This window comes from Heptranchias perlo, chromosome 13 (genome assembly GCF_035084215.1).
Source record: "Heptranchias perlo isolate sHepPer1 chromosome 13, sHepPer1.hap1, whole genome shotgun sequence".
NCBI lineage: Eukaryota > Metazoa > Chordata > Chondrichthyes > Hexanchiformes > Hexanchidae > Heptranchias > Heptranchias perlo.
The window spans coordinates 10,214,568-10,286,656 of record NC_090337.1 but is presented as its reverse complement, the minus strand read 5'-3'; the positions used below and the strand labels follow the sequence as shown (position 1 = coordinate 10,286,656).

The following is a 72,089-nucleotide window of genomic DNA, read 5'->3' as shown; positions in this document are numbered from 1 at the left end:
GCAGGGGAGTTCTCCCCGGTGTTCTGGCCAATATTTATCCCTCAACCAACATCACTAAAACAGATTATCTAGCCATTATCACATTGCTGTTTGTGGGATCTTGCTGTGCGCAAATTGGCTGCTGCGTTTCCTACATTACAACAGTGACTACACTTCAAAAAGTACTTCATTGGCTGTAAAGCGCTTTGGGGCGTCCTGAGGTCGTGAAAGGCGCTATATAAATGCAAGTCTTTCTTTCATTACATTGTGTTTTAGTGCAGGAAATGCAACTGTTTCTATATTCCAAGAAGGAATGGTCAAGCTTCATATATTACTGTAAATTTGCTGCTTATCTTTGCTGCTGTTTCTTTATCTAATCCCCATTAATAAATCTTTTTACATAGAATATACAGCACAGAAACAGGCCATTCGGCCCAACAGATCCATGCCGGTGTTTATGCTCCACACGAGCGTCCTCCCTCCCTACTTCATCAAGCCCTATCAGCATATCCCTCTATTCTTTTAGTGGTCTATAGTCAAAGACACAGTCTGTCAGAGCATCCACTGCTTTCTGAAGTCAAGCAAATCATGTGGGGGCGCATGATATATCCAGTAAGTTGAACACAGTAGCAAGAGTTTCTGTCTGACCCCTGGGCTCGTTACAATTACCCTGACGTGTAAAAGGCCACTCCAGTTTGTAGGGGGCGTGGACTCACTGACAGGAATGGTCTTTTGCACAAAAATACTTGAAGGGCAAATATTTGCAGGCCTATGGGGAAAGGGCAGGGAAGTGGGACTAATTGGGTAGCATTTTCAAAGAGCCAGCACAGCCACGATGGTCCGAATGGCCTCCTTCTGTGCTATATTGTTCTATGATACTATGAGAACACGAGACAAACATATCAAGTTAAAATTCAAAACGTGTACCAATCATTAGGGCTGATTCGCAGTTGCGGCCAAATAAATGACCCTGCCAGAGATCACAGGGGTCAGTCATTTAACTATTTTGCATAAGTTCCCAGTGCAGCTCGAGCCATGCACAGGGAGCATTGGGAAGGTAGGTCCGTGGAATCATGAGCATGGATGAGAGAGCTGAATGCCAGAGGGAGGGGTGAAATGATTATGTTCGGCAGGTCGAGCAACAGCTTCAGAATCAAAAGTGGGAGGTTGGAAAGATCGAGCAATGCGTCATCAGCACACATGGAACCTGAACCAATGCTTCAGGATGATAACTACCTTATCATTAACATTTCAAAGACAATGCTGTTGAGACTAATTCCTGGTTGCTGGCTAATTTCGGAGAAAAATTTCTGAATCGAGCATTACAGAATTATTATAAAGTTAAAAAACCTAGCCCAGCCAGCCCAGGCACAATTCAATTGATGAAATCTGGCATTTTGGATTCCAACCTCAGATTCTGTGTGGGTGAGGGGGTGAGCAGGACGATATCACAGTTTCTGTGTGGTGAAGGGGTGAGCAGGACAATATCACAGTTTCTGTGTGGGTGAGGGGGTGAGCAGGACGATATCACAGTCTCTGTGTGGGTGAGGGGGTGAGCAGGACGATATCACAGTCTCTGTGTGGGTGAGGGGGTGAGCAGGACGATATCACAGTCTCTGTGTGGGTGAGGGGGTGAGCAGGACGATATCACAGTCTCTGTGTGGGTGAGGGGGTGAGCAGGACGATATCACAGTCTCTGTGTGGGTGAGGGGGTGAGCAGGACAATATCACAGTCTCTGTGTGGGTGAAGGGGTGAGCAGGACGATATCACAGTTTCTGTGTGGTGAAGGGGTGAGCAGGACGATATCACAGTCTCTGTGTGGGTGAAGGGGTGAGCAGGACGATATCACAGTCTCTGTGTGGGTGAGGGGGTGAGCAGGACGATATCACAGTCTGTGTGTGGGTGAGGGGGTGAGCAGGACGATATCACAGTCTGTGTGTGGGTGAGGGGGTGAGCAGGACGATATCACAGTCTGTGTGTGGGTGAGGGGGTGAGCAGGACGATATCACAGTCTGTGTGTGGGTGAGGGGGTGAGCAGGACGATATCACAGTCTGTGTGTGGGTGAGGGGGTGAGCAGGACGATATCACAGTCTGTGTGTGGGTGAGGGGGTGAGCAGGACGATATCACAGTCTGTGTGTGGGTGAGGGGGTGAGCAGGACGATATCACAGTCTGTGTGTGGGTGAGGGGGTGAGCAGGACGATATCACAGTCTGTGTGTGGGTGAGGGGGTGAGCAGGACGATATCACAGTTTCTGTGTGGGTGAGGGGGTGAGCAGGACGATATCACAGTTTCTGTGTGGGTGAGGGGGTGAGCAGGACGATATCACAGTTTCTGTGTGGGTGAGGGGGTGAGCAGGACGATATCACAGTTTCTGTGTGGGTGAGGGGGTGAGCAGGACGATATCACAGTTTCCTCCAACTGTGATAATCTAGTGTTTTCTAGTTTTCAGTTACTGGACTGATAATTTCTTCGACAGCATCTACCAAACCGCAACTTCTACCACATAGAAGGACAAGGGTAGCAGGTGCATGGGAATACTATCACTTCCAAGTTCCCCTCCAAGTCACGCATTATCCCGACTTGAACATATCTCACCCATTCCTTCAACGTCGCTGGGTCACAATCCTGGAACTCCCTACCTAACAGCACTGAGGGAGAACCTTCACCACACGGACTGCAGCGGGTCAAGAAGAAGGCTCACCATCACCTTCTCAAGGGGCAACTAGGAATGGGCAATAACTGCTGGCCTTGCTAACGATATGAGGTTGCCCATAACCCCAGAATGAATTTTAAAAACCCAGAGGCCAGGGCTAATAATCCACAAAATGTGAGTTGAAATCCCACCATTGCAGTTTGAGAATTGAACTCAGTTTTAAAAAATCAGCAAAGTGGACATGAAGTTGTCAGATTATTATAAAAACCCAACTGGTTCATTAATGTTCTTTCGGGAAGGAAACCTGCTGTTCTTACCCAGTCTGGCCTCTATGTGACTCCAGGCCCAAACCTAAAGTGGTTGATTCATAGAATTATAGAAAGGTTACAGCAAGGAAGGAGGCCATTCGGCCCATCGAGTCTATGCAAGAGCAATCCAGCAAGCCCTATTCCCCCACCCTATCCCTGTAGCCCTGCAATTTTTTTTCCTTTCAAGTACTTCTCCAGTTCCCTTTTGAAGGCCACGATTGAATCTGCCTCCACCACCCCCTCGGGCAGTGCATTCCAGATCCTAACCACTCGCTGTGCAAAAAAGTTCTTCCCTCATGTCACCTTTGGTTCTTTTGCCAGTCATCTTAAATATATGTCCTTTGGTCCTTGACCCTTCTGCCAATGGGAACAGTTTCTCTCTATCTACTCTGTCTAGACCCTTCATGATTTTGAACACCTCGATCAAATCTTCTCGCAACCCTCTCTGTTCCAAGGAGAACAACCCCTAAGACTCTTAGCTGATCTCTGACATGGCCTGGTTTGCTAACAAGCCTCTCAGTTGTACAAGGGCAGCATGGGATGGGCACTATATGACGGCCTTGCCAGTGATGCCCGCATCCATGAATGAATAAAGAAAAATTAAAGTTTTTTGCCAACAGCCAAGAGATAAACAATGAAAGGAATGATATATTTAATCTGACTAATTCGATCCTAGAACTCGGGGCCATAAACATAAGATAGTCACTAATAAATCCAATAGGAAATTCAGGAGGAACTTCTTTGCCCAAAGAATGTGGATCTCGCAACTGTAAGGAGTAGTTGAGGCATTTAGCATAGATACATTTAAGGGGAAGCTCGATTAGCACATGAGGGTGAAAGGAATAGAAGGATATGCTGATAGAGTTAGATGAAGAGGGGTGAGAGGAGGCTTGTGTGGAGCATAAACATTGGCATAGACCAGTTGGGCCGAATGGCCTGTTTCTGTGCTGTAGACTCTATGTAATGTGATAGCCTTCTGCCATATTGTGCTGTCATTTAAACAGCAGTGCTGTGATAGTTAAAAGCGCACCAAATGCAAACCTTTCTTTTTGACAACAATCACAAGTGTTTAGGCTTTTGCTGTTTCCTCCAATGAATGTTTCCAGTAGCAATGCCGTCGAAACATCGACTGAAGGGTGAACGAACCACTGAGCATGAATAGAAACTACCACCTGGCTTGTGAGTGTTTGCTCTCATCAAATAGCTGGTGGACAGAACATTCTTCAGCATTTGCTTTCCTTTGATGGCATGGAGCCCGTCCCAAGTCATAGAATCATAGAAAGTTACGCCACAGGAGGACGCCATTTGGCCCATCGTGTCCGTGCTGGCCAAAAAAAGAGCTATCCAGCTTAATCCCACTTTCCAGCACTTGGTCCGTAGCCCTGTAGGTTACAGCACTTCAGGTACTCAAGTCACATGCAGACCAAAATTCCCTCCACACTGCCCCACTGACACTCTGGGAGCTCATAGGGATAGGGCTCAATTAGACTTGATGATTTCAAGCAAATCTAATGGGTGTCTCACAGATTCATGGAGATTTCTATTTTTCTGGGAATTACATAAAACTTAAGCACAGTAACAGGCCATTTGGCCCAACAGGTCTCTGCCGGTGTTTATGCCCCATACAAGCCTCCTCCCACCCCTCTTCATCTAACCCTATCAGCATATCCTTCTATTCCTTTCTCCCTCATGTGTTGATCTAGCTTCCCCTTAAATGCATCCATGCTATTCACCTCAACTATTCCATGTGGCAGCAAGTTCCACATTCTAACCACTCTCTGGGTAAAGAAGTTTCTCCTGAATTCCTTGTTGGATTTATCAGTGACTATATTATATTTATGGCCCTTAGTTCAGGTCTCCCCCTGCAAGAGGAAACACCTTCTCTATGTCTACCCTATCGATCCCCATCATAATTTTAAAGACCACTATTAGGTCATCCCTCAGCCTTCTCTTTTGAAGAGAAAAGAGCCTCAGCCTGTTCAGTCTTTCCTGATATGTATAACCTCTCAGTTCTGGTATCAGTCTTGTAAATCTTTTTTGCACCTTCTCCAGTGCCCCTATATCCTTTTTGTAATATGGAGACCAGAATACGTACATCATGCTCCACAAGCACATTACCTGGAGAATTTTTTGTACTTTTTGACTTACTGTCCCACTATTTCTGATGTGAGTAATTTGAGACATGACCTCTGGTAAGTGTAGCAGGCTTAGGAGGAAAAAGGTGACTTTGGACCTATGGTTCCCAACACTCTCCACCACTGGGGGTTTTCCTCGCCTCATGTCTGGGTCTGTTGCAGAATAATTGGTAGAGATCGATTACCATGACAAGTCAACAACTCCATTATCGTTGTATCATGTGACTACCAGGATGGTAGAAGGCGAACTAGATGGACTTCAGTATTTTTAGCATTTAGCAGTTCCTTTGTTCCTGTGATGGCATACCAACTAAAAGCTTTTACTGCAACAACAGCACTGGTTTTCTGTTACTTCCGATGAGCACTCAAGTTGGTGTGGTAATGTAATGGGCTGCTTTTATTTCAGACTTTTCTGGAACATTCTTTCTGGATGCAACATGGTCAGAGGCAGACCCTGGAGTGAAATTGCTAGAGGAGGCCTGCTTCCATTAGGGGGCGCACCAGTGTCCAATCAACAATATGCAAATACAATATACATGAGCTTCCCTGACAACATGTGAGATTGTGAGGGCAAGGGGGAAATGTTAGGGCAAGGGGGGAAATGTTAGGGCAAATGGGATAGTTAGGGCAAGGCGGAAATGTCAGGGCAAGGGGGAAATGTTAGGGCACGGGGAAAATTTGGGCAAGGGGGAAAGTTTGGGCAAGGGGGAATGTTAGGGCACGGGGAAAATTTGGGCACGGGGGAAAGTTTGGGCAAGGGTGAAAGTTAGGGCTAGGGGGAAAGTTAGGGCAAGGGGGAAATGTTAGGGCAAATGGAAAGTTAGGGCAAGGGGGAAATGTTAGGGCACCTGGAAAGTTAGGGCAACTGGAAAGTTAGGGCAAGGGGTAAATGTTAGGGCAAGGGGGAAAGTTTGGGCAAGGGGGAAATGTTAGGCCAAGGAGGGAAATGTTAGGGCATCTGGAAAGTTAGGGCAAGGGGTAAAGATAGGGCAAGGGGGAAATTAGAGCAAGGGGGAAATTAGAGCAAGGGGGAAATTAGAGCAAGGGGGAAAGTTTGGGCAATTGTTAGGGCGAATGGAAAGTTAGGGCAAGGCGGAAATGTTAGGGCAACAGAGAAATATTAGGGCAAGGATGTAATTAGAGCAAGGGGGATATTAGAGCAAGGGGGAAATGTTAGGGCAAGGGGGAAATGTTAGGGCAAGGGGGAAATGTTAGGGCAAGGGGGAAAGTTAGGGCAAGGGGGAAATGTTAGGGCAAGGAGGGAAATGTTAGGGCAAGGGGGAAAGTTAGGGCAAGGGGGAAAGTTAGGGCAAGGGGGATAGTTAGGGCAAGGGGGAAAGTTAGGGCAGGGGGAAATGTTAGGGCAGGGGGAAATGTTAGGGCAGGGGGGAAATGTTAGGGCAAGGGGGAAATGTTAGGGCAAGGGGGAAAGTTAGGGCAAGGGGGAAATGTTAGGGCAAGGAGGGAAATGTTAGGGCAAGGGGGAAAGTTAGGGCAAGGGGGAAAGTTAGGGCAAGGGGGATAGTTAGGGCAAGGGGGATAGTTAGGGCAAATGGAAAGTTAGGGCAAGGGGGAAATGTTAGGGCAAGGAGGGAAATGATAGGGCAAGGAGGGAAATTTAGGGCAAGGGGGATAGTTAGGGTAAGGGGGAAAGATAGGGCAAGGAGGAAATGTTAGTGCAAGGGGAATTGTTAAGACAAGGGGGAAATGTTAGGGCAAGGGGGAAATGTTAGGGCAAGGGGGAAATGTTAAGGCAAGGGGGAAAGTAAGGGCATGGGGAAATGTAAGGGCAAGGGGGAAATGTTAGGGTAAGGGGCAAATGTTAAGGCAAGGGGGAAATTTTAAGGCAAGGGGGAAAGTAAGGGCAGGGGGAAATGTTAGGGCAAGGGGGAAATTAGAGCAGGGGGGAAAGTTTGGGCAAGGGGGACTTGTTAGGGAAAATGGAAAGTTAGGGCAAGGCAGAAGTTAGGGCAAGGGGGAAATCTTGGGGCATGGAGGAAATGTAAGGGCAAGGGGAATTGTTAAGACAAGGGAGAAAGTTAGGGCAAGGGGGAAATGTTAGGGCAAGGGGGGAAATGTTAGGGCAAGGGGGGAAATGTTAGGGCAAGGGGGGAAATGTTAGGGCAAGGGGGGAAATGTTAGGGCAAGGGGGGAAAAGTTAGGGCAAGGGGGGAAAAGTTAGGGCAAGGGGGGAAAAGTTAGGGCAAGGGGGGAAAAGTTAGGGCAAGGGGGGAAAAGTTAGGGCAAGGCGGAAAGTTTGGGCAAGGGGGAAAGTTTGGGCAATGGGAATGTTTGGGCAAGGGGTAAATGTTAGGGCAAGGCGGAAAGTTTGGGCAAGGGGGAAATGTTAGGGCAAGGGGGAAATGTTAGGGCAAGGGGGAAATGTTACGGCACGGGGAAATTTTAGGGCAAGGGCGAAATGTTAGGGCAAATGGGATAGTTAGGGCAAGGTGGAAATGTCAGGGCAAGGGGGAAATGTTAGGGCACGGGGAAAATTTGGGCAAGGGGGAAAGTTTGGGCAAGGGGGAAATGTTAGGGGAAGGGGGAAATGATAAGGCAAGGGGGAAATGTTAGGGCAAGGGGAAATTTTAGGGCAAGGGGGAAATGTTAATGCAAGGGGAAAAGTTAGGGCAAGGGCGAAATGTTAGGGCAAATGGGATAGTTAGGGCAAGGCGGAAATGTCAGGGCAAGGGGGAAATGTTAGGGCACGGGGAAAATTTGGGCAAGGGGGAAAGTTTGGGCAAGGGGGAAAGTTTGGGCAAGGGGGAATGTTAGGGCACGGGGAAAATTTGGGCACGGGGGAAAGTTTGGGCAAGGGGGAAAGTTAGGGCTAGGGGGAAAGTTTGGGCAAGGGGGAAATGTTAGGGCAAATGGAAAGTTAGGGCAAGGGGGAAATGTTAGGGCACCTGGAAAGTTAGGGCAACTGGAAAGTTAGGGCAACTGGAAAGTTAGGGCAAGGGGTAAATGTTAGGGCAAGGGGTAAATGTTAGGGCAAGGGGGAAAGTTTGGGCAAGGGGGAAATGTTAGGGCAAGGAGGGAAATGTTAGGGCATCTGGAAAGTTAGGGCAAGGGGTAAAGATAGGGCAAGGGGAAAATTAGAGCAAGGGGGAAATTAGAGCAAGGGGGAAATTAGAGCAAGGGGGAAATTAGAGCAAGGGGGAAATTAGAGCAAGGGGGAAAGTTTGGGCAAGTGGGAATTGTTAGGGCGAATGGAAAGTTAGGGCAAGGCGGAAATGTTAGGGCAACAGAGAAATATTAGGGCAAGGATGTAATTAGAGCAAGGGGGATATTAGAGCAAGGGGGATATTAGAGCAAGGGGGAAATGTTAGGGCAAGGGGGAAAGTAAGGGCAGGGGGAAATGTTAGGGCAGGGGGAAATGTTAGGGCAAGGGGGAAATGTTAGGGCAAGGTGGGAAAGTTTGGGCAAGGGGGGAAATGTTAGGGCAAGGGGGAAATGTTAGGGCAAGGGGGAAATGTTAGGGCAAGGGGGAAATGTTAGGGCAAGGGGGAAATGTTAGGGCAAGAGGGAAATGTTAGGGCAAGGGGACATGTTAAGGCAAGGGGGAAAGTTATGGCAAGGGGGAATGTTATGGCAATGGGAAAGTTAGGGCAAGGGGAAAGTTAGGGCAATGGGAAAGTTAGGGCAATGGGAAAGTTAGGGCAAGGGGGATAGTTAGGGCAAGGGGGATAGTTAGGGCAAGGGGGATAGTTAGGGCAAATGGAAAGTTAGGGCAAGGGGGAAATGTTAGGGCAAGGAGGGAAATGATAGGGCAAGGGAGATAGTTAGGGCAAGGGGGATAGTTAGGGTAAGGGGGATAGTTAGGGCAAGGGGGAAAGATAGGGATAGGGGAAAATGTTAGGGCAAGGGGGAAATTAGAGCAAGGAGGAAATGTTACTGCAAGGGGAATTGTTAAGACAAGGGGGAAATGTTAGGGCAAGGGGGAAATGTTAAGTCAAGGGGGAAAGTAAGGGCAGGGGGAAATGTTAGGGCAAGGGGGAAATTAGAGCAAGGGGGAAATTAGAGCAGGGGGGAAAGTTTGGGCAAGGGGGACTTCTTAGGGCAAATGGAATGTTAGGGCAAAGCAGAAGTTAGGGCAAGGGGGAAATCTTGGGGCATGGAGGAAATGTAAGGGCAAGGGGAATTGTTAAGACAAGGGAGAAAGTTAGGGCAAGGGGGAAATGTTAGGGCAAGGGGGAAATGTTAGGGCAATGGGGAAATGTTAGGGCATCTGGAAAGTTAGGGCAAGGGGTAAAGATAGGTCAAGGGGAAAATTAGAGCAAGGGGGAAATTAGAGCAAGGGGGAAAGTTTGGGCAAGTGGGAATTGTTAGGGCAAATGGAAAGTTAGGGCAAGGCGGATATGTTAGGTCAACGGAGAAATATTCTTGCATGGGTGTAATTAGAGCAAGGGGGATATTAGAGCAAGGGGGAAATGTTAGGGCAAGGGGGAAAGTAAGGGCAGGGGGAAATGTTAGGGCAAGGGGAAATGTTAGGGCAAGGGGAAATGTTAGGGCAAGGGGGAAAGTAAGGGGATCTGGAAAGTTAGGGGAAGGGGTAAAGATAGGGCAAGGGGGAAATTAGAGCAAGGGGGAAATTAGAGCAAGGGGGAAATTAGAGCAAGGGGGAAATTAGAGCAAGGGGGAAAGTTTGGGCAAGGGGGAAAGTTTGGGCAAGGGGAAAGTTAGGGCAAGGGGAAAGTTATGGCAATGGGAAAGTTAGGGCAATGGGAAAGTTAGGGCAAGGGGGATAGTTAGGGCAAGGGGGATAGTTAGGGCAAGGGGGATAGTTAGGGCAAATGGAAAGTTAGGGCAAGGGGGAAATGTTAGGGCAAGGAGGGAAATGATAGGGCAAGGGGGATAGTTAGGGCAAGGGGGATAGTTAGGGTAAGGGGGATAGTTAGGGCAAGGGGGATAGTTAGGGCAAGGGGGATAGTTAGGGCAAGGGGGAAAGATAGGGATAAGGGAAAATGTTAGGGCAAGGGGGAAATTAGAGCAAGGAGGAAATGTTACTGCAAGGGGAATTGTTAAGACAAGGGGGAAATGTTAGGGCAAGGGGGAAATGTTAAGTCAAGGGGGAAAGTAAGGGCAGGGGGAAATGTTAGGGCAAGGGGGAAATTAGAGCAAGGGGGAAATTAGAGCAGGGGGGAAAGTTTGGGCAAGGGGGACTTCTTAGGGCAAATGGAATGTTAGGGCAAAGCAGAAGTTAGGGCAAGGGGGAAATCTTGGGGCATGGAGGAAATGTAAGGGCAAGGGGAATTGTTAAGACAAGGGAGAAAGTTAGGGCAAGGGGGAAATGTTAGGGCAAGGGGGAAATGTAAGGGCAAGGGGGAAATGTAAGGACAAGGGGGAAATGTAAGGGCAAGGGGAAATGTAAGGGCAAGGGGGAAATGATAGGGCAAGGGGAATTGTTAGGGCAAGGAGGGAAATGTTAGGGCAAGGAGGGAAATGTTAGGGCATCTGGAAAGTTAGGGCTAGGGGTAAAGATAGGTCAAGGGGAAAATTAGAGCAAGGGGGAAATTAGAGCAAGGGGGAAAGTTTGGGCAAGTGGGAATTGTTAGGGCAAATGGAAAGTTAGGGCAAGGCGGATATGTTAGGTCAACGGAGAAATATTCTTGCATGGGTGTAATTAGAGCAAGGGGGATATTAGAGCAAGGGGGAAATGTTAGGGCAAGGGGGAAAGTAAGGGCAGGGGGAAATGTTAGGGCAAGGGGAAATGTTAGGGCAAGGGGAAATGTTAGGGCAAGGGGGAAAGTAAGGGGATCTGGAAAGTTAGGGCAAGGGGTAAAGATAGGGCAAGGGGGAAATTAGAGCAAGGGGGAAATTAGAGCAAGGGGGAAATTAGAGCAAGGGGGAAATTAGAGCAAGGGGGAAAGTTTGGGCAAGGGGGAAAGTTTGGGCAAGGGGGACTTGTTAGGGCAAATGGAAAATTAGGGCAAGGCAGAAGTTAGGGCAAGGGGGAAATCTTGGGGCATGGAGGAAATGTAAGGGCAAGGGGAATTGTTAAGACAAGGGAGAAAGTTAGGGCAAGGGGGAAATGTTAGGGCAAGGGGGAATGTTAGGGCAAGGGGGAAAGTTTGGGCAAGGGGGATAGTTTGGGCAAGGGGGAAAGTTTGGGCAAGGGGGAAAGTTTGGGCAAGGGGGAAAGTTTGGGCAATGGGAATGTTTGGGCAAGGGGTAAATGTTAGGGCAAGGCGGAAAGTTTGGGCAAGGGGGAAATGTTAGGGCAAGGGGGAAATGTTACGGCACGGGGAAATGTTGAGGCAACGGGGAAATGTTAGGGCAATGGGGAAATGTTAGGGCAATGGGGAAAGTTTCGGCAAGGGGGAATTGTTAGGGCGAATGGAATGTTAGGGCAAGGCGGATGTTAGGGCAAGGGGGAAATCTTAGGGCAAGGGGGAAATGTAAGGGCAAGGGGGAAATGTAAGGGCAAGGGGGAAATGTAAGGGCAAGGGGAAATGTAAGGGCAAGGGGGAAATGATAGGGCAAGGAGGGAAATGTTAGGGCATCTGGAAAGTTAGGGCAAGGGGTAAAGATAGGTCAAGGGGGAAATTAGAGCAAGGGGGAAAGTTTGGGCAAGTGGGAATTGTTAGGGCAAATGGAAAGTTAGGGCAAGGCGGATATGTTAGGTCAACGGAGAAATATTATTGCAAGGGTGTAATTAGAGCAAGGGGGATATTAGAGCAAAGGGGAAATGTTAGGGCAAGGGTGAAATGTTAGGGCAAGGGTGAAATGTTAGGGCAGGGGGAAATGTTAGGGCAAGGGGAAATGTTAGGGCAAGGGGAAATGTTAGGGCAAGGGGGAAATGTTAGGGCATGGGGGGAAATGTTAAGGCAAGGGGGAAAGTAAGGGCATCTGGAAAGTTAGGGCAAGGGGGAAAGATAGGGCAAGGGGGAAATTAGAGCAAGGGGGAAATTAGAGCAAGGGGAAATTAGAGCAAGGGGGAAAGTTTGGGCAAGGGGGAAAGTTTGGGCAAGGGGGACTTGTTAGAGCAAATGGAAAGTTAGGGCAAGGCAGAAGTTAGGGCAAGGGGGAAATCTTGGGGCATGGAGGAAATGTAAGGGCAAGGGGAATTGTTAAGACAAGGGGGAAATGTTAGGGCAAGGGGGGAATGTTAGGGCAAGGGGGAAATGTTAGGGCAAGGGGGAAATGTTAGGGCAAGGGGGAAATGTTAGGGCAAGGGGGGAAATGTTAGGGCAAGGGGGAAAGTTAGGGCAAGGGGGATAGTTAGGGCAAATGGAAAGTTAGGGCAAGGGGGAAATGTTAGGGCAAGGGGGAAATGTTAGGGCAAGGGGGAAATGTTAGGGCAAGGGGGAAATGTTACGGCACGGGGAAATTTTAGGGCAAGGGGGAAATGTTAATGCAAGGGGAAAAGTTAGGGCAAGGGCGAAATGTTAGGGCAAATGGGATAGTTAGGGCAAGGTGGAAATGTCAGGGCAAGGGGGAAATGTTAGGGCACGGGGAAAATTTGGGCAAGGGGGAATGTTAGGGCACAGGGAAAATTTAGTCACGGGGGAAAGTTTGGGCAAGGGGGAAAGTTAGGGCTAGGGGGAAAGTTAGGGCTAGGGGGAAATGTTAGGGCAAATGGAAAGTTAGGGCAAGGGGGAAATGTTAGGGCACCTGGAAAGTTAGGGCAACTGGAAAGTTAGGGCAACTGGAAAGTTAGGGCAAGGGGTAAATGTTAGGGCAAGGGGGAAAGTTTGGGCAAGGGGGAAATGTTAGGGCAAGGAGGGAAATGTTAGGGCATCTGGAAAGTTAGGGCAAGGGGTAAAGATAGGGCAAGGGGGAAATTAGAGCAAGGGGGAAATTAGAGCAAGGGGGAAATTAGAGCAAGGGGGAAATTAGAGCAAGGGGGAAAGTTTGGGCAAGTGGGAATTGTTAGGGCGAATGGAAAGTTAGGGCAAGGCGGAAATGTTAGGGCAACAGAGAAATATTAGGGCAAGGATGTAATTAAAGCAAGGGGGATATTAGAGCAAGGGGGAAATGTTAGGGCAAGGGGGAAAGTAAGGGCAGGGGGGAAATTTAGTGCAAGGGGGGAAATGTTAGGGCAAGGGGGAAATGTTAGTGCAAGGGGACATGTTAAGGCAAGGGGGAAAGTTATGGCAAGGGGGGAAAGTTATGGCAAGGGGGGAAATGTTAGGGCAAGGAGGGAAATGTTATGGCAATGGGAAAGTTATGGCAATGGGAAAGTTATGGCAAGGGGGAAAGTTATGGCAAGGGGGAATGTTATGGCAATGGGGAATGTTATGGCAATGGGAAAGTTAGGGCAAGGGGGATAGTTAGGGCAAGGGGGATAGTTAGGGCAAGGGGGATAGTTAGGGCAAGGGGGATAGTTAGGGCAAGGGAGAAAGATAGGGCAAGGGGAAAATGTTAGGGCAAGGGGGAAATTAGAGCAAGGAGGAAATGTTACTGCAAGGGGAATTGTTAAGACAAGGGGGAAATGTTAGGGCAAGGGGGAAATGTTAAGGCAAGGGGGAAAGTAAGGGCATGGGGAAATGTAAGGGCAAGGGGGAAATGTTAGGGTAAGGGGCAAATGTTAAGGCAAGGGGGAAATGTTAAGTCAAGGGGGAAAGTAAGGGCAGGGGAAAATGTTAGGGCAAGGGGGAAATTAGAGCAAGGGGGAAATTAGAGCAAGGGGGAAATTAGAGCAGGGGGGAAATTAGAGCAGGGGGGAAAGTTTGGGCAAGGGGGACTTGTTAGGGCAAATGGAAAGTTAGGGCAAGGCAGAAGTTAGGGCAAGGGGGAAATCTTGGGGCATGGAGGAAATGTAAGGGCAAGGGGAATTGTTAAGACAAGGGAGAAAGTTAGGGCAAGGGGGAAATGTTAGGGCAAGGGGGAAATGTTAGGGCAAGGGGGAAAGTTTGGGCAAGGGGGAAAGTTTGGGCAAGGGGGAAAGTTTGGGCAATGGGAATGTTTGGGCAAGGGGTAAATGTTAGGGCAAGGGGTAAATGTTACGGCACGGGGAAATGTTGTGGCAACGGGAAATGTTAGGGCAATGGGGAAATGTTAGGGCAATGGGGAAATGTTAGGGCAATGGGGAAATGTTAGGGCAATGGGGAAATGTTAGGGCATCTGGAAAGTTAGGGCAAGGGGTAAAGATAGGTCAAGGGGAAAATTAGAGCAAGGGGGAAATTAGAGCAAGGGGGAAAGTTTGGGCAAGTGGGAATTGTTAGGGCAAATGGAAAGTTGGAGCAAGGGGGAAAGTAAGGGCAGGGGGAAATGTTAGGGCAAGGGGAAATGTTAGGATAAGGGGGAAATGTTTGGGCAAGGGGGAAAGATAGGGCAAGGGGGAAATTAGAGCAAGGGGGAAATTAGAGCAAGGGGGAAATTCGAGCAAGGGGGAAATTCGAGCAAGGGGGAAATTCGAGCAAGGGGGAAAGTTTGGACAAGGGGGAAAGTTTGGGCAAGGGGGAAAGTTTGGGCAAGGGGGACTTGTTAGAGCAAATGGAAAGTTAGGGCAAGGCAGAAGTTAGGGCAAGGGGGAAATCTTGGGGCATGGAGGAAATGTAAGGGCAAGGGGAATTGTTAAGACAAGGGGGAAATGTTAGGGCAAGGGGGGAATGTTGGTGCAAGGGGGGAATGTTAGGGTAAGGGGGAAATGTTACGGCAACGGGGAAATGTTACGGCAACGGGGAAATGTTAGGGCAAGGGGGAAATGTTAGGGCCGGGGAAAGTTAGGGCAAGGGGGAAAGTTAGGGCAAGGGGGAAAGTTAGGGCAAGGGGGAAAGATAGGGCAAGGAGGAAATGTTAGGGCAAGGGGGAAATGTTAGGGCAAGGGGGAAATGTTAGGGCAAGGGGGAAATGTTAGGGCAAGGAGGGAAATGTTAGGGCAAGGAGGGAAATGATAGGGCAAGGAGGGAAATGACAGGGCAAGGGGGAAATTTAGGGCAAGGGGGATAGTTAGGGAAAGGGGGAAAGATAGGGCAAGGAGGAAATGTTGGTGCATGGGGAATTGTTAAGACAAGGGGGAAATGTTAGGGCAAGGGGGAAAGTTAGGGCAGGGGGAAAGTTAGGGAAGGGGGAAATGTTAGGGCAGGGGGGAAATGTTAGGGCAGGGGGGAAAGTTTGGGCAAGGGGGAAATGTTAGGGCAAGGGGGAAATGTTAGGGCAAGGGGGAAAGTTAGGGCAAAGAGGAAATGTTAGGGCAAGGAGGAAATGTTAGGGCAAGGGGACATGTTAAGGCAAGGGCGAAAGTTATGGCAAGGGGGAAAGTTATGGCAATGGGAAAGTTCGGGCAACGGGGAAATGTTAGGGCAAGGGGTAAGTTATGGCAATGGGAAAGTTAGGGCAAGGGGGAAATGTTAGGGCAAGGGGGAAATGTTAGGGCAAGGGGGAAAGTTAGGGCAAGGGGGATAGTTCGGGCAAATGGAAAGTTCGGGCAAATGGAAAGTTAGGGCAAATGGAAAGTTAGGGCAAGGAGGGAAATGATAGGGCAAGGGGGAAAGATAGGGCAAGGGGGAAAGATAGGGCAAGGGGGAAAGATAGGGCAAGGGGGAAAGATAGGGCAAGGGGGAAAGATAGGGCAAGGGGGAAAGATAGGGCAAGGGGGAAAGATAGGGCAAGGGGGAAAGATAGGGCAAGGGGGAAATGTTAGGGCAAGGGGGAAATTAGAGCAAGGAGTAAATGTTAGTGCCAGGGGAATTGTTAAGACAAGGGGGAAATATTAGGGCAAGGGGGAAATGTTAGGGCAAGGGGGAAATGTTAAGGGCAAGGGGGAAATGTTAAGGGCAAGGGGGAAATGTTAGGGCAAGGGGAAATGTTAGGGCAAGGAGGAAAGTTTGGGCAAGGTGGAAAATGTTAGGGCAAGGGGGGAAATGTTAGGGTAAGGGGTAAAGATAGGGCAAGGGGGAAATTAGAGCAAGGGGGAAATTAGAGCAAGGAGGAAATTAGAGCAAGGGGGAAAGTTTGGGCAAGGGGGAAAGTTTGGGCAAGGGGGAAAGTTTGGGCAAGGGGGACTTGTTAGGGCAAATGGAAAGTTAGGGCAAGGCAGAAGTTAGGGCAAGGGGGGAAATGTTTGGGCAAGGGGGAAAGTTTGGGCAAGGGGGAAAGTTTGGGCAAGGGGGAAAGTTTGGGCAAGGGGGAAAGTTTGGGCAAGGGGGAAAGTTTGGGCAATGGGAATGTTGGGCAAGGGGTAAATGTTAGGGCAAGGGTGAAAGTTTGGGCAAGGGGGAAATGTTAGGGCAAGGGGGAAATGTTAGGGCAAGGGGGAAATGTTACGGCAAGGGGAAATGTTGAGGCAACAGTGAAATGTTAGGGCAATGGGGAAATGTTAGGGCAATGGGGAAAGTTTCGGCAAGGGGGAATTGTTAGGGCAAATGGAATGTTAGGGCAAGGCGGACGTTAGGGCAAGGGGGAAATCTTAGGGCAAGGGGGAAATGTAAGGGCAAGGGGAAATGTTAAGGCAAGGGGGAAATGATAGGGCAAGGGGGAAATGATAGGGCAAGGAGGGAAATGTTAGGGCAAGGAGGGAAATGTTAGGGCATCTGGAAAGTTAGGGCAAGGGGGAAATTAGAGCAAGGGGGAAATTAGAGCAAGGGGGAAAGTTTGGGAGAGTGGGAATTGTTAGGGCAAATGGAAAGTTAGGGCAAGGAGGAAATGTTCGGTCAACGGAGAAATATTATTGCAAGGGTGTAATTAGAGCAAGGGGGAAATGTTAGGGCAAGGGGGAAAGTAAGGGCAGGGGGAAATGTTAGGGCAAGGGGGAAATGTTAGGGCAAGGGGGAAATGTTAGGGCAAGGGGGGAAATGTTAGGGAAAGGGGGGAAATGTTAGGGAAAGGGGGGAAATGTTAGGGAAAGGGGGAAATGTTAGGGCAAGGGGGAAATATTAGGGCAAGGGGGGACATGTTAGGGCAAGGGGGAAATGTTAGGGCAAGGGGGGAAATGTTAGGGCAAGCGGGAATGTTTGGGCAAGGCGGAATGTTTGGGCAAGGCGGAATGTTTGGGCAAGGGGGAAAGTTCGGGCAATGGGAAAGTTTGGGCAAGGGGGAAATGTTAGGGCAAGGGGTAAATGTTACGGCAAGGGCAAATGTTGGGGCAATGGGGAAATGTTAGGGCAATGGGGAAATGTTAGGGCAATGGGGAAAGTTTTGGCAAGGGGGAAATGTTAAGGCAAGGGGGAAATGTTAGGGCAAGGGGGAAATGTTAGGGCATCTGGTTAGTTCGGGCAAGGGGTAAAGATAGGGCAAGGGGAAAATTAGAGCAAGGGGGAAATTAGAGCAAGGGGGTAAGTTTGGGCAAGTGGGAATTGTTAGGGCAAATGGAAAGTTAGGGCAAGGTGGAAATGTTAGGGCAACGGAGAAATATTATTGCAAGGGTGTAATTGGAGCAAGGGGGATATTAGAGCAAGGGGGAAATGTTAGGGCAAGGGGGGAAATGTTAGGGCAAGGGGGGAAATGTTAGGGCAAGGGGGAAATGTTAGGGCAAGGGGGAAATGTTAGGGCAAGGGGACATGTTAAGGCAAGGGGACATGTTAAGGCAAGGGGGAAAGTTATGGCAAGGGGGAAAGTTATGGCAATGGGAAAGTTAGGGCAAGGGGGAAATGTTAGGGCAAGGGGGAAATGTTAGGGCCGGGGAAATTTAGGGTAAGGGGGATAGTTAGGGCAAGGGGGAAAGATAGGGCAAGGGGGAAATGTAAGGGCAAGGGGGAAATGTTTGGGCAAGGGGGAAATGTTAGGGCAAGGGCGAAATGTTAGGGCAAGGGCGAAATGTTGGGGCAAGGGGGAAATTAGAGCAAGGGGAAATTAGAGCAGGGGGGAAAGTTTGGGCAAGGGGGACTTGTTAGGGCAAATGGAAAGTTAGGGCAAGGCAGAAGTTAGGGCAAGGGGGAAATCTTGGGGCATGGAGGAAATGTTAGGGCAAGGGTGGAAATGTTAAGGGCAAGGGTGGAAATGTTAAGGGCAAGGGGGAAATGTTAGGGCAAGGGGAAATGTTAGGGCAAGGAGGAAAGTTTGGGCAAGGTGGAAAATGTTAGGGCAAGGGGGGAAATGTTAGGGTAAGGGGTAAAGATAGGGCAAGGGGGAAATTAGAGCAAGGGGGAAATTAGAGCAAGGAGGAAATTAGAGCAAGGGGGAAAGTTTGGGCAAGGGGGAAAGTTTGGGCAAGGGGGAAAGTTTGGGCAAGGGGGACTTGTTAGGGCAAATGGAAAGTTAGGGCAAGGCAGAAGTTAGGGCAAGGGGGGAAATGTTTGGGCAAGGGGGAAAGTTTGGGCAAGGGGGAAAGTTTGGGCAAGGGGGAAAGTTTGGGCAAGGGGGAAAGTTTGGGCAATGGGAATGTTGGGCAAGGGGTAAATGTTAGGGCAAGGGTGAAAGTTTGGGCAAGGGGGAAATGTTAGGGCAAGGGGGAAATGTTAGGGCAAGGGGGAAATGTTACGGCAAGGGGAAATGTTGAGGCAACAGTGAAATGTTAGGGCAATGGGGAAATGTTAGGGCAATGGGGAAAGTTTCGGCAAGGGGGAATTGTTAGGGCAAATGGAATGTTAGGGCAAGGCGGACGTTAGGGCAAGGGGGAAATCTTAGGGCAAGGGGGAAATGTAAGGGCAGGGGGAAATGATAGGGCAAGGGGGAAATGATAGGGCAAGGGGGAAATGATAGGGCAAGGAGGGAAATGTTAGGGCAAGGAGGGAAATGTTAGGGCATCTGGAAAGTTAGGGCAAGGGGGAAATTAGAGCAAGGGGGAAATTAGAGCAAGGGGGAAAGTTTGGGAGAGTGGGAATTGTTAGGGCAAATGGAAAGTTAGGGCAAGGAGGAAATGTTCGGTCAACGGAGAAATATTATTGCAAGGGTGTAATTAGAGCAAGGGGGAAATGTTAGGGCAAGGGGGAAAGTAAGGGCAGGGGGAAATGTTAGGGAAAGGGGGGAAATGTTAGGGAAAGGGGGGAAATGTTAGGGAAAGGGGGAAATGTTAGGGCAAGGGGGAAATATTAGGGCAAGGGGGGACATGTTAGGGCAAGGGGGAAATGTTAGGGCAAGGGGGGAAATGTTAGGGCAAGCGGGAATGTTTGGGCAAGGCGGAATGTTTGGGCAAGGCGGAATGTTTGGGCAAGGGGGAAAGTTCGGGCAATGGGAAAGTTTGGGCAAGGGGGAAATGTTAGGGCAAGGGGTAAATGTTACGGCAAGGGCAAATGTTGGGGCAATGGGGAAATGTTAGGGCAATGGGGAAATGTTAGGGCAATGGGGAAAGTTTTGGCAAGGGGGAAATGTTAAGGCAAGGGGGAAATGTTAGGGCAAGGGGGAAATGTTAGGGCATCTGGTTAGTTCGGGCAAGGGGTAAAGATAGGGCAAGGGGAAAATTAGAGCAAGGGGGAAATTAGAGCAAGGGGGAAAGTTTGGGCAAGTGGGAATTGTTAGGGCAAATGGAAAGTTAGGGCAAGGTGGAAATGTTAGGGCAACGGAGAAATATTATTGCAAGGGTGTAATTGGAGCAAGGGGGATATTAGAGCAAGGGGGAAATGTTAGGGCAAGGGGGGAAATGTTAGGGCAAGGGGGGAAATGTTAGGGCAAGGGGGGAAATGTTAGGGCAAGGGGGAAATGTTAGGGCAAGGGGGAAATGTTAGGGCAAGGGGGACATGTTAAGGCAAGGGGGAAAGTTATGGCAAGGGGGAAAGTTATGGCAAGGGGGAAAGTTATGGCAATGGGAAAGTTAGGGCAAGGGGGAAATGTTAGGGCAAGGGGGAAATGTTAGGGCCGGGGAAATTTAGGGTAAGGGGGATAGTTAGGGCAAGGGGGAAAGATAGGGCAAGGGGGAAATGTAAGGGCAAGGGGGAAATGTTTGGGCAAGGGGGAAATGTTAGGGCAAGGGCGAAATGTTAGGGCAAGGGCGAAATGTTGGGGCAAGGGGGAAATTAGAGCAAGGGGAAATTAGAGCAGGGGGGAAAGTTTGGGCAAGGGGGACTTGTTAGGGCAAATGGAAAGTTAGGGCAAGGCAGAAGTTAGGGCAAGGGGGAAATCTTGGGGCATGGAGGAAATGTTAGGGCAAGGGTGGAAATGTTAGGGCAAGGGTGGAAATGTTAGGGCAAGGGGGGAAATGTTAGGGCAAGGGGGAAATGTTAGGGCAAGGGAGAAAGTTAGGGCTAGGGAGAAATGTTAGTGCAAGGGAGAAATGTTAGGGCAAGGGGGAAATGTTAGGGCAAGGGGGAAAGGTTAGGGCAAGGGGGAAAGGTTAGGGCAAGGGGGAAAGGTTAGGGCAAGGGGGAAAGTTTGGGCAAGCGGGAAAGTTTGGGCAAGGGGGAAAGTTTGGGCAATTGGAATGTTTGGGCAAGGGGTAAATGTTAGGGCAAGGGGGGAAATGTTAGGGCAAGCAGGAAAGTTTGGGCAAGCGGGAAAGTTTGGGCAAGCGGGAAAGTTTGGGCAATGGGAATGTTTAGGCAAGGGGTAAATGTTAGGGCAAGGGGTAAATGTTAGGGCAAGGGGAAATGTTGAGGCAACGGGGAAATGTTGAGGCAACGGGGAAATGTTAGGGCAATGGGGAAATGTTAGGGCAATGGGGAAATGTTAGGGCAATGAGGAATGTTTTGGCAAGGGGGAATTGTTAGGGTGAATGGAATGTTAGGGCAAGGCGGACGTTAGGGCAAGGGGGAAATCTTAGGGCAAGGGGGAAATGTAAGGGCAAGGGGAAATGTTCAGGCAAGGGGGAAATGATAGTGCAAGGGGAATTGTTAGGGCAAGGAGGGAAATGTTAGGGCAAGGGGGGAATTACAGCAAGGGGGAAATTACAGCAAGGGGGAAAGTTTGGGCAAGTGGGAATTGTTAGGGCAAATGGAAAGTTAGGGCAAGGCGGATATGTTAGGTCAACAGAGAAATATTATTGCAAGGGTGTAATTAGAGCAAGGGGGATATTAGAGCAAGGGGGAAATGTTAGGACAAGGGGGAAAGTAAGGGCAGGGGGAAATGTTAGGGCAAGGGGGGAAATGTTAGGGCAAGGGGGGAAATGTTAGGGCAAGGGGGGAAATGTAAGGGCAAGGGGGAAATGTTAGGGCAAGGGGGGAAATGTTAGGGCAAGGGGGGAAATGTTAGGGCAAGGGGGGAAATGTTAGGGCAAGGGGGGAAATGTTAGGGCAAGGGGGGAAATGTTAGGGCAAGGGGGAAAGTTTGGGCAAGGGGGAAAGTTTGGGCAAGGGGGAAAGTTTGGGCAATGGGAATGTTGGGCAAGGGGTAAATGTTAGGGCAAGGGGGAAAGTTTGGGCAAGGGGGAAATGTTAGGGCAAGGGGGAAATGTTATGGCAAGGGGAAATGTTGAGGCAACGGGGAAATGTTAGGGCAATGGGGAAATGTTAGGGCAATGGGGAAAGTTTCGGCAAGGGGGAATTGTTAGGGCAAATGGAATGTTAGGGCAAGGCGGACGTTAGGGCAAGGGGGAAATCTTAGGGCAAGGGGGAAATCTTAGGGCAAGGGGGAAATCTTAGGGCAAGGGGGAAATGTAAGGGCAAGGGGAAATGTTAAGGCAAGGGGGAAATGATAGGGCAAGGGGAATTGTTCGGGCAAGGAGGGAAATGTTAGGGCAAGGGGACATGTTAAGGCAAGGGGGAAAGTTATGGCAAGGGGGAAAGTTATGGCAATGGGAAAGTTAGGGCAAGGGGGAAATGTAAGGGCAAGGGGGAAATGTAAGGGCAAGGGGAAATGTTAAGGCAAGGGGGAAATGTTAGGGCAAGGGGGAAATGTTAGGGCAAGGGGGAAATGTTAAGGCAAGGGGGAAAGTTATGGCAAGGGGGAAAGTTAGGGCAAGGGGGAAATGTTAGGGCAAGGGGGAAATGTTAGGGCAAGGGGGAAATGTTAGGGCCGGGGAAATTTAGGGTAAGGGGGATAGTTAGGGCAAGGGGGAAAGATAGGGCAAGGGGGAAATGTAAGGGCAAGGGGGGAAATGTTAGGGCAAGGGGGGAAATGTTAGGGCAAGGGGGAAAGTTTGGGCAAGGGGGAAATGTTAGGGCAAGGGGGAAATGTTAAAGCAAGGGGGAAAGTAAGGGCAGGGGGAAATGTTAGGGCAAGGGGGAAATGTTAGGGCAAGGGGGAACTTAGAGCAAGGGGAAATTAGAGCAGGGGGGAAAGTTTGGGCAAGGGGGACTTGTTAGGGCAAATGGAAAGTTAGGGCAAGGCAGAAGTTAGGGCAAGGGGGAAATCTTGGGGCATGGAGGAAATGTTAGGGCAAGGGGGAAATGTTAGGGCAAGGGGGAAATGTTAGGGCAAGGGGGGAAATGTTAGGGCAAGGGGGGAAATGTTTGGGCAAGGGGGGAAATGTTTGGGCAAGGGGGGAAATGTTAGGGCAAGGGGGGAAATGTTAGGGCAAGGGGGGAAATGTTTGGGCAAGGGGGAAATATTACGGCAAGGAGAAATGTTCGGGCAAGGGGGAAATGTTAGGGCAAGGGAGAAAGTTAGGGCAAGGGGGAAATGTTAGGGCAAGGGGGAAAGTTTGGGCAAGGGGGAAAGTTTGGGCAATGGGAATGTTTGGGCAAGGGGTAAATGTTAGGGCAAAGGGGGAAATGTTAGGGCAAGCGGGAAAGTTTGGGCAAGCGGGAAAGTTTGGGCAAGGGGGAAAGTTTGGGCAATGGGAATGTTAGGGCAAGGGGAAATGTTGAGGCAACGGGGAAATGTTAGGGCAAGGGGAAATGTTGAGGCAACGGGGAAATGTTAGGGCAATGGGGAAATGTTAGGGCAATGGGGAAATGTTAGGGCAATGGGGAATGTTTTGGCAAGGGGGAATTTTTAGGGTGAATGGAATGTTAGGGCAAGGCGGACGTTAGGGCAAGCGGGAAATCTTAGGGCAAGGGGGAAATGTAAGGGCAAGGGGAAATGTTCAGGCAAGGGGAAATGTTCAGGCAAGGGGGAAATGATAGGGCAAGGGGAATTGTTAGGGCAAGGAGGGAAATGTTAGGGCAAGGGGGGAATTACAGCAAGGGGGAAATTACAGCAAGGGGGAAAGTTTGGGCAAGTGGGAATTGTTAGGGCAAATGGAAAGTTAGGGCAAGGCGGATATGTTAGGTCAACGGAGAAATATTATTGCAAGGGTGTAATTAGAGCAAGGGGGATATTAGAGCAAGGGGGAAATGTTAGGGCAAGGGGGGAAATGTTAGGGCAAGGGGGGAAATGTTAGGGCAAGGGGGAAAGTTTGGGCAAGGGGGAAAGTTTGGGCAAGGGGGAAAGTTTGGGCAATGGGAATGTTGGGCAAGGGGTAAATGTTAGGGCAAGGGGGAAAGTTTGGGCAAGGGGGAAAGTTTGGGCAAGGGGGAAATGTTAGGGCAAGGGGAAATGTTGAGGCAACGGGGAAATGTTAGGGCAATGGGGAAATGTTAGGGCAATGGGGAAAGTTTCGGCAAGGGGGAATTGTTAGGGCAAATGGAATGTTAGGGCAAGGCGGACGTTAGGGCAAGGGGGAAATCTTAGGGCAAGGGGGAAATCTTAGGGCAAGGGGGAAATGTAAGGGCAAGGGGAAATGTTAAGGCAAGGGGAAATGTTAAGGCAAGGGGGAAATGATAGGGCAAGGGGAATTGTTCGGGCAAGGAGGGAAATGTTAGGGCAAGGAGGGAAATGTTAGGGCAAGGAGGGAAATGTTAGGGCATCTGGAAAGTTAGGGCAAGGGGTAAAGATAGGGCAAGGGGAAAATTAGAGCAAGGGGGAAATTAGAGCAAGGGGGAAAGTTTGGGTGAGTGGGAATTGTTCGGGCAAATGGAAAGTTAGGGCAAGGAGGAAATGTTCGGTCAACGGAGAAATATTATTGCAAGGGTGTAATTAGAGCAAGGGGGAAATGTTAGGGCAAGGGGGAAATGTTAGGGCAAGGGGGGACATGTTATGGCAAGCGGGGACATGTTATGGCAAGGGGGGACATGTTATGGCAAGGGGGGACATGTTATGGCAAGGGGGGACATGTTATGGCAAGGGGGGACATGTTAGGGCAAGGGGGGAAATGTTAGGGCAAGGGGGAAAGTTTGTGCAAGGGGGAATGTTTGGGCAATGGGAAAGTTTGGGCAAGTGGGAAATGTTAGGGCAAGTGGGAAATGTTAGGGCCGGGGAAAGTTGGGGCAAGGGGGAAAGTTAGGGCAAGGGGGAAAGTTAGGGCAAGGGGGAAAGATAGGGCAAGGAGGAAATGTTAGGGCAAGGGGGAAATGTTAGGGCAAGGGGGAAATGTTAGGGCCGGGGAAAGTTAGGGCAAGGGGGAAAGTTAGGGCAAGGGGGAAAGTTAGGGCAAGGGGGAAAGTTAGGGCAAGGGGGAAAGTTAGGGCAAGGGGGAAAGTTAGGGCAAGGGGGAAAGATAGGGCAAGGAGGAAATGTTAGGGCAAGGGGGAAATGTTAGGGTAATGGGGAAAGTTTCGGCAAGGGGGAATTGTTCGGGCAAATCGAATGTTAGGGTAAGGCGGACGTTTGGGCAAGGGTGAAATCTTAGGGCAAGGGGGAAATGTAAGAGCAAGGGGAAATGTTAAGGCAAGGGGGAAATTATAGGGCAAGGGGGAAATGTTAGGGCAAGGAGGGAAATGTTAGGGCATCTGGAAAGTTAGGGCAAGGGGTAAAGATAGGGCAAGGGGAAAATTAGAGCAAGGGCGAAATTAGAGCAAGGGGGAAAGTTTGGGCAAGTGGGAATTGTTAGGGCAAATGGAAAGTTACGGCAAATGGAAAGTTAGGGCAAGGTGGAAATGTTAGGGCAACGGAGAAATATTATTGCAAGGGTGTAATTGGAGCAAGGGGGATATTAGAGCAAGGGGGAAATGTTAGGGCAAGGGGGAAAGTAAGGGCAGGGGGAAATGTTAGGGCAAGGGGGGAAAGTTAGGGCAAGGGGGGAAAGTTAGGGCAAGGGGGGAAAGTTAGGGCAAGGGGGGAAATGTTAGGGCAAGGGGGGAAATGTTAGGGCAAGGGGAAATGTTAGGGCAAGGAGGGAAATGTTAGGGCAAGGGGGAAATGTTAGTTCAAAGGGGAAAGTTAGGGCAAGGGGGGAAATGTTAGGGCAAGGGGGGAAATGTTAGGGCAAGGGGGGAAATGTTAGGGCAAGGGGGGAAATGTTAGGGCAAGGGGGAAATGTTAGTTCAAAGGGGAAAGTTAGGGCAAGGGGGGAAATGTTAGGGCAAGGAGGAAATGTTAGGGCAAGGGGACATGTTAAGACAAGGGGGAAATGTTAGGGCAAGGGGTAAATGTTAGGGCCGGGGAAAGTTAAGGCAAGGGGGAAAGTTAGGGCAAGCAGGGAAATGAAAGGGCAAGGGGGAAATTTAGGGCAAGGGGGAAATGTTAGGGCAAGGGGGAAAGTTAGGGCAAGGGGGAAAGTTAGGGCAAGGGGGAAATATTAGGGCAAGGGGGAAAGTTTGGGCAATGGGAAAGTTTGGGCAAGGGGGAAAGTTTGGGCAAGGGGGAAAGTTTGGGCAATGGGAAAGTTTGGGCAAGGGGGAAAGTTTGGGCAAGGGGGAAAGTTTGGGCAAGCGGGAAAGTTTGGGCAAGTTGAAATGTTAGGGCAAATGGAAAGTTCGGGCAAGGGGGAAATGTTAGGACAAGGGGGAAATGTTAGGACAAGCGTGTCCCTGAAAACGTGTCAATATTTCTAGAGAGGGTTCCCACACAGAAAAAAAATGTTTGGAAAAGGTTGAATTGGACTAACAATTTCAAAATAAACACCATTGGAGGAATAATTGACTGTACATTACAACCAATGCTATTAGCAATCATAAAAATAACTTCTTTTGAACGCTTCCTTAAGCACCTGTATGTTTATGGTTGGCTGCAGCTATTCACCAAGTGTTGAACCTGCTGTAAACACGAGAATATGAACCTCTCATTGTTGTATTTCGAAGGTGAACGTTTGGAAGATGTCCCAATATATTAATATCGTCCCTCTTTGAGTGTTTGAAATATTACAATTTCCTCACTTCCGCAACGGTGTGCCCGAAGGACAAACGTCATTAGTGTACTCCTGGGGCAAAGCCAATTCAAAAAAAAACCCTAATAAATCTGGTGAGACGATAGTCTCTGCCTGTACTGACCTGCAACCCACAACATTGGTTGAAATCTTATTCGGGGTTGAAGAGAAAAAGCACCGATGACAGAAACTGACAGGTTCTTTTTTTTTTGTTCGTTCCGTTTTTTTTTTTGGCTGATCAGTTTCAAGAGTGTGAAATGTACAGGATCGTGAGGCTGGTGTGGTCATGAGTGGAGTCCCGGAACATGTGCTGTGCGGAAGGAGCTGCGTGTCGTTTAATTGGGAGAGCCTGATGGAACTTTATGGGAGAGAGGGTTAGAACTGGTACACGAGAAACGCCAGTGTGTGTGGTGTGTGTGTGTGGTGCAGGAATGGAGAAAATCAGAAACAAGGGGCAATTTAACTGGAGTTCCCATTCCCCAAGTGCAGGTGGATCTTGCTGTCCGCAGCAACCGGCTCAGAGATCCTGCTGAGTGTTTTGAAATCGGCAATACGTGGTAGGAAAGTTTATTCTCTTAACATGAAGTTTAAAAAGTGCTCGAATGCCAGAACTGTTTTTGCTTTGTTCCGCAGTTAGATTTTGTAGTTTGTGGAATCTTAGATATTTTTACACGAAAGGGGCAAGATAAATGTGTATCTGTTGCAGGGGTGATTCTTTCATTCTCAACAGAAAACTACCAATGATTAGTTTTCATGGCACACTTCATACAAGTAAACTGGTTATACTGACAATCCCCGAGTCCTAAAGCTACTCTCTGAGTTATACTGCAAACTTCTCTAGTAATGCTGTCACTCTCTGAGTTATACTGCTGGTTCTCTAGTTACACGGCCACTCTCTGAGTTACACAGCCAGTTCTCTGTTATACTGCCAATCTCTGAGTTATACTGCTGGTTCTCTATTACGCTGCCACTCTCTGAGTTACTCTGCCACTCTCTGAGTTACGCTGCCACTCTCTGAGTTACGCTGCCACTCTCTGAGTTACGCTGCCACTCTCTGAGTTACGCTGCCACTCTCTGAGTTACGCTGCCACTCTCTGAGTTACTCTGTCACTCTCTGAGTTACGCTGCCACTCTCTGAGTTACGCTGCCACTCTCTGAGTTACGCTGCCACTTTATGCACCAATGCCAAGTGAGTTTCAGATCCAAATCTGATGCTCAAGTACATTTAAACCAATGGTTGTGAGAATCTCCCTTTTCAAGAAGCTGCCTCTCAGGCCTTCGAGTTCCCACTTGTTGCATTATAACTCCAGTCCAGCGTGAAACCATTTGTCCCCAGTGTATGGAATCTTGTTAATTTAGGGACAAACTGGTTGCTGATGTTCGTGTCGTTTCACCTCAATAAAACTTTGTTCACTCTGCGATGTGAATACGGTCTGCATACTACACGTTGGTCTCATATCACAACCGCAATCTGCAGGGTCTATGGGGAAAGAACGGGGGGAGTGGGACTAATTGGTTAGCTCTTTCAAAGAGCCGGCACAGGCACGATGGGCCGAATGGCCTCCTTCTGCACTGTATGATTCAATGGGGGGCAATTTTAACCTAACCTGCCCGTCAGGAAACAGACGGGGTCGGGTGCTACCCTGGTTCTACACCCGGCCCGATTTTCAATGGAGATATTTCCCGGTAGGCGAGTTAGGTTAAAATTGCCCTCACAATGATTCTATGATCGTATAACGGCAGCCTCAGAGACACCTGGTTAATGGAAGTGGGTGTTGTATATATGGATTATACATAAGCAATGAAGAATAAAGTTCCTCGCCATACAAAACAATTGAGTCGACGAAAGGATACAAAGTGTGTAGGGTGGGGGATGGGTGTTGACATTATAGGTGCTGCAGCGGCAGAGAGCTGCAGCATTTACTTTGGCAATTAACATTGCTCCAAGTAATGATAAGGGGTGATTCCAAGCCCGGGCACTCTTGGTAGGGAGCAGCTCCTTTGGGGAGTGCATCTCAGGAAATCTGCACCTTCGATTTCCTCAGACTGGCTCCATGTGAGTCCCACTTCCCACTGGGAGCATCGGACTGTGGGATCAGTTCGTAACGGTGTTTCTGCAGCTAAAAGAATGGCTCGGCTCCCTCTGTTGTCAGCGGCATCATTTGTCCTTGTTTTAATTTCTGATTTGCAACCTTTGCTTATCCCTCATTGGCATACCTGCAAACAGACCATAATAAAAAAAACTCGTGCTACTCCAAGCATCCTGCACCATTCATAGCTTTGATGGGAATTGTCATCTGTTTCTAGGGCCATGGCTTTAAAATATACTCTGTGGAGGAGTCCCTATAAATATATAAACATATTGGACCCCCTGTAAATACTGACACACTCCCGGGGACCCCCTGTAAATACTGACACACTCCCGGCGACTCCCTGTAAATACTGACATACTCCCGGTGACTCCCTGTAAATACTGACACACTCCCGGGGACCCCCTGTAAATACTGACACACTCCCGGTGACTCCCTGTAAATACTGACACACTCCCGGCGACTCCCTGTAAATACTGACACACTCCCAGCGACTCCCTGTAAATACTGACACACTCCCGGGGACCCCCTGTAAATACTGACACACTCCCGGCGACTCCCTGTAAATACTGACACACTCCCGGTGACTCCCTGTAAATACTGACACACTCCCAAGGACCCCCTGTAAATACTGACACACTCCCGGTGACTCCCTGTAAATACTGACACACTCCCAAGGACTCCCTGTAAATACTGACACACTCCCAGCGACTCCCTGTAAATACTGACACACTCCCGGGGACACCCTGTAAATACTGACACACTCCCAGCGACTCCCTGTAAATACTGACACACTCCCAGCGACTCCCTGTAAATACTGACGCACTCCCAGGGACTCCCTGTAAATACTGACGCACTCCCAGAGACTCCCTGTAATTACTGACACACTCCCGGGGACCCCCTGTAAATACTGACACACTCCCAGCGACTCCCTGTAAATACTGACACACTCCCAGCGACTCCCTGTAAATACTGACACACTCCCGAGGACTCCCTGTAAATACTGACACACTCCCAGCGACTCCCTGTAAATACTGACACACTCCCAGCGACTCCCTGTAAATACTGACACACTCCCGGGGACCCCCTGTAAATACTGACACACTCCCAGCGACTCCCTGTAAATACTGACACACTCCCAGCGACTCCCTGTAAATACTGACACACTCCCGAGGACTCCCTGTAAATACTGACACACTCCCAGCGACTCCCTGTAAATACTGACACACTCCCAGCGACTCCCTGTAAATACTGACACACTCCCAGCGACTCCCTGTAAATACTGACACTCTCCCAGCGACTCCCTGTAAATACTGACACACTCCCGAGGACTCCCTGTAAATACTGACACACTCCCGAGGACTCCCTGTAAATACTGACACACACCCGGTGACTCCCTGTAAATACTGACACACTCCCGAGGACTCCCTGTAATTACTGACACACTCCCGGGGACCCCCTGTAAATACTGACACACTCCCAGAGACTCCCTGTAAATACTGACGCACTCCCAGAGACTCCCTGTAAATACTGACGCACTCCCAGGGACTCCCTGTAAATACTGACATACTCCCGAGGACTCCCTGTAAATACTGACACACTCCCAGGGACTCCCTGTAAATACTGACACACTCCCGGCGACTCCCTGTAAATACTGACACACACCCGGTGACTCCCTGTAAATACTGACACACTCCCGAGGACTCCCTGTAATTACTGACACACTCCCGGGGACCCCCTGTAAATACTGACACACTCCCAGAGACTCCCTGTAAATACTGACGCACTCCCAGAGACTCCCTGTAAATACTGACGCACTCCCAGGGACTCCCTGTAAATACTGACATACTCCCGAGGACTCCCTGTAAATACTGACACACTCCCAGGGACTCCCTGTAAATACTGACACACTCCCGGCGACTCCCTGTAATTACTGACACACTCTCGAGGACTCCCTGTAATTACTAACACACTCCCAAGGACTCCCTGTAATTACTGACACACTCCCAGGGCCTCCCTGTAATTACTGACACACTCCTAGGGACTCCCTGTAATTACTGACACACTCCCAGGGACTCCCTGTAAATACTGACGCACTCCCGAGGACTCCCTATAAATACTGACACACTCCCAAGGACTCCCTGTAAATACTGACATACTCCCGAGGACTCCCTATAAATACTGACACACTCCCAAGGACTCGCTGTAAATACTGACACACTCCCGCGGACTCCCTATAAATACTGACGCACTCCCAAGGACTCCCTGTAAATACTGACGCACTCCCGCGGACTCCCTGTAAATACTGACGCACTCCCAGGGTCTCCCTGTAAATACTGACGCACTCCCTGGGTCTCCCTGTAAATACTGACGCACTCCCAGGGTCTCCCTGTAAATACTGACACACTCCCAGGGACTCCCTGTAAATACTGACGCACTCCCAGGAACTCCCTGTAAATACCGACGCACTCCCAGGGACTCCCTGCAAATACCGACGCACTCCCAGGGACTCCCTGCAAATACTGACGCACTCCCAGGGACTCCCTGCAAATACTGACGCACTCCCAGGGACTCCCTGCAAATACTGACGCACTCCCAGGGACTCCCTGCAAATACTGACGCACTCCCAGGGACTCCCTGCAAATACTGACGCACTCCCAGGGATTCCCTGCAAATACTGACGCACTCCCAGGGACTCCCTGTAAATACTGACGCACTCCCAGGGACTCCCTGTAAATACTGACACACTCCCAGGGACTCCCTGTAAATACTGGCGCTGATCATCTATCCTAATTTTCTAAAGAGTGTGTCAGTGTGTTTTCCTTCAGGTAGGTGCCATTGCCGAAAAAATTTAATAAGAACACAGCAACAGAAATAATGTCTTAGTCAGTCAAGGAACCGATATAGTAATCTCTTGACCGGTGAACAGAAACGTAATGATCTAGTGTGTTAATTGTATCCATATGGTTTATCTCAATTAGTGTTAATTGTATTCAGGTGGTGTGTATCAATTGGGGACTCTCTTGTATCCATTTATGAGAGAGCTTATCTAGGGTGTGGTTTGGTAATGTTGAGCTCAGTGAATAAAGGCATGGAAGCAACTGAAGACCAGGCTTTAGTATTCTACTCTTCACCACCTGGATATCCAACTTATAATAGGATATATCATAGATTCATAGAGAGGTTATAGCGTGGAAGGAGACCTTTCATGATTCCCTTCGTGATTTTGAATACTTCTATCAAATCTCCTTGCTACCTTCTCTGTTCCAAGGAGAACAACCCCAGCTTCTCCAGTCTATCCACGTAACTAAAGTCCCTCATCCCTGGAATCATTCTAGTACATCTCTCCTGCAACTTCTCTAAGGCCTTCACATCTTTCCTGATATATATAGGATCTGCAGACCCTGTTGGAAAACCTACAGTCTATAGATCAAGACGGTTTGTCTGATCTTTGGCAGGCATAACCTTGACACTGGGGCCGCTCTATATTCTGTGTCGAAGGTTTCTCAGACCCTGTAATGCCTTATTTCAAATGTGCCAGGTCTCACTTTTCACTTTCACACATGCAAAATGCCAATGTGTGGACGGTGAGATAACTCGAGGAACATCCTTCGATCAGGCACCTTACAGCCTTTTGGCGTCAATATTGGGGCAGAAATTGCTTGCAAAGTAACGGAGAGCTCAACAACGCTCACTGTTGTTAGTGGCAAAATCGAGGAGCAAATTCCGGTGTTCGCACATGCGCAGTGAAATGCAGAAATCTGGAACGTGCACCAACTGGTTAGCTTTGAACTAAAGGTATATCACCGGCTGCAATCAGTGAAATCATTGAAAAAGCGCCAACTTGCTCATCTGCCCAGCTGGAAAGTAACTAATAATGCCACAAAACAGGTACATTTAAAAATACCGGGTCGAAACTAAGTTTTAAAGTCGTGGTAAGTCTTAATGACTGTTAAACAACTAAAAATTAACTTTTAAAAACGTGGAATCTCATTACTCCTTATTTTAATAATTTTTGATCATTAAAAAAATTAAATTAAACATTTTTTTAAACTTTTCCTTCTGTCTCTTTTATTTAATTCAATTATTTCTTATTTCTCATCTTTTTTTTCATTGTCTATAACTGTTTTTACAATGATTTTAATGTTGTACCTTTCACTTCCTGGTTTTCACATTGGAAGCCTGCAGAGGCAGTTTCGTAGCTTGTCAAAAATAGTTGAGGGGAGAGATCGATCCTCTCACTTCTCCCAGGGTCCTAGCTTCGCTTGAACTGACGCTGGGCTCTTCTCCGCTTCCTATTAGAGGAAGTGCCTGAAGAAAAGAGTGCGGTAAGTTAGTGGGTTAGTTTAAATCGAGCGGTGTGTACTGTTGGTTCACTGCTCCGAGCAATTTCTGCCCCATTGAGTTCAACAACTTCAGATCATAACCATCGCTCCCATTTTCTCGGACAGCAGGTGCTGGTAACGGTTCTGCTGTAACCATTTACACCCTCCTCTGGACCCATCTTTTGTTTCTTTACTTGTCGCATTATCAACCCCTTTTGCCTTGCGCCATCATCCCTTTTGCTTTTGATCACTCCACCCCTCCACCCTTCTCTTGTCCTTTCCTCTCTTCCCCCCCTGTTCCCTGGCTCTGTACATGCTTGTAAACTGTTAAATCTTTAACTTCTTCCAGTCCTGATGAGATGTTAACTCATTTTTTCTCTCTCCACAGATGATTCCTGACTTGCTGAGGGTTTCCAGCATTTTCTGTTTTGATTTTGTGAGTCACACCCATGGAGGATTATGGATATCTACCTGAAAGAGTCCAGATTCATCAAAAACTGCAAAGGCAGGTTATTTGTCTCTGGTATTCACGCTGTACCCCAGGCAATGCACTTCTCATTAAAATCACATTTATTTCCGGTGCGACAGCCTTTTTATTGATGTGGGTACTCTCTGTTGTGGTTTGAGTTGGAAGTCTCATTGGGTGAGGTGGATGAAGGTGGTTCATTGAAAAAGAAAGAACTTGCATTTATACGACACCTCTCACGACCCCCCAAAGCTGTTTACAGCCAATGAAATACTTTTGAACTGCAGTCACTGTTATAATGTAGGAAATGCAGCAGCCAGTTTTGTGCACAGCAAGCTCCCACAAACAGCAACGTGATAATGACCAGGTAATCTGCTTTTGTGATGTTGGTTGAGGGATAAATATTGGCCAAGACACCTGGGAGAACTCCCCTGCTCTTCTTCAAAATAGTGCCATGGGATCTTTTACATCCACCCGAGAGGGCAGACGGGACCTCGGTTTAACGTCTCATCCGAAAGACGGCACCTCCGTCAGTGCAGCGCTCCCTCAGCACTGCACTGGGAGTGTCAGCCTGGATTATGTGCTCAAGTCTCTGGAGTGGAACTTGAAGCCCTGGCCTTCTGACTCAGAGGCAAAAGTGTTACCAACTCAGCAACAACTGACACCCATATGGGCACTTAGCTGAAGTATCGGATTGCTATCCTGTGGAATTGTACAACAGCATCTTCAGAGGAACACGAGTGACAGGGTATAGGAAGAGGGATCACATTTTAAAACCCGCCTTTAACCCTTCTCCTTGGAGCAAGCATTAGTACAAATCCATCTCGTTGCTTTTACAGGAGCTTCAATAAAATAAATATATTTTTTCAACAACAACAACTTGCATTTATATAGCGCCTTTAACGTAGTAAAATGTCCCATGGCGCTTCACAGGAGCGATTATCAGATGAAATTTGACACCGAGCCACATCATGAGATAGGAGGAAAGGTGACCAAAAGCTTGGTCAAAAGAGGTAGGTTTTGAGGAGTGCCTTAAAGGAGGAGAGAGAGGCAGAGAGGCGGAGAGGTTTAGGGAGCTTAGGGCCTAGGCAGCTGAAGGCACGGCTGCCAATGGTGGGGCGATGGAAATCAGGCCAGAATTGGAGGAATGCAGAGTTCTCGGAGGGTTGTATGCTTGGAGGAGGTTACAGAGATAGGATGGAGCGAGGCCATGGGGGGATTTGAACACAAGGATGAGAATTTTAAACTCGTGGCATGGCCGGACCGGGAACCAATGTAGCAGAAGAAGCTGTGAAAATGAGGCAAATTTAAATCTTGCTTGTTTGCTCTTCCAGGTGTTCTCTTTCTTGGAGGAACATATGCCACCCTGTCGATTGTGAATGAAAGGCCTTGAATTGGAGACAATGGCGGAGCCGTTGTCCAACGCCTGCTCTGTCAACAAGGACTTTGAGTCTTACTATCTGCCCATCATGTACATTATAGTCTTTGTCACTGGATTAATTGGTAACAGTGTTGCTCTCTGGATGTTCATCTTCCACATGAGGCCTTGGAGCAGCATCACCATTTACATGTTTAACCTCGTCCTGGCTGACCTCTTCTACGTCTTCTCTCTCCCGGTTTTAATCATTTATTACATCAAGAAAAGTGACTGGATCTTCGGGGAGATCCTGTGCAAACTGCAAAGGTTTATTTTTCACGTTAACTTATACGGCAGCATCTTGTTCCTGACCTGCATCAGCGTCCACAGGTACACAGGAGTAGTCCACCCTTTGAAATCACTGGGCAGATTGAAGAAGAAATCGGCCGCCATTGTGTGCGTGTGTGTGTGGGTTATAGTCGTGGCCGGCATTGCCCCAATACTGTACTTCTCCAGAACAGGGCAGAACGCCAATAAAGCAAACTTCTCTGGAACGCACCCGGGCACAAATACAACAACATGTTACGATACGACGTCTAAAGAGCTCTTGCACACTTACTTTATTTACAGCATGTTCACAACGTTCTTTGGCTTCTGTATCCCCTTTATCACCATCCTCGTCTGCTACGGATTTATAGTGAAGGCGCTAATATCCAACAACATGAGGACTCCTCTCCGGGGCAAGTCCGTGCGTCTCGTCATCATTGTGCTGGCGGTCTTTGCTGTCTCGTACCTCCCCTTCCATGTGATGAAGAACCTCAATCTTCAGTCTAGACTTTATTACCAGGGACAGGACACGTGCGAGTGGAACAGGAGGGTCTACGCCATGTATCAAGTGACTCGGGGCCTCGCCAGCCTTAATAGCTGCGTGGACCCTATCCTGTACTTTCTGGCGGGAGATACTTTCAGGAGGAGATTCACTTCTACAGCCTCGAGAATCGTAAATCGAAGCAAGGCTGCGGTTTAGGAAAGTAGACAATCCACTTCATGACACAATGGACAACACACAAAATGGTGACGGTTCCTCCTGAACTTACAACAACTTGCATTTATATAGAGCCTTTAACATAGTAAAACGTCCCAAGGGTCTTCACAGGAGCATAATCAGACAAAATTAGACACCGAGCCACATAAGGAGATATTAGGAAAGGTGACCAAAGGCTTAGTTAAGGAGTTAGGTTTTAAGGAGCATCTTAAAGGAGGAGAGGGAGGTAGAGAGGCGGAGAGGCTTAGGAAGGGAATTCCAGAGCTTAGGGCCAAGGCAGCTGAAGGCACAGCCGCCAATGGTGGAGCAAAGGAAATCAGGGATGTGCAAGAGGCCAGAATAGGAGGAGCACAGAGATCTTAGATGGTTGTAGGGCTGGAGGAGATTACAGCGATAAGGAGGGGCGAAGCCATGGAAGGATTTGAACACAAGGATGAGAATTTTAAAATCGAGGCGTTGACAGACCAGGAGCCAACGCAGGTCAGCGAGCACAGGGATGATCGGTGAACGGGACTTGGTGCAAGTTGGGATACGGGCAGCAGAGTTTTAGATAGGCTCAAGTTTACGGAGAGTGGATTGTTTGGTGAATTTTATGACAAACACGTTTTCCAGGTTGAGAGGTACAGTAAGGATTGTGTTTGAGTTTGGTTTCAATTTAAAGATTTAGTATATTATAGGAAAGTGTAAACAGTGGAGTAAGACAAAATTAAACCTTTGAGCACACTGTATTTGCCTAACTACTTATCCTCTAACCGAATCACAATTATCCTTGCTTCAGATTTGAAGTTTTTCTTTTCAGGGAGGGAGCATTATTACATAACAAGTTTGAAAATATAGACCTGCTGTCAATCATATAAAATATTGTAATAATAGGACCGTATTCTGGTTTTATCTGTATATAATACTTACTGGGAATGATTTGCCTGTTTCTTTAATGTTTACATTGTCGCATAACATTCACATCTTCGCAAAGAAGCAAAGAACAGAACTTGATGTACTTGAATAACTGATTAAATTTTATTTTACTTATTTCACGAACCTGTGAGTCTCCTCTGTGCTGAGCGCTCATTACTCTTGTGTGTGTTCTCAATGAAATGTGAACTTCGACAGAGAACTGTCTGCTGCTGGTTACTGCCCCATGCCCCACTAGTGGAATCTGGTTAATGCTCCGTGCTCCACTAGTGGAATCTGGTTACTGCCCCGTGCCCCACTAGTAGAATCTGGTTACTGCCCCGTGACCCACTAGTGGAATCTGGTTAATGCTCCGTGCTCCACTAGTGGAATCTGGTTACTGCCCCGTGCTCCACTAGTGGAATCTGGTTACTGCCCCGTGCCCCACTAGTGGAATCTGGTTAATGCTCCGTGCTCCACTAGTGGAATCTGGTTAATGCTCCGTGCTCCACTAGTGGAATCTGGTTACTGCCCCGTGCTCCACTAGTGGAATCTGGTTACTGACCCGTGCTCCACCAGTGGAATCTGGTTACTGCCCCGTGCCCCACTAGTGGAATCTGGTTAATGCTCCGTGCTCCACTAGTGGAATCTGGTTATTGCCCTGTGCTCCACTAGTGGAATCTGATTACTGCTCTGTGCTCCACTAGTGGAATCTGGTTACTGCCCCGTGCCCCACTAGTGGAATCTGGTTAATGCTCTGTGCTCCACTAGTGGAATCTGGTTATTGCCTTGTGCTCCACTAGTGGAATCTGGTTACTGCCCTGTGCTCCACTAGTGGAATCTGGTTACTGCCCTGTGCTCCACTAGTGGAATCTGGTTAATGCTCTGTGCTCCACTAGTGGAATCTGGTTACTGCCCTGTGCTCCACTAGTGGAATCTGGTTAATGCTCTGTGCTCCACTAGTGGAATCTGGTTACTGCTCTGTGCCCCACTAGTGGAATCTGGTTAATGCTCCGTGCCCCACTAGTGGAATCTGGTTACTGCCCTGTGCTCCACTAGTGGAATCTGGTTACTGCCCTGTGCTCCACTAGTGGAATCTGGTTATTGCCCTGTGCACCACTAGTGGAATCTGGTTACTGCTCTGTGCTCCACTAGTGGAATCTGGTTACTGCTCTGTGCTCCACTAGTGGAATCTGGTTACTGCTCTGTGCTCCACTAGTGGAATCTGGTTACTGCCCTGTGCACCACTAGTGGAATCTGGTTACTGCTCTGTGCTCCACTAGTGGAATCTGGTTATTGCCCCGTGCCCCACTAGTGGAATCTGGTTATTGCCTTGTGCTCCACTAGTGGAATCTGGTTACTGCCCTGTGCTCCACTAGTGGAATCTGGTTACTGCCCTGTGCTCCACTAGTGGAATCTGGTTAATGCTCTGTGCTCCACTAGTGGAATCTGGTTACTGCCCTGTGCTCCACTAGTGGAATCTGGTTAATGCTCTGTGCTCCACTAGTGGAATCTGGTTACTGCTCTGTGCCCCACTAGTGGAATCTGGTTAATGCTCCGTGCCCCACTAGTGGAATCTGGTTACTGCCCTGTGCTCCACTAGTTGAATCTGGTTACTGCCCTGTGCTCCACTAGTGGAATCTGGTTACTGCCCTGTGCTCCACTAGTTGAATCTGGTTACTGCCCTGTGCTCCACTAGTTGAATCTGGTTACTGCTCTGTGCTTTACTAGTGGAATCTGGTTACTGCCCTGTGTTCCACTAGTGGAATCTGGTTACTGCTCTGTGCTTTACTAGTTGTATCTGGTTACTGCCCTGTGCTCCACTAGTTGAATCTGGTTACTGCTCTGTGTTCCACTAGTGGAATCTGGTTACTGCTCTGTGCTCCACTAGTGGAATCTGGTTACTGCCCTGTGCTCCACTAGTTGAATCTGGTTACTGCCCCGTGCCCCACTAGTGGAATCTGGTTACTGCTCTGTGTTCCACTAGTGGAATCTGGTTACTGCTCTGTGCTCCACTAGTTGAATCTGGTTACTGCTCTGTGCTCCAATAGTGGAATCTCTTTACTGCTCTGTGCTTTACTAGTGGAATCTGATTACTTTTCTAGTGGTTAGTCAACAAGTGGAGACGGTCTGCTGCTGGTTACTGCCCTGTGCTCCACTAGTTGAATCTGGTCACTGCTCTGTGCTCCACTAGTTGAATCTGGTCACTGCTCTGTGCTCCACTAGTTGAATCTGGTTACTGCTCTGTGCTCCACTAGTTGAATCTGGTTACTGCTCTGTGCTCCACTAGTTGAATCTGGTTACTGCTCTGTGCTCCACTAGTTGAATCTGGTTACTGCTCTGTGCTCCACTAGTTGAATCTGGTTACTGCTCTGTGCTCCACTAGTTGAATCTGGTTACTGCTCTGTGCTCCACTAGTTGAATCTGGTTACAGCTCTGTGCTCCACTAGTGGAATCTGGTTACTGCTCTGTGCTCCACTAGTTGAATCTGGTTACCGCTCTGTGCTCCACTAGTGGAATCTGGTTACTGCTCTGTGCTCCACTACATAGAATTACAGCGCAGAAACAGGCCATTCGGCCCAACTGGTTTATGCCGGTGTTTATGCTCAATGTGAGCCTCCTCCCACCCTCCTTCATCTAACCCTATATCCATATCCTTCTATTAACTTTCTCCCTCATGTACTTATCTAGCTTCCCCTTAAAGGCATTTATGCTATTCGCCTCAACTACTCCTTGTGTAGCCAGTTCCACTTTCTCACCACTCTCTGGGTAAAGAGGTTTCTCCTGAATTCTTTATTGGATTTATCAGTGACTATCTTATATTTATGGCCCCTTGTTTTGGACTCCCCACAAGTGGAAACATCTCTACGGCTACCCTATCGAACCCCTTCATAATTTTAAAGACCTCTATTAGGCCTCCTCTTTGCCAGAGAAAAGAGCCCCAGCCTGTTCAGCCTTTCCTGATGGTTGTACTCTCTCAGTTCTGGTATCATCCTTGTAAATAATCTTTTCTGGCACCTTCTCTAGCGTCTCTGTATCCTTTTTGTAATATGGAGACCAGAACTGCGCACAGTACTCCAAGCGTGGAAGGGGGATGGGTACTGAGCTTCAGAAACATGGCCTTTTGCTGCTGCAGTGAAGCCAGGAAGACATGACATCTCTGAGTGTGACAACGCAGCATCAGAGCCAGGGGTCTCAGTCACTGTGGGTTCCGACGTGCAGTCACATGGGCCTCCAGGCTCCTCCTCTGCATGACAAAAGCAGAAGTTTTGTCTTGGTGGATTTTTATCCAGATTTTCTTCTGGGGAAAGCTGTGGAAACCTGGGTTACAAGTAATGCTGTTCCTGCTTCAAGTCGGAAATGGAGAATGGGAGACAGTCCGTTTATGAGAAGATACTTTTAGCCAAAGATTAGATGCAGGACTGATATCTTGGGGGTGGGGTTGGGTCAAGAAAGAGAAAGGAGCAAAGCCTAACTGGAAAGGAATACTGAGGAGCTTTTTCCCTTCGTTGAGGGTACTATAACAAGGGGACATAGATTCAAGGTAAAAGGCGGGAGGTTTAGAGGGGATTTGAGAAAGAACTTTTTCACCCAGAGGGTGGTTGGAGTCTGGAACTCACTGCCTGAAAGGGTTGTGGAGGCAGGAACCCTCACAACATTCAAGAAGCATTTGGATGAGCACTTGAAATGCCATAGCATACAAGGCTACGGACCAAATGCTGGAATATGGGATTAGAGTAGACAGGGCTGATGGCCGGCGCGGACACGATGGGCCGAAGGGCCTCTATCCGTGCTGTATAACTCTATGACTCTATGACTCTATGAATAAGGGGTATAAATTGGTCTTGAATGGTAGCGAATCAGCAGCCTGCTTTGCACTCCGCCTATTGACTTCCATAGAAAGTGGGGCAGGGTATAAATGGGCTGCTGATTCGCTAATGCCCGTCCAGCACTGCCACTCAAAACGCAATATCCCTCGGTGTCGTCGTACACAAACCTCTTGAAGTGAGTCATACTCACTGGTCCTTTTCGTTTCAATCAGCTCATGGCTGCCAGATGGGAAACTCCAGCTACTCCCCACATCAGCAATCGCTGTTGCCCTAAACTCGAGCATAAGTAGGGGGAGGAAGGGAAGTCAGGTGGCCAGTGCAAGCACTTAACTGCTGAAGTCAACTCAACTGTGCTTGAATACCAGCTCCTATCAGCAAAAAAAGTGAGCATGAAGCTATCGGATTGTCATAAAATCAGAACTGGTTCACCACTGTTCCTTAGGGAAGGAAACTCACCATCCTTAACTGGTCTGGCCTATATGTGACTCCTATGTGGTTGACTTTTAAATGCCCTCTGAAATGGCCTAGTAAGCCGCTCTGTTGTATCAAACTGCCAGGCAGCCCACCACCATCTTCTCAAGGCAAAGAGGGATGAGCAATAAATGCCAGCCTTGCCAGCGACACCCACATCCCGAGAATGAATAAAAAAATAATACGGGCAGTTTGGACAATGGATTTGATTGTTGTCCTTGGCAGAGTCCCAGAGTCCCATGCAACTGGTGTGAAACTTGAACATTCAAACCAATGGTCAAAATGTGAGCTTTGTGCATTTTAAAAGCTTAGTTCTTGGAAACTTACCTCAGGATAGGTTCTGGCACTGAATCACTAGATGGAGCACTTCTCGTCAGCGGAGTGACTGGTCCAGGCCTGTTCAAAGAAGCAGACTTTCCTATTGGACCATTGTTGAGGAACAGTGACAGGGGCCATGATCCAGATGACCTCACCTTCCTGTTTGAAGGATGAATCATGAAGGCCTGGGGGAAGGAGGAGGAGGAAGTGCATATAAGTCAAAGAAGAACATTAACCTTAAATACGTTTAAATGGCTAATGTGTAGTTGAATGGTAAATAATTGTGAAAGGTTTTGAGAAAGGAAACAGTGAAAGGTTGTTTTCAGTGGTTGGCAAATCAGTAACAAAGGGTTACAGCGTCATCACAGGAAGCATGAAAGGGGGAAGTGAGAAGATTTTTTTTCTCACAGAGGGCTATTAGTACAGAAAGCAGAGAATATACCATCGTATAGATATTTGTAAAGGAAAAATAGAATGGATATGAGGAAAGGGCAGGAAAATTGGACTAGAGTTGAAGAGCTATCGGCGGCAAGAGTCACATGGCCGCCTTTGATGCTGCAATTTCTATGACTCGATGAGTGGGTCGACACATGAGAAATAAAACCAAACGCTGATAAATACAAAGTATCACGTGAAGTGCAAAAAATGTGGAGATAAGTATTCAATCAATGGACTTGAATTAGAAAGAGACAGGGTTGGTGGGGGGGGGTCAGTCTTGACTTTGTGATTGTGTAAAACGGGTGCTGGCGAGTCGGCAGCCCGTTTTACATCTCTCCTCATTTTTATTTCTGTTGACTTCAATGTGCTGCCGACTCATAATCACTTGTTTTATGCTGCCACATAAAGTCCAGATGTACCCCCTCCACCCCCGTGACTGATAGTAGACATAAGTTTCAATGTCCAGACAACGCAGTGAAGCAACTAAAAAGGTTAAATAGCGTATTCACACTACAAGGTTTGTGCCAATGGAAAGCAGTTTTGGCTTTGTCCTGATACTAAACTTATGGGGCCAAATATTTAGATGGCCCCGTTGCCCATGTTCTGACGATCTGGGGCGGGCATCCGTGGATAAAGTCAAATATAAAAAAGAAAGAACTTACATTTCTATAGCGCCTTTCACGACCTCAGGACGTCCCAAAGTGCTTTACAACCAATGAAGTACTTTTGAAGTGTAGTCACTGTTGTAATGTAGGAAACATGGCCAATTTACACACAGTAAGGTCCCACAAACATCAATTATATAATGGCACTTAATCTGTTTTAGTGATGTTGGTTGAGGGATAAATATTGGCCAGGACAATGGGGAGAACTCCCCCTGCTCGTCTTCAAAATAGTGCCATGGGATCTTTTACATTCATCTGAGAGGGCAAATAGGACTTTGGTTTAATATCTCATCTGAAAGACAGCACCTCTGACAGTGTAGCACTCCCTCAGTACTGCACAGAAGTGCCAGCCTAGAATATGTGCTCAAATCTCTGGAGTGGGACTTGAACCTACAACTTTCTGACTTGGAGATCAAGAGTGCTACCACTGAACCACGGCTGACGCACATATATAGAGGACAAACATTGGGGTAGATTTTCAACTTGCTGCTTGCTTGAGTTCAGTGGAAATGAAAATCAAATGGTTTCTATAATGAGTGGCCGATCGGCAAAGGCCAGTTTTATACCCGGGCACCAAGCTGAAAATCTATCCCATTGTATATTTAGTTCATTCCACATTTTAAAGCTGAAAACAAATAATAAACAATAAGGTTGTTCTCTACTTTTCTTCATTTATACCAATTTCTTTGTGAAACAAGGCAAAAAGGAGTGATGTATCCATCTTTCTATATATACACTAGTACACCTTCTGTAAAATTGCTCATGGATAAAATTAGTGAACCTTTTGTGGCATTGCTCAAGGATATAATTAGTGAAAACTCTGTGGCATTGCTCATGGATAAAATTATTGAACCTTCTGTGGCATTGCTCATGGATAAAATCCGTGAGCCTTCAGGGCCATTGCTCATGGATAAAATATTTTAAAAGGATTGAGTTAATTGATAAATATGTGCTTCTCACACACCCCAGTATCATGAATTAATCTATATTGCTCACTATTAATCACTAAATAATAATTAGAAATAGAATGGAAGAGCATCTCAAACATACAGAACAAATGTGAGATGCCGTTATGTATAAATATTCAAAATAAATGTAATGTAATAGATATATAAATATAAAAATATTCAATTATATTTTAATATAAATATCAGGTTATATAATTGCATGAAATTATAATGTAATTAAGATTATATATTAAAAAGAACATAAATAAGCATATCTATTATAGTTACATAATTGTGGAGATATCTAATTAAAGATAAACATATCTCATTATGAATTCTACATAATTATATTGAAATTGTTCAGCAAGTATAGGATCACTCTAAGCTCATTTGTGATGGTCCCCAAGGTCAAATAACTGCTGATACACTTTGTAAAAGCTCATGCATGAATAATGGCTTCTTGGCCAAGGTATTGGATGGCGACCGGTGACCATTCCCCTTTCAGGAGACAACACCATCAGCAGAGGAGGAGAGGAGAGGAAATTGGTGGAAAAGATTAATGAAAATAAAACATTTCTGTTCTAACCCTCTCTCCTACTCCACCCCACCCTCCATTTGACATCCCAGTGATGTTGCTGCTGGACTAGAAAACATACCAGGAAAGCGGAATGGCCCTCTTGTGTGATATGAACAGACAGAAAGTTGGAATGTCTGTTAGAGGTACAGATATGTATTTCAGATTTCAGTATATACGATAATATAAGGGCAAGCTTTCCTCTTTTGTGCTTGGGTTGGGTGGATACAGGAAAACCAAGTGCCTGTAATGTGAATTGATGGATGGAAAATTGGGTGGGCTAATTACAGACATATGATCCTCTCCCATCTGACTTTACGCTATGCAGACCACCAGGTGATTCTTGTGATCGAGCACAAAGGAGGAAAGTTTTCCCTGTCATCTTCTAGATATGTGGGATTTCAAATGATGAAATATCAAACTCCCATCTTTTATACAGTCTTCATTTGTACCTGTCGATGGCGCATTAAATCCAGGCTCCATCTATCTTTACAGGTTGATGTAAAAGATCCCATGGCATTGTTCAAAATGAGAGGGAGTTCTCCTGGTGTCCTGGCCAACGTTCCTCCCTCAACCAGCACCACCAAAATCAGATTAACCAATCACTCACCTAAGTTATAGCTGTATGATAAATTTGGAGTGCTGTAAATCAAGTTCTGTGCCTTATAAAATGACTTGTCCAGTGAAACACTGCACCAGGAATGTAAGCTAGCAAAATCAGCCCCATTATCTGTGCAAAATTGTCAGTATAAATTGATAACATCACAGCTCTGCATATCTAGCAAGCTTTAGGATCATTAGAAGAGGGGGGTTCGAATTTTATGCTTTTTAAAATTTGTTCTCAGGACATGGGCGTCGTTAGCAAGGCCACATTTATTACCCATTCCTCGTTGCCCCCTGAAAGGTGGTGATGGGCCTTCTTCTTGAACCGCTGCAGTCCATGTGGTGAAGGTGCTCCCACAGTGCTGTTAGGTAGGGAGTTCCAGGGTTTTGAGCCAGCAATGGTGAAGGAATGGTGATATATGTCCAAGTCAGAATGCTGTGTGACTTGGAGGGGAACTTGGAGGTGATGGTGTTCCCACGACATTGAGATACTCTTGTCCTTCTAAGTGGTAGAGGCCGCAGGGGAAGGGAGGTGCTGTTGAAGCAACCTTGGTAAGTGACAGCAGCACATCCTGTAGATCATATAGATTGTAGCTGCAGTGCACAAAGAATTAATAGAATATGGACTGCGTTAGCAAAAGTGTCTATTGACGTCAAGTCAACCATAGCGTTTAAGAGGAATTAAACACTTGAAGTATGAAAGGGTACAGAGAAAGAACAGGGAAATGGGATTTCAGCAGATGTGGAGTGAGCACTGGAATAACCGGATGAGCTGAAAACTTTCCATGGAAATCCAATAATTCTATAATGTAGAATAGATATCGACACATGAATAGATATCGTAGAATATCAACAAGGTTTTTTTTTTAAAACATGCACATTGAAACCCGTTTTCCTGTTCAGATGAAGCAATATAAATAAATTCATGATGGTGTGACAAGTGAAATATCACCATTGTTGAATGTTTACATATTCTTTCACCTATTCCAAATGGTTACAGCAGCTGTATTTCTTTTAAGAATGTGCATCTGATTGGGAACAAACAGAAAGCAGCAGACTATGAGAACCGAGATTACTAGGTGATTTGAAAGAGGTGTTTGAAATTATAGAAGATAAAGAATTTGCATTTATATAGCACCTTTCATGACCTCAGGATGTCCCAAAGCTTGAGGATCTAATTGTGTGTGTGTGTGTGTGTGTGTGTGTGTGTGTGAGAGAGAGAGAGAGAGAGAGAGAGAATGAGAGTGGGAGAGAGACACACATAGCATGTAAGATGCACTCGTCAACTTAAAAAGGAGAAAGGTGATAGACAGCTGCAGAAACTCGACACAGGATACCCGTGTGGAAATGCCCGCTTCCATAGTGGAAAGTAGAAGTGTCTTCTTCCCTTGGGACTTCGGGATCTGGGTACTTTAAATTGATTTAAAATGTCTATTTTAGCCCTCAAAGTGTTACCATGTTATGTAACTCAAAACCGCAAAAAATAATAAAAAAGGAATATTTCATTGTCGATGCACCTCCTCTGTTCGAGCATTCTCTGGACTTTCCAGTGTCTGCATTGGCTGATTATATCAGTCTGCGATGGTACACCGGCCCATTCCAATACATCCCCCATTGCCATGTTCTTCTCTTGCTGCCTCTTGATGGATCACCATCAAGTTTTCCAGGCAGCAACAACCCCCAAAGCTTTCTTTCCAAAGCAATGTGTCCACAGTGTGTCATTTTTCTCCTCACAATCAGAACTCATCACTTCCCTTTCCTTCTGCTAGTTCAAGGAGCCTCATTTGTCATTCTTCTTAAAGAAATTTTCAATAGTCTCCCACAGCACTAGAACTGGGCGTGCAACTGGCAAATTAATTTCAATGTAAATAAGCGTGAGGCATTACATTTTGGTAGGAGGAATAAGGACGCCACATACTGCTTGGATAATAAGAGTCTAAATGGGTTAGAGGAGCAGAGGGATCCGGGGATACAGATACACAAATCACAAAGTAACAACACAGGTTAACGAGGCCATTTTAAAAATAAAGGCAAACCAAGCACTGAGGTTCATTTTTAGATGGATAGAATTGAAAAGCAGAGACGTTATGTTAAACTTGTATGGAATCTTGGTTACACCACACTTCGAGTACTGTGAACAGTTCTGGTCTCCGTATTATAAAAAGGATATAGAGGCACTGGAGACGGTGCAAAAAAGATTTACTAGGATGATACCAGAACTGAGAGGATATCCTTATCAAGAAAGGCTGAACAGGCTGGGGCTCTTTTCTCTAGAAAAGAGAAGACTGAGGGGTGACTTGATAGAGGTCTTTAAGATTATGAAAGGATTTGATAGGGTAGACGTAGAGAAGATGTTTCCACTTGCGGGGGAGACCAGAACTAGAGGCCATAAATATAAGATAGTCACCAATAAATCCAATAGGAAATTCAGGAGAAACTTCTTTACCCAGAGAGTGGTTAGAATGTGGAACTCGCTACCACAAGAAGTAGTTGAGGCGAATAGCATAGATGCATTTAAGGAGATACTAGATAAAGAAATGAGGAAGAAAGGAATGGAAGGTTATGCTGATAGGGTTAGATGAAGTATAGAGGGAGGAGGCTCGTGTGGAGCATAAACACCAGCTTGGACCAGTTGGTGTCCTGGCCAATATTTATCTCTTAACCAACATCACTAAAACAGATTATCTGGTCATTATCACATTGCTGTTTGTGGGACCTTGCTGTGTGCAAATTGACTGCTGCGTTTCCTACCTTACAACAGTGACTACACTTCAAAAGTACTTATTTGGCTGTAAAGCACTTTAGGACGTCCTGAGGTCATGAAAGGCGCAATATAAATGCAAGTTCTTTCTTTCTTTCTTTAGTTACCCTCTCTTTCTCTCCTTTTCTTTCCTGAGACATAGACCTATTGCTGAAGACAGCCCACCTGACCCTGGCTCTCTCTCACATCATGGGTAAGAGGGATAGCAAAATACTTGAAATTCATTTTCCCATTGACATCTTTCAAATTGTCCTGTATGAAATCTGAAAGTCAGATTAATCATTCAAGGGGCAGCAGATATTATTCACATTTCTTTTTGTAGAATGTGAGTATTTAAAAACATTTTTTTTTTTAAGTAGTTACTCCAGTACAGCTCAACTCACCCAATCTAATGCCTCTCCACATTCGCTGGATTGAAAGGTATAATGGTGAGTAGGAACATAGGAACAGGCCATTCAGCCCCTCAAGCCTGTTCCACCATTCAATTAGATCATGGCTGAACTGTATCTGAACTCATCTACCTGCCTTGGTTCCGTAACCCTTAATACCATTTGCTAACAAAAATCTATCAATCTCAGTTTAGAAATTTTCAATTGACCCCCAGTCTCAACAGCTTTTTGGAGGAGAGAGTTCCAGATTTCCACTCCCCTTTGTGTGAAGAAGTGCTTCCTGACATCACCCCTGAATGGCCTGGCTCTAATTTTAAGGTCATACCCCCTTGTTCTGGACTCTCCCCACCAGAGAAAATAGTTTCTCTCTATCTACCCTATCAACTCCTTTAATCATCTTAAATACCTCAATTATCATCATAACAATCATCTTAAACACCTCTTGATCTATTGCATCTGTCGGTATCTCACACATTACATTGGAAATGGAGCCGGAGTGCTTATGGATAAAAACATGTCTTCTCAGTGCATTTTAAAAGGTTCTGCCTAACCATTAACCCTACACTAACCCCTAACCCATTTAAAATATCCCTCAACCAACACCTAAAACAGATGACCTGTTAATTTATTTCATTGCTGTTTGTGGGATCTTGCTGTGCACAAATTAACTGCTGCTTTTCCCTACACTACAACAGTGACTATACTTCAAAGGTACTTCATCAGCTTTGAAGCTCTTTGGGATGTCCTGAGATCGTGAAAGGCACTATATAAATGCAAGTCCTTCTTTCTTTTCTTTAACCCCGAAACACTAACCCTAACCTGAATCTTAAACTCTAACCCCGATACTCTAACCCCTATTGCTAACCCTAACCCTAACACTTAGTCCTGAATCTAAACCTAACCCCTAAATCGCGCATTGTGAATAAGTCATAATAGTCATGCAGGTCTGCTGTGTTGCCAATACTTTGTATTTTTTAAAATGGTGGCCCTTGTGGAGAGCAGTATTTCTACCAACCATGGAACTAGATCAATAATTACATTACATTGAATTACATCAAAGCTACAGCACAGAAACAGGCCACTCGGTCCAACTGGTCTATGCCAGCATTTATGCTCCACTACGAGCCTCCTCCCTCCCTACTTTAGCTAACACTGTCAGGATATCCTTTTCTTCATTTCTCCCCCATGTGCTTATCCATCTTCCCCTTAAATGCACCTATGCTATTTGTCTCAACTACTCCTTATGGGAGTGTGTTCCACATTCTTACCACTCTTTGGGTAAAGAAGTTTCTCCTGAATTCTCTATTGGATTTATTAGTGACTATTTCATATTTATGACCTCTAGTTTTCCCCGCAAGTGGAAACATTTTCTCTACGTCTACCCTATCAAATCCTTTCATTATCTTAAAGACCTCTATCAAGTCACCCCTCAGCCTTCCCTTTTCCAGAGAAAAAAAGCCCCAGCCAGTTCAGCCTTTCCTGATAAGGATATCCTCTCAGTTGTGGTATCATTCTTGTGAATCCTTTTTGCACCCTTTCCAATGCCTCTATATCCTTTCTATAATATGGAGACTAGAACTGTGCCCAATACTCCAAGTGTGGACTAACCAAGGTTCTATACAAGTTTAACATAATTTCTTTGTTTTTCAATTCTCTCCCTCTAGAAATGAACCCTAGTGCTTGATTTGCCTTTTTTATGGCCTTATTAACCTGTCATTGTTGTCATTATAGATTTTCAATTGGCAAATAATTGGTGATAGATCACAACATTCCACAACAATGCAACCAAGACAAATGCTCCTTTGACATTGGCTGTGACAGCACTAACCTTCTCCCAAAATATCTGGCACCTGTAAAACAAATGTATGCTGTCAGGCCCAGGAAATGCATGACTAAAACTATATCCTGGGTGGCTCACAATATCTTGAACAATCCTTTTCTAAATATAGTTCAGCCGTAATTTAATACTTACAGTCAACAGCTCAGTCAGAACCTCAGAGGGCAGCAGTCATCATCTGGATGTCTGGATCTCAGGAGCAGGATCATTACTTAACGCTTTTCTGCCACAATTAGAAACAGTGTTATGACCTTCATTTAGAAAATTAGCGTTTTAAATCTCTGGTCATGATCTGACTAATGATTGTGAGGTTATTGCTTCTGGTTTATTACAAAATAGAACCTTGTTCTTGTATAGTTTTTGTATTCTATTTTAATTTTTCACTTTTTTTTCTTCCCCTCCAGGAGCCACTGATTCATGGTGTGGTATGTTCCCTGGGCACCTCAAGTGGCCATTCTTCATGTGCCAGCCGAGGCAAAGCGTGTCATCAGCCCCCACCCACCCTCCCCTTACCTTGGGGACATTGCAGCCTGGGCTGATGCTGCTGAATTATGGGCAGTTTAGTGCTGTGGGCACATACTTGTTAGCAACTGAATTGAGATTGCATAAACTAATTTTATTAGAAAGAAAGACTCGAAGGACTTGCATTTATACAGTGCCTTTCACAACCTCAGGACGTCCCAAAGTGCTTTACAACTAATGAAGTACTTTTGAAATGTAGTCACTGTTGTAATGTAGGAAACATGGCAACCAATTTACACACAGCAATGTCCCACAAACAACAATGAGGTAAAGACCACATAACCTATTTTTTTTAGTGGTGCTGGTTGAGGGATAAATATTGGCCCAAGGACAGTGGGGAGAACTCCCCTGTTCTTCTTCGAATAGTGTCGTGGGATCTTTTACGTCCACCTGAGAGGGCAGGCGGGGCCTCGGTTTAATGTCTCATCCGAAATACGGCACCTCCGACAGTGCAGCAGTCCCCCGGTACTGCACTGGGAGCGTCAGCCTGGATTTTGATTAGAGCACATAAGGTAAATTTGATGATATGCATGCCCAACTGGGAGCTTTCCTTGATGGCAGAATGGGTTGGAGATCAGTGCTGCGGTGTTGTAGGCCTATCTATGAATTGCACTCGTGTTGAATGGGGCAGTCTATAGTGAATGTGTGATCACCTAATTTACTTTTTATAACCTGTAGTGGAAGAAGACTTTGGTCCCATTAGCCTTCTTGGAATCAAACCGAGCTTTCTGAGGTGAAAGAGCAGTGTGCTAACCACCTGGCCTCCCATATTATTTTATTATTGATACAAAATGTATATATTCCACAGCCTATTTTGTAATAAACCAGAAGCAATAACCTCACAATCATTAGTCAGATCATGACGTACAATGACAGTTGCTACAGCTAAATAAACCTTTTATTTATTGAGGATCTACAACACAGAAAATATGACAAATAAAAGTAGCTTGAAGGCAGGTTCAAAGTTATAATCTAATCCTAGGATTCAGACATTGCTTAGAAGCCAGTTAAGCTTGGCTATTATTATTTCAACAGTAAACCCTAGTCCACAACCTCTACCACCTAGAAGGACAAAAGCAGAAATGTCACGGGAACATCACCACCTCCAAGTCACACATCGTCCTGACTTGAACATCTATCGCTGTTCCTTCATTGTCGCTATGTCACAATCCTGGAATTCCCTACCTAACAGCACTGTGGGAGAACCATCACCACAAGGACAGCAGCGGTTCAAGAAGAAGGCCCAACACTGCCCTCTCAGGGCAACTAGGGATGGGCTATAATTGTGGCCTTGCCCACATCCCGAGAACAAATAATGAAAAAAGTGGGACAGGTTTTTGTCTTCGCCATCTGAGCGGTAATATAGTGGAGCGTATCGCTCCGCCTTTCTAGAACTGACCCATTGAAATAAATGGAATAAAAATCAGGCGGGTTCCACAAAGGGCAGGTGATTGGCTCGGCCAGATTACTGATGGTTCCTGAGCTGTTAGACCGTGTCGTGTAAAGGAAGGTAACGGGTCAAGAATGTAGAAGGACTGATTCCGCAGTCGGGCGCTCCTGGCACACAGAATGGTTCTCGCAGGGAATACTTTCAAAAACAACAGTGACTTTTAAAAGGGAATTGGGTATGTACTTGAAAAGGAAAAATTGGCAGGGCCATGGGGAAAGAGTAGGGGAGTGGGACTAATTGGATAGCTCTTTCAAAGAGCCAGCATAGATACGATGGGCCGAATGGCCTCCTTCTGTTCTGTATTATTCTACAAATCTATGATCCTGGCCAGGTTATTGCTGGTCTGCAGTGATTTTCCATCCATTTTATTGAATTAAAAGGCCAGAGAGTGCCTGACCGTGGGATCAGAACTTCTAAACTAAGGTTACATTGGCACTCTGGAATTTGGCATGTTTTAATTTTGGAGGGCAGAGGGGAACTTTGCAGAACCTATTTTGCACCAACAATATGTTCCAAACTATCAACCTCAAAAAAAGCCCTCTCTACTACATCTGTGTAACTTTGTTTCCATTTTTTGAACTAGCCATTCATATTACATAGAATTACATAGAAGTTTACTGCACAGAAATAAGCCATTCAGCCCAACAGGTCTATGCCGGTGTTTATGCTCGCTACGAGCCTCCTCCCACCCTACTTCATCTCACCCTATCAACATATCCATCTATTTTTTTCTCCCTCATGTACTTATCTAGCTTCCCCTTAAAGGCATCTGTGCTATTCGCCTCAACTACTCCATGTGGTAGTGAGTTCCACATTCTGACTGCTCTCTGGGTAAAAAAGTTTCTCCTGAATTCCTTATTGGATTTATTAGTGACTATCTTATATTTATGGTCCCTAGTTTTGGACTCCCACAAGTGCAAACATCGTGGGAAAAATTGGATAGGGGCCGTTTTTGGGCGCGGGTAGCGTGATGTGCTATTACCCCACGCCCAATGACCCCTGCGCAGGCAGGACGCAAGTTACGGCCCACCTGAGGACTCACCTGCAATCAGCGTTCCATTCCAGGCCTTGCAATGGAATCAATGCAATTCGCACTTTCCAACAACAGGGGGAGCTCAATCTCTTAAAGGGAGGATGTTTCTTAGAAATCTCTTAAAGGTAACTGGTACCTGTTATTTGCTGAAAATAACAGTCTACTGTCTGCACGGATTCTGAATGGGGATCAGACATCGCACACGTAAAACACAGATGCAGATCCCATCCCTATGTTTACACACTGATGAGTTCTGTTAAAACAGTGAATAAAGGTTGCACACTACTAAATCCCACATCCTCCAATCTGAACACCAGATCTCACCAGTCTGCCAATCTGAGTTGGTACCAGGCCTGTGAGAGTGCGTGCACCAAGGTTCCCTGCTGATGCGCTAGAAACCTTGGTGCAAGAGGTGGACAGAAGGAGGGACATCCTACATTCAAGGTGGGGGGTGGCAACAAGAGGCTCTCCAGACATATATCCAAAAGGCAGTGGGAGGCAGTGGGGGACACAGTCCATGCCAGGCGCACAGCATCATGAACATGGATGCAGTGCAGGAAGAAGTTCAATGCTTTGACATGAGTGGTCAAGGTGAGTGAGGTCAACTGTCAAGTGCTGTCTCCTACCAACTGCACCACTCACTACACCCCCCATCACCCACATACCAACAAACTCTTTCCATCGGTACTCAACTCTTCCAACCAAATGCTTCCTCTCACCCTTACACATTACCACTGTTGCAAGCCGCCCACCCACAACTCAGAGGCCACACACACTGGCAGCTATTCAACCATGACAGGCACATCACCCAGACACACGTCCCGCTTTCTTGCAAGAGAAGGTGGCACATATCAGGAGGCAGCAAGTGGCAGTGACATTTAGCCCCTCGAGCCTGTTCCGCCATTCAATGAGATCATGGTGGACCTGTGACCTCACTCCATATACCCGTCTTAGCCCCATATCCCTTAATACCCTTGGTTCACAGAAATCTATTAATCTCAGATTAAACATTCACAAGTGAGCTCGCATCAACTGCTGTTAGTAGAAGAGCATTCCAAACGTCTCTCATCCTTTGCATGTAGAAGCATTTCCTAACTTCACTCCTGCACGTCCTGGCTCTAAATGTTAGGCTATGTACCCTAGTCCTAGTATTCAAGTGTGGGAGATCTCCAAAAACAGTTGTAAATGTATCGGCAGCCAGAAGCAATAATCCAGCCACTAACCTGTAAATCCTGCATGGTCCCTTTAAATAGCACTGGTGGGGGTCCTCCAGACACTCTGAGACACGTTCAGATGGTCAGGGTTAAGACTGTGCGTTGAGTTGAGCGTTAAGTCCCAAAATGGTGTCTATCGCTTTAAATTAGCGTTGCACACCGATTGAAGCCATTTTCTCCCTACTTTGCATGATTCCAGTGTTCCTTATCTGCGCCTGCGCTAACTCTTATACCAAGATGGCGTCTGGCGCACGCCACGCTGGAAACATGCGTGCGCATCCAAGACACCATCTTTGATGTCAGAGAGGCCGTGTAGCGGCGAAACAACAGGTATTACATGGCCCAATTTAGCTCCCATCTTCTCTACGTCGACCCCATCGAACCCCATCATAATTTTAAAGACCTCTATCAGGTCAGCCCTCAGCCTTCTCCTTTCTAGAGAAAAGAGCCCCAGCCTGTTCAGTCTTTCCTGATAATTGTCCTGATAGACATGGATTCCATAAATGAAGATTGATAATTTAAAGTTGATGAGTGTCAAATTATAGCCCATCCCTACTCGAAACTTGTCTGAAACTGCCCAAGCACACTTACTAGGACCCTCAGAGCCAACATCCCATCGACCTGGGTTGGATTCAAAGCCAGGTCACAGAGATGAAACAACAATAACAAAAAGAACAACAACTTGCATTTATATGGCGTCTTAATGTCATAAAATGTCCCAAGGTGCTTCACAGGAGCATTATCAATGGGTATCGTAGCATAGTGGTTATGTTACTGGACTAGTAATCCAGTAGGCCTGGACTAATAATTTGGAACTCATGACATAAAATCTGGAATTAAAATACCAGTATCAGTAATGGTGGCCATGAAGCTACTGAATTGTCGTAAAAACCCATCTGGTTCAGGAAGGAAACCTGTAGTCCTTACCTGGTCTGGCCTATATGTGAATCGAGACCCACAGCAATTGCCCTCTGAAATGGCGTAGCAAGCCACTCAGTTGTAAAATCTCGCTTAAAAAAGTTGTAAAAGGAATAAATCCCATCGGACCACTAGGCATCGGCCATAACAAAGGCAAACCAAGCCCAGTCGACCCTGCAAAGTCCTCCTCACTAACATCTGGGGACTTGTGCCAAAATTGGGAGAGCTGTCCCACAGACTAGTCAAGCAACAGCCTGATATAGCCATAATCAGAATCAAACCGTTCAGTCAACATCCCAGACTCTTCCATCACCATCCCTGGGTAAGTCCTGTCCCACCGGCAGGACAGACCCATCAGAGGTGGCGGTACAGTGCAATACAGTCAGGAGGGAGTGGCCCTGGGAGTCCTCAACATTGACTCTGGACCCCATAAAATCTCATGGCATCAGGTCAAACATGGGCAAGGAAATCTCATGCTGATTATCACCTAGTGCCCTCCCTCAGCTGATGAATCAGTCCTCCTCCGTGTTGACCACCACTTGGTGGAAGCACTGAGGGTAGCAAGAGCACAGAATGTACTCTGGGTGGGGGACTTCAATGTCCATCACCAAGAGTGGCTCGGTAGCACCACTACTGACCGAGCTGACCAAGTCCTGAAGGACATAACTGCTAGACTGGGCTCTGCGGCAGATGGTGAACGAACCAACATGAGGGAAAGACTTACTTGACCTCGTCCTCACCAATTCTACCTGTCGCAAATGCATCTGTTCCATGACAGTATTGGTAGGAATGACCACCGCACAGTCCTCGTGGAGACGAAGTCCTGTCTTCGCACTGAGGACGCCATCCAACGTGTTGTGTGGCACTACCACCGTGCTAAATGGGATAGATTCAAAACAGATCTATCTAGCAGCTCAAAACTGGGCCTCCATGAGGTGCTGTGGGCCAACAGCAGCAGCAGAATTGTATTCCAGCACAATCTGTAACCTCATGGCCTGACATATTCCTCAATCTACCATTACCAACAAGCCAGGGGATCAACCCTGGTTCAATGAGGAGTGTAGAAGAGCATGCCAGGAGCAGCAGCAGGCGTACCTAAAAATGAGGTGCCAACCTGGTGAAGCTACAACTCAGGACTACATGCATGCTAAACAGCGGAAGCAACTTGCTATAGACAGAGCTAAGCGATTCCACAACCAATGGATCCGATCAAAGCTCTGCAGTCCTGCCACATCCAGTCGTGAATGGTGGTGGACAATTAACAACTAACGGGAGGAGGAGGCTCTGTAAACATCCCCATCCTCAATGATGGCAGAGTCCAGCACATGGGTGTAAAAGACAAGGCTGAAGTGTTTGCAACCATCTTCAGCCAGAAGTGCCGAGTGGATGATCCATCTTGGCCTCCTCCCGATATCTCCACCATCACAGAAACCAGTCTTCAGCCAATTCGATTCACTCCATGTGATATCAAGAAACGGCTGCGTGCACTGGATACAGCAAGGGCTATGCGGCCCCGACAACATCCCAGCTGTAGTGTTGAAGACTTGTGCTCCAGAACTAGCTGCGCCTCTAGCCAAGCTGTTCGAGTACAGCGACAACACTGGCATCTACCCGACAATGTGGAAAATTGCCCAGGTATGTCCTGTCCACAAAAAGCAGGACAAATCCAATCCGGCCAATTACCGTCCCATCAGTCTACTCTCAATCATCAGCAAAGTGATGGATGGTGTCGTCGACAGTGCTATCAAGCGGCACTTACTCACCAATAACCTGCTCACCGATGCTCAGTTTGGGTTCCGCCAGGACCACTCGGCTCCAGACCTCATTACAGCCTTGGTCCAAACATGGACCAAAAGAGCTGAATTCCAGAGGTGACGTGAGAGTGACTGCCCTTAATATCAAGGCAGCATTTGACCGAGTGTGGCACCAAGGAGCCCTAGTAAAATTGAAGTCTAATGGGAATCAGCGGGAAAACTCTCCAGTGGCTGGAGTCATACCTAGCACAAAGGAAGATGGTAGTGGTTGTTGGAGAACAATCATCTCAGTCTCAGAACATTGTTGCAGGAGTTCCTCAGGGTAGTGTCCTAGGCCCAACCATCTTCAGCTGCTTCATCAATGACCTTCCCTCCATCATAAGGTCAGAAATAGGGATGTTCGCTGATGATTGCACAGTGTTCAGTTCCATTCGCAACCCCTCAAAAAATGAAGCAGTCCGAGCCTGCATGCAGCAAGACCTGGACAACATCCAGGCTTGGGCTCATAAGTGGCAAGTTACATTCACGCCAGACAAGTGCCAGGCAATGACCATCTCCAACAAGAGAGAGTCTAACCACCTCCCCTTGACATTCAACAGCATTACCATTGCTGAATCCCCCACCATCAACATCCTGGGGATCACCATTGACCAGAAACTTAACTGGACCAACAATATAAATACTGTGGCTACAAGAGCAGGTCAGAGGCTGGGTATTCTGTGACGAGTGACTCACCTCCTGACTCCCCAAAGCCTTTCCACCATCTACAAGGCACATGTCAGGAGTGTGATGGAATACTCTCCACTTGCCTGGATAAGTGCAGCTCCAACAACACTCAAGAAGCTCGACACCATCCAGGACAAAGCAGCCTGCTTGATAGGCATCCCATCCACCACCCTAAACATTCACTCCCTTCACCACCGGTGCACAGTGGCTGCAGTGTGTATCATCCACAGGATGCACTGCAGCAACTCAGCACGGCTTCTTCAACAGCACCTCCCAAACGCACGACCTCTACCACCTAGAAGGACAGCAGCAGCAGGCACAGGGGAACAACACCACCTGCACGTTCCCCTCCAAGTCACACACCATCCCGACTTGGAAATATATCGCCGTTCCTTCATCATCACTGGGTCAAAATCCTGGAACTCCCTTCCTAACAGCACTGTGGGAGAACCTTCACCATATGGACTGCAGTGGTTGAAGAAAGCAGCTCACCACCACCTTCTCAAGGGTAATTAGGGATGGGCAATAAATGCCGGCCTCACCAGCGACGCCCACATCCCATGAACGAATAAAAAAAAAGACAAAGTTTGACACCGAGCCACATACTAGGGCAGACGACCAAAAGCTTGGTCAAAGAGTTAGGTTTTAAGGAGTGCTGGAAATTGTGTTAGCTCACTGTACCACGTAGCTCTGTTGCTTTTGATGTTCAGAAAATCTCTGAGTTTGGGCCCATGGAAGTGTCATTTCTGCATCTACTTTGCTGCTCACATCACTTTCACACCATTATTGCCGGTGGAAGCTGAGCCAGACTCATTACCAAAGATCAAGTGGTCAATTTGCGGATTTTAAAGTGGTGAGTTTGAGAGTAACTCGATTTCCACAGGGAATGGGAATGTTGCTAACCTTATAACACTTCAAATTCTGCATGGATACTACCAAAAGTGCCTTATCCTTCCTCACGCAGGGCTGTACCGTAGGGAACAAGTTTTCCGTTGTCATGTTGCCATGAGTTCATACACAAGAGAGTTTTAAAAGCATACCTTAGGGTCCCACCGAAGTCAAACCAGGAAACAATCTTTGTATTTTTGTTCTTGTTGGAACCTTGAAAATTAGGGGTCATTACCGGCAGATGTAATCATATCTCCTGTGTACAACATAACAACTGTACAAACAGACTTAGGGAGATAGGAACAGGAGTAGGCCATTCAGTCCCTTGAGCCTATTTTGCCATTCAATAAAATCGTGGCTGATCTGCATCTTCACTCCGTCGACCCGCTTTGGTTCCGTAACCCTTAATACCCCTGTCTATCCATCAATCTCAGTTTTGACATTTTTAATTGACTCAACAGATTTTTGGGGGAGAGAGTTCCAGATTTCCACTACCCTTTGTGTGAAGAAGTGCTTCCTGACATCACCCCTGAACGGCCTGGCTCCAATTTTAAGGCTATGCCCCCTTGTTCTGGACTCACTCATCAGAGGAAATAGTTTCTCTCTATCTGTCTTATCAACTCCTTTAATCATCTTAAACATCTCAATTAGATCATCCCTTACTCCTCTATACTCAAGGGAATACAAGTCTAGTCTACGCCTAGCCTTCCAATAAATATAAATATTGTGCAATTATAAATAAGTTAATTTTACTGGAATTGAGTGAACAAACTTGAATGCAGCTAAATATGAACTTTACGGTTCGCATGGGGTCACCTCTTGGTCACCACAAAGAAGTCTCTCACCATTCTTGTCCTTTGTAAAGCTTTGTAAAATGATTCATCCCACAGGCTTTCAAGTTCTTTGGGAATTACATTGTTGTTTCCTTTCTTCTGGGCAAAGATTAAATAGCCATGCAGCTGGGATGATGTTTTGTGATCTATTGTTTACTCCAACTCTAAACTGTACTAATTCTGAGTGTTAATGGCGATCTCAAAACCATTGAGCGAGTAGATCGCGAGAAAGGTAAGAGTTAGGGATTGAATCCTCTTATAGAGATCTAACTGAAGGATGAAAGCCCACAGTGCAAGATGAAAGTGAAGGTGAAGAGAACACAAAAAAAAGACAAGGGGTTAAAATTTCCACCTGCGTTTTCCCATAGTAATTTTAGCAGAAGAGCAGTGGAAACCCAAGATGGCTGTTTTTTACCGTTTATTGGTGTGATATTAAGTCTTGACAGTGACTGCCAGCGGGGGCTTTGACATGGGGTCATGGAATAGCAATCAGGAGCACACACCCTGGCCATTTTCTGAGGGGCAGTGAAGCTGATTGTAGTGCGCCCGCTGATGCACCGGCTAAGACCAACTAGATCAAACTGAAGGAGCCATTCATTATGTGTGAGCATAGACGATGAATGTTGGCAGGCTGATCAGCTGTGGAAGGTATCATTGTTGAGTAGATTGGGACTCCACTCATTGGAGTTCAGAAGAATGAGAGGCGATCTTATTGAAACATATAAGATTGTGAAGGGGCTTGATCGGGTGGATGCGGTAAGGATGTTCCCAAGGATGGGTGAAACTAGAACTAGGGGGCATAATCTTAGAATAAGAGGCTGCTCTTTCAAAACTGAGATGAGGAGAAACTTCTTCACTCAGAGGGTAGTAGGTCTGTGGAATTTGCTGCCCCAGGAAGCTGTGGAAGCCACATCATTAAATAAATTTAAAACAGAAATAGACAGTTTCCTAGAAGTAAAGGGAATTAGGGGTTACGGGGAGCGGGCAGGAAATTGGACATGAATTTAGATTTGAGGTTAGGATCAGATCAGCCATGATCTTATTGAATGGCGGAGCAGGCTCGAGGGGCCGATTGGCCTACTCCTGCTCCTATTTCTTATGTTCTTATGTTCTTATAGCTGCGCTCAAAGCTTAATAAAGAAAAACAATCATCTGCCTTTCAGGTATTTAATACCTCAGGATGTGCCCTTTTGTGCCATTTCCCAAACATGAATACCTGCACGTCAGCCATCAGTGGGTAGCATTCTGACTCTGATGTCAGTAGGTTGTGGGTTCAAGTCCCACTCCAGAAACTTGAGCATAAAATCCAGGCTGACACTTCAGTCCAGTACTGAGGGAGTGCTGCACTGTCAGAAGTGATGGTCTTTCAGATGAATCATTAAACTGAGGCCCTGTCTACCCTCTCAGGTGGATATAAAAGATCCTCATTGCACTATCGCGAAGAAGAACAGGGGAGTTCTCCCCGCTGTCCTATCCAATATTTATCCCTCAACCAACATCACTAAAAAAACAGATTATCTGGTGATTATCACGTTGCTGTTTGTGGGACCTTGCTGTGCGCAAATTTGCTGCCACACTTCCTGCATTGTGACAGTGACTTCACTTTAAAAGTACTTCATTGGCTGGTGAAGTGCTTTGGGACGTCCTGAGGTCGTGAAAGGTGCTGTATGAGTGCAAATTCTTTCACTTGGCTCCAGATATCCCTGCAAGCAAATCTCCAAGATGGGCAAGCAGCATTGAAACTTAATAGTGCCCACCCTGGTAAACTGCGCAGTTTTAAAAGAAAGAGCCTGCAGTTCTGGTGTAAATGCGTTAGCAATTTTTACATATTGTAAAAGGATTCTTCAATCCTCTGGCTGCCAGCCTCTCCATGAAATTACTTCCAAGAAAAAAAAAATAAGCTTAACCAAAGACCACCTGTTATGGCGAGGTCCTACGATTGACTATATATTACCACATGTATCACATATAAGCACCACTATAAACTCAACACTTACTGATGTTGTACATTCAAGCTTACAGGCTGAGAATTATTTACAAAATGAGATTTTATTTTAAAATACAATTTATGAATTGTCAAACTTGGATGTTTTATATTGAAGCTTCAGACTGTCCTTTCTGTTGCCTGTGTTTAACAGAAGAGATCAAGGGGTGATTTCGTAGAAGTGTTAAAAATTACAAAGGGATGGGACAGAGTTCACGGAAGCAGACTATTTCCAGTGGTTTAGATTGAGGGGGTCATAGATGCAAAATTTAAAGTTTAAGAGATTTAGGACAGAGAGCAGGAGAAAGCTTTTTAAACAGCGCATCGAGAGGCTTTAGAAAGCACGTTCAGGGCTAATGTTTAAAGCAGAGACCACATCAACATTTAAAAATAGGCTAGATAGGTGGTTGAAGGAAAGGGGGGATAAAGGGATATGTGAAAAGGGGCGACACATTTGATTTGGACTACTGCTAGTTTGGGGTATAAACAACAACATACTAGTTGGGCCTAATGGTACGATCCTTGTAATTTCTGTGTAATTCTATATGTATGTCAATACATAGGTGGCTTATGGAGGAGAACTTATACAAGGGATCGGGATAAGACATGTTCTTGTTTTTATTCAGGGATACTACGAGATATTGGGTAAATTGCAGTCTTGATACTCCAACGTGGATAATAACAGGGATTAAAGAACAATTATCTGGAAAACACTTGGTGTATTCTGGATGAATTTAACATCGGTGCAGTCAACCACGAACTTTCCATCAATACTTAATGATAAATGGACAGAGTCGCACAGCACCAGGTTATAGTCCAACAGCTTTATTTGAAATCACAAGCTTTCGGAGCTTTCCTCCTTCGTCAGCTACTTCCTCACCTGACGAAGGAGCAAAGCTCCGAAAGCTTGTGATTTCAAATAAAGCTGTTGGACTGTAACCCGGTGTTGTGCGACTCTGTACATTTGTCCACCCCAGTCCATCACCAGCATCTCCACATCATGGCTACTTAATGATGGGGAGGCGTAAGGAAACTAGTCCCCTGCCCCTCCCCCAATTGGCACCTACTTTCCTTTCTGCCTCATACTTCCTTTTAAGTGTGTGGTCCTTTGTAAATCACAACCACTGCAGGCCTGATAAAGCTAAGTGTTGTGCTAATCTTCTATCCAATGAACTTCTATCACCTCCTCTTTTGTGCCACATTAAAATCACATCAGATTTTTTTTTCAAAAAATATACTTTATTCATAAAATTTGCAGCAATACAGTTGTCATATCACATTCCAAACGTATACAATACAGATTATACGATTTTCAGGTGCAGTTCAATGAACACATTGTGCATAATTACAGTTCATGACACTCTAGGGTGCCTCATTGCATCACAATCAATACAGGTGATTCATTACAGATTCATTACAGGTACATTACATTTCATTACATCAATTTGAATTTTACATTCTGCCCGAGGGGTTTTCCCCTGATTGCAGCCCCTCGGTATACAATGGCGGGAAGGCTCTAAACAGTTGCCTTTCCCCGCAGAGCCTTTGCGGCGGCCGCACCCATCCTCAGTGCGTCCCTGAGCACGTAGTCCTTGGACCTTGGAATGTGCCAGTCTGCAACACTCGGTCGAGGACAGCTCCTTGCACTGGAAGACCAGCAAGTTTCGGGCAGACCAAAGGGCGTCTTTCACTGAGTTGAGGGTCTTCCAGCAGCAGTTGATGTCCGTCTCAGTGTGCGTCCCCGGGAACAGCCCGTAGAGCACAGAGTCCTGTGTTACGGAGCTGCTCGGGACGAACCTGGACAGATACCACTGCATCTCTCTCCAGACCTTCCTTGCAGAAGGAGATGGTGACGGTCTCGTCTCCACTGCAGCCTCCTCGGGGACAGTGGCGCTGAGAGTCCGGGAGTGCATGAAGGATCTGACGGGAAGGGCCCTTCTCACCACCAGCCAAGCTAGGTCTTGGTGCTTACTTGAAAGTTCTGGCGATGAGGCGTTCTGCCAAATGACATTGACAGTCTGCTCGGGGAACCAACCGACAGGATCCACCATCTCCTTTTCCTGCAGGGTCTCGAGGACGTTACGTGCGGACCACTTGCTTGATCGCCTTGTGGCCAAAGGTGTTTTTCTACACAAACTTTTCCACGAAGGACAGGTGGGGCGGAACGGTCCAACTGGACGGAGCGTTCCGTGGCAGCGTGACCAGGCCCATCCTTCTCAACACCGGGGACAGGTAGAACCTCAGCACGTAGTGACACTTTGTGTTTGCGTACCGAGGGTCTATGCACAGCTTGATGCAGCCGCATACAAAGGTGGCCATCAGAATGAGGGCCACGTTGGGCACGCCTTTCCCCCCCTTCTCTGGAGATTTGTACATCGTGTCCCTGCGGACACGGTCCATTTTTGATCTCCAGGTAAAGTGGTAGATGGCTCGGGTGAATGTCACAGCGTAGGAGTGAGGTATGGGCCAGACCTGCGCCACGTACAGCAACACCGAGAGCACCTCGCACCTGATGACCAGGTTCTTGCCCACGATCCACGGAGCGGACTCTGGACCGGAAGATGATCTTGGAGGCCTCGGGGGCAAAGAGCGAGGCTTGCTGGTCCTTCACCTCTCTGAGTTCCTCCCCGACATCGATCCCCATCGACTGCAGCAGGGGAAGATTCTGCATGCTTTTCTGGAGTCGGGACGTTTCCCTCTGTCTCTCTCTCGCCTCACATCAGATGCTCCTGTTAAATTGGCAGCATCCTTTTAGGATACTGAAGGATGCAAACTCAGCATGAACCGAGAGCCACCTCAAGCAGTCCCCAAGCAATTCAAAGCGAGCATTTACTCCTGAACCTTGTGCACCTAAACACATGATACCTGCTGCCTTCTCCGCCTACTCTTTCCCTTCCAGGTGGATTTTTTCCCAACTTATCTTTGGTCACCCGCATGTGGGTCTTCTGAAGACAACTGAAATTATTATTGAGCACACTCAAGCACTATGTATGTGTACTCACAAGCATGCGCGTGTAAAATGCTTTTATCTTCTTCCCTTACCCCTTCTCTTTTTAAATCATCGAAACATAGGAACAGGAGTAGGCCATTCAGCCCTTCTAAACTGCTCTGCCCATTCAATTCGATCATGGCTGATCTGTACCTCAACTCCATTTACCTGCCATATCTCCATAACCTTTGATACCCTTGCCTCATATTTGGAAAAAAAAGATAACTCATATCCTTGTCTTGTAAAATTACTGTTGAGTTTTCTCATTATACTCTATGCTATGGTGTTGTCCAAGTCGTCAATTTCCCAGTAATTAAATGAGTAATTGATCGTGATTAGGATTCATTACCATCAAAGATAAGAACGATGAATCAAGCCTTTGATTCCAGGTGATCTGTCACTTCCCAAGATATCGGGATCTCCTCTACTGTCTAGTTCTTGTCGTTTGACAACAACAACAACTTGCATTTATATATCGTCCCTTTAATGTAGTAAAACGTCCCGAGGCGCTTCACAGGAGCGATTATCAAACAAAATTTGACACCAAACCACATAAGGAGATATCAGGATAGGTGACCAAAAGCTTTGTCAAAGAGGTAGGTTTCAAGGAGCGTCTTAAAGGAGGAGAGAGAGGTAGAGAGGCAGAGAGGTTTAAGGAAGGAATTCCACTGCTTAAGGCCCAGACAGCTGAAGGCACGGCCGCCAATGGTGGAGCGGATGAAAATTGGGGACGCGCAAGAGGCCAGAATTGGAGGAGCGCAGAGATCTCGGAGGTAGTGGATCTCGGAGGCCATGGAGGGATTCGAACATAAGAATGAGAATTTTAAAATCGAGGCTTTGCCGGACCGGGAGCCAATGTAGGTCAGCGAGCACAAACATCACACTTATCAATGTATTTTTCAGTCAAGTTTTTTTTTCATTCGTTCATGGGATGTGGGCGTCGCTGGCGAGGCCGGCATTTATTGCCCATCCCTAATTGCCCTTGAGAAGTTGGTGGTGAGCCGCCTTCTTGAACCGTTGCAGTCCGTGTGGTGAAGGCTCTCCCACAGTGCTGTTAGGAAGGGAGTTCCAGGATTTTGACCCAGTGACGATGAAGGAACAGCGATACATTTCCAAGTCGGGATGGTGTGTGACTTGGAGGGGAACATTCTGGTGGTGTTGTTCCCATGCGCCTGCTGCTCTTGTCCATCTAGGCGGTAGAGGTCGCGGGTTTGGGAGGTGCTGTCGAAAAAGCCTTGGCGAGTTGCTGCAGTGCATCCTGTGGATGGTACACACTACAGCCACTGTGTGCTGGTGGTGAAGGGAGTGAATGTTTAGGGTGATGGATGGGGTGCCAATCAAGTGGGCTGCTTTGTCCTGGATGGTGTCCAGCTTCTTGAGTGTTGTTGGAGCTGCACTCATCCAGGCAAGTGGACAGTATTCCATCAAACTCCTGACTTGTGCCTTGTAGATGGTGGAAAGGCCTTGGGGAGTCAGGAAGTGAGTCACTCGCTGCAGATTACCCAGCCTCTGACCTGCTCTTGTAGCCACAGTATTTATATGGCTGGTCCAGTTAAGTTTCTGGTCAATGGTGACCCCCAGAATGTTGATTGGGGGGGGATTTGGCGATGGTAATGCCGTTGAATGTCAAGGGGAGGTGGTTAGACTCTCTCTTGTTGGAGATGGTCATTGCCTGGCACTTGTCTGGCGTGAATGTTACTTGCCACTTATGAGCCCAAGCCTGGATGATGTCCAGGTCTTGCTGCATACGGGCTCGGACTGCTTCATTATCTGAGGGGTTGCGAATGGAACTGAACACTGTGCAATCATCAGTGAACATCCCCATTTCTGACCTTATGATGGAGGGAAGGTCATTGATGAAGCAGCTGAAGATGGTTGGGCTTAGGACACTGCCCTGAGGAACTCCTGCAGCAATGTCCTGGGGCTGAGATGATTGGCCTCCAACCACTACCGTCTTCCTTTGTGCTAGGTATGACTCCAGCCACTGGAGAGTTTTCCCCCTGATTCTCATTGACTTCAATTTTACTAGGGCTCCTTTGTGTCACACTCGGTCAAATGCTATCTTGATGTCAAGGGCAGTTACTCTCACCTCACCTCTGGAATTCAGCTCTTTTGTCCATGTTTGGACCAAGGCTGTAATGAGGTCTGGAGCCGAGTGGTCCTGGCGGAACCCAAACTGAGCATCGGTGAGCAGGTTATTGGTGAGTAAGTGCCGCTTGATAGCACTGTCGACGACACCTTCCATCACTTTGCTGATGATTGAGAGTAGACTGATGGGGCGGTAATTGGCCGGATTGGATTTGTCCTGCTTTTTGTGGACAGGACATACCTGAGCAATTTTCCACATTGTCGGGTGGATGCCAGTGTTGTCACTGTACTGGAACAGCTTGGCTAGAGGCGCGGTTAGTTCTGGAGCACAAGTCTTCAGCACTACAGGCGAGATGTTGTCATGGCCCATAGCCTTTGCTGTATCCAGTGCACTCAGCTGTTTCTTGATATCACATGGAGTGAATCGAATTGGCTGAAGACTGGCTTCTGTGATGGTGGGGATATCGGGAGGAGGCCGAGATGGATCATCCACTCGGCACTTCTGGCTGAAGATGGTTGCAAACGCTTCAGCCTTGTCTTTTGCACTCACGTGCTGAACTCTGTCATTGTTGAGGATGGGGATGTTTACAGAGCCTCCTCCTCCCGTTAGTTGTTTAATTGTCCACCACCATTCACAACTGGATGTGGCAGGACTGCAGAGCTTTAATCTGATCCGTTGGTTGTGGAATCGCTTAGCTCTGTCTATAGCATGTTGCTTCCGCTGTTTAGCATGCATGTAGTCCTGAGTTGTAGCTTCACCAGGTTGGCACCTCATTTTTAGGTACGCCTGCTGCTGCTCCTGGCATGCTCTTCTACACTCCTCATTGAACCAGGGTTGATCCCCTGGCTTGTTGGTAATGGTAGAGTGAGGAATATGCCGAGCCATGAGGTTACAGATTATGCTGGAATACAATTCTGCTGCTGCTGATGGCCCACAGCGCCTCATGGCTCCCCAGTTTTGAGCTGCCAAATCTGTTCTGAATCTATCCCATTTAGCACGGTGGTAGTGCCACACAACACGTTGGATGGTGTCCTCAGTGCGAAGACGGGACTTCATCTCCACGAGGACTGTGCGGTGGTCACTCCTACCAATACTGTCATGGACAGATGCATTTGTGACAGGTAGATTGGTGAGGACGATGTCAAGTAAGTTTTTCCCTCATTTTGGTTCACTCACCACCTGCCGCAGGCCCAGTCTAGCAGCTATGTCCTTCAGGACTCTGTCAGCTCGGTCAGTATTGGTGCTACCGAGCCACTCTTGGTGATGGACATTGAAGTCCCCCAACCAGAGTACATTCTGTGCCCTTGCTACCCTCAGTGCTTCCTCCAAGTGATGTTCAACATGGAGGAGGACTGATTCAACAGCTGAGGGAGGACGGTAGGTGGTCATCAGCAGGAGGTTTCCTTGTCCATATTTGATCTAATACCATGAGATTTCATGGGGTCCAGAGTCAATGTTGAGGACTCCCAGGGCCACTCCCTCCTGACTGTATATCACTGTACTGCCACCTCTGGTTTGTCTGTCCTGCCGGTGGGACAGGACATACCCAGGGATGGTGATGGAAGAGTCTGTGATATTGGCTGAAAGGTATGATTCTGTGATTACAGCTATGTCAGGCTGTTGCTTGACTAGTCTGTGGGACAGCTCTCCCAATTTTAGCACAAGTCCCCAGATGTTAGTGAGGACGACCTTGCAGGGTCCGACTGGGCTTGGTTTGCCTTTGTCGTGTCCGGTGTTAATCCTTGGTCAATAGACACATTGGCCCTGAAATTCTTGGGCTATGAAAGGGTGATGATTTTCACCTGGGTGGGGGGGCAGGAATTTGTGGTGGAGCTCAGTTCCGTTGTTATTCTTTAAATTCCAGTGGCAGGGGGTGGTGGGTGGATCTTCTGATCAACCCCACCCCCACCCATATCAAGTCGATACGCATGTCTGGGGAGTTCCGCAGCTCCCCTGGGAAATCCCACCCTTATAAAAACTCTCACCTGCCAAGAGCCTTACAATGGCCTCCAAACTTTACTAGAGAAGGGGATTAAGTACCTTCCCCAGGAGACCCACTTGCCCAATTAGGAGCAGGAGATTGCTGAACAGAAAGTTTGGTAGGACCCTCGAAAGGTCTCTTCAGTGAGCGAGCGGTCAATCTGTGGAACAGACTCCCTTGGGGGACGGTGGAAGCAGTTAGTATTGATGCATTCAAATGCATTTGCTTGCTCGTTGCTCCTGCCACTGATCTCATTGATCACCCGCTCCACCACTGGCGCACTGTGGCTGCTGTGTGAACGGTCTATAGGATGCACTGCAGCAACTCACTGAGCTTATGTTGCCAGCACCTCCCAACCCTGCAACCTTTTCCCGCTGAGAAGGACTGGAGCAGCAAAATCAAGGGAACACTGTCGTCTCTAAGTTCCCACCAAGTCACACGCCATTCTGACTTCGACATATCGGCCTTGAAATATGGGCCTACTTTGAATGTTGCTGGCTTGCGCTCCTGCCGTTACCTCCTATACCAATATGGCGGGTGGCACACTTCCAGCATGCTTCCAGCCCGCCATATTGGGGACTTGGTAGTTCGCCGCCTAGCGCCTGAAAAACGGGTGCTACGCAGCCCAATTTCTAGCCATGTTGTTCTTTCATTGTTGCTGGGTCAACATCCAGGAATTCCGTGCTTAACGCTATCACGGGAGTACTATCTGCATAAGGACTGCAGTAGTTCAAGGAGAAGGTCACCACCACCTTTTGAGGGCAACAAGGGATGGGCAATAAATGCGACCGTGCCTGCGTTGTCCATATCCTAAGAACATTCAAAAAGAGCAAAAGTAAATCCAACACTGACCTCTGAAATCCGAGGAACACCGATTTACCGTAGCTCTATTTTTCCTGTTCATCAACCAACTTTCTAACAATGCTGCTACATTTCCTTTTATACCATGCATCTGATTTTTCTAACAAGCCTCTTGTGCAGCATCTCATCGGATGCCTTCTGAAAACCCAAAAAGCACGATATCCACTGCCTTCCCGCTATCTATCCTTTGATAAACTCTACTAAATTTGTCAAATACGACTTGGATTTAACAAATTCGTGCTGGCTGCTCTTGATTAACCCATGCGTTTGTAAATGCTCGCTAATTTTATCTCGAATTGTGGACTCTGAGAGATTTCCCGCAGCTGATGCTAGATTGACTGGACCATTGCTACCTGATTTATCCTTCTCTCCTTTCTTGAAAAAAAAAGTGTTACATTGGCTACTCTCCGGGACTATGGACAGAAAAACCGGAGAGCTTCTCCGCACCTGATTTTCCTACGTTCACTGCCCCCAAGAGATGGTTTTTGCCCAAGCGCAAGAACAGAAAACCCCAACCCTGTTCATGTGTCAGCTTGGCTCAGTGGAAGCACTTTTGCCTCTGAGACAGAGGTCATGGGATCAAGCCTTGCTTCAGGGACTTGATCACATGGTCTAGGTTAGATGGAGGCTCTGCCTTCCAGATGAGAAGTTAAACCGAGGCCCTATTTGCCGGTTCAGGGAGATGTAAAAGAACCTATTGTGTTATTTAACAAAGACGAGGGGAGCTCTCCCAACACTTATCCCATAACCAACACCACCAAAGCAGATTAATTGGTCATTTATCTCATTTGTTGTTAGTGGGCCCTTGCTGTTACATTTGACTACACAACATACATAACAATTGCACTTCCAAAGTAATTTATTGTTGCAGAATGCTTTGGGACATTTGAGGACGTGAAGGGTGCTATATAAATACAAATCCTTTCTTTTATTTATAGATGCATTTATTGCTTATTTCATTAATTCCAAAAATAAGTAAAATGGAAAGGAAAGGTTCAAGGTTTAAGTTTTCTGTCCTGTTAATTGATTTCCACATTATTATATTTCTATGCTGTGTTGTGTCTGTTTATTGAACAGATGAATTGTTTCATAAATGCCCCATGTGTCATGATAACTGGCTTTCTTTTTATCTGGTTTCATGATACCGAAATTTGGATTGCTTTCTGCTGCCGCTAAGCTTTGCTCGTTTTGTTGCCGAGTCTGCCCTTGAATCATTAACAAGTTTTAGACTGTGAATCGGTGCTGGGAAGTACATTTCCCTGATTATTGAGTGATTTAGCAGACCAGAAACCATGCCAAGCAGGCCTGGACAACGTTTTTTCCTGATAAGCACAGTCCTGACTCATCATTTCACTGCAACCCAAGGACATTTGTGTCCTTTTGAGGCAATTTGATCCTCTGTTTCATGGGGAATGCTTGAAGTTTTAATCCTTGAGATGTTTAGAATCCTTGAGTTGATGCCTGGGAGAGTCACTTGAGGCCTTTAGTTCCTCATGACCAGCAGGAGCTGATCCTGGACCATCGATTGTAGGTAGATGACTGATTCCATTTGTGATTAACGTCATATTCCGCAAATATAATTGCTTTTTATACAAGAGCATGAAGAGGATTCCAGAACATTCTGAAACACGATGAGCAAGAGTCAAATAAATTTAGCATTCTGACCCAAAATACAACAATTTTACAAAACATCAAACTCTTAACGAGTGTGTGTTCAGAACCCATTTGTGAGCAATTACTGGAAAACTCATAAGTGATCCAGCTGTATTTTGGGCTTCTTGGAAGTAACTGCTCTGTTATCATCGAGATACCTGATCTGTCTTTGTCAGCTGTTAAATCGTTGCTTAGTTTGAAGTAAATTTAATTAAAAATGAAGTATTCCCATTAAAACAATATTTGGAAGTTTTATAAGTCAAGATAAACTGGGCAGTGCTGAGCTGAGCTTGATCATTGTGATTCGGAGGGTTAATTGAGGACCCACTTGTTTTTAAATCAGTGTAGATCCCATTTGATGGTCCTGCAATAATTTTAATTGAGGGGGCCCCGAAGGGAAGAAGGAGGGGATGGGGATAAAAGGGAAGGAGAAGATGAGGATGAGGAAATTTCCATTTATTTCAGCAGCAGAAAAGAGGAAGATGAGAGAGAGAGACAAAACACGATTGAATAGAGGAGAAAGCCCCTTTTGAGAAGTGAGGGGAGAGGAGAGCAGAGAGTGTGACAGGGAAAGATTCTATTTGGATGCAATAGGAGAGAACAGACTGATGGAAAGGGGGGGGGGTCAAGGTTGGTGGAGGGAACCGTCGATATGTGGGGGTATGGAAGAGAACTTGCTGGAGGGGACAGAGACGTTTTGTTGGGGCAGAAAGAGAGGGGCACCCTGTTGAGCTTGGGGTAGAAGGGGAGAAAATAGGGACACTGTTGAAAGGGGTGCAGAAAAAGGGGGAAAGGAGAGTTGCCCTGTTGTAAGGGGTGCAGAAAAAGGGGGTATTCTCTGTTGAGTGGGGCTCAAGAAAAGATGGAAAGGAGAAACAGACTGCTGATAAAAGAGAAAGAGGGAGAGAAAGAGAGGGAGAAAGTGGGGGAAGAGAGAGAGAAATCCTGTTGCAAGGAGGGGAGAATCTCTAGTGCTAGTGCTGTTGAGAGTGGGAGGGATGGTTACTGTCGCGGTCTCACTGCCCAAATTGAAAAATACATTATCTGACTCACCATAGCTCCAAGGAAGGGAACGAAAGGTATGAAATATCTGACCCAGAAGCCTTACCTGTGGTGATCGCTCTGCGGAAAATATTGGGCGCTAAATTGGGCCGCGTAGTGCCCATTGTTTCGGTGGTACACAGTCTCTCCAACATCCAAGATGGCATCTTGAATGCGCACGCACGTTTCCTGCGTAACATGCATCGGACGCCATCTTGGTATAGGAGTTAGCATGTGCGCAAATACTGAATGCCAGAAGCATGTAAAGTAAGGACAAAATGGCTTCAATCAGTGTGCAACGCTGATAGACACCATTTTGGGATTTAACGCTCAACTCAACGCACAGTCTTAACCCCGGCCATCTGAACTTGTCTTTGAGTGCCTGGAGGACCCCCACCAGCGCTATTTAAAGGGACCATGCAGAATTTAGTGGCTGGATTATTGCTTCTGGCTGCTGAGACATTTGTAACTGTTTTTGGAGGCCTCCTATACTTCAATACTAAGACGTGGGGACATAGCCTAACATTTAGAGCCAGGACATGCAGGAGTGAAGTTAGGAAATGCTTCTACACGCAAAGGGTGGGAGAAGTTTGGAACGCTCTTCTGAAAGGCGTTGATGCCAGCTCAATTGTGAATTCTAAATCTGAGGTTGATAAATTTCTGTGAATCAAGGGTATTAAGGGATATGGGGCTAAGGTGGGTATATTGAGTTAGGACACAGGTCCACCATGATCTCAATGAATGGCGGAACAGGCTTGAGGAGCTAAATCCCACTGCCACTTGCTGCCTCCTGATTTGTGCCACCTTCTCCTGCAAGAAAGTGGGACGTGTGTCTGGGTGATGTGCCTGTCATGGTTGAATAGCTGCCAGTGTGCGTGGCCTCTGAGTTGTGGGTGGGTGGCTTGCAACAGTGGTAATGTGTAAGGGTGAGAGGAAGCATCTGATTGGAAGAGTTGAGTACTGATGGAAAGAGTTTGTTGGTATGTGGGTGATGGGGCTGTAGTGTGTGGAGCAGTTGGTAGGAGACACCACTTGACAGTTGACCTCACTCACCTTGACCACTCATGTCAAAGCATTGAACTTCTTCCTGCACTGCATCCATGCTCATGATGCTGTGCGCCTGGCATTGACTTTGCCCCCCGCTGCCTCCCATTGCTTTTTGGGTGTATGTCTGGAGGGCCTCTTGTGCCCCCACCCCCCACCCCACCGCGGATATAGGATGTCTCTCCTTCTGTCCTCCTCTTGCACC

The 72,089-nt window shown here is 47.0% G+C and overlaps 1 pseudogene; it reads left to right on the top strand.

Annotated features, from left to right (window-relative positions):
* Positions 1–25,979: 25,979 nt before the first annotated feature.
* On the top strand, positions 25,980–36,183 carry LOC137331002 (P2Y purinoceptor 1-like; annotated as a pseudogene).
* The last annotated feature ends 35,906 nt before the right edge of the window (positions 36,184–72,089 follow it).